Raw genomic sequence first — 71625 nt, forward strand, 5'->3', positions numbered from 1 at the left:
GTGAGTCAAGGAGAGGTGACTGAAAAGGGGGCTTTATGGGATCAAATATTGCCCAGAAAAGTACTCTCATGTACAGGGCAGGGTAGGGCACAAGAACACAGCCACAATGTCATGTTGGACTGTGGAAAACATGTGCCTTTTTGTATCCCTGAGTCTTCTGAAGAAAAAAGTCACCTTTCTTTATTCCGATCTCTCTGATCATGATGGGGAACTTAAAGAAAACAGAGTGATAAGAGGCAGAAATGACTGGCAGGTGGTTGGATTGGGCTGATTATTGTCAACAATGGGACCCAGTGCCCAAAGGGAAGCATTTAGCAGATAATCATAGGGGGAAAAACAAACAAACAAACAAAAACTCAGGAATAACTGTCTGTCTCAGGGTGGAAATGTGGTAGTAAAAGTGCGATTGAAGAAATGTACGACAGAGCATGTGTTGAACAGGGCCTGTTGGTGAAGACCCGCAGGAACCGGACCAGAGATCTCCACCCACAGGGTTTCAGAGAGCTCCGTGGAGCCCGTTCACCTCTAGATGGGAGCACACAGGAAGTCTAGAGCCAGGGTGGGCTCCACACTAGGATTGCCGGACAAAGTACAAGTCACCAGTGACACTGGACTTCAGACAAGCAACATAGTTTTAAGTACCGGTGTGTCCCAGATACTGTTTGAGACACACAAAGAAAACATTTTACTGTGTGGTTTTCCAACATTCTCATTTAACTGGGCATCTACTTAAATTTTCATTTGCCACCTGACCCTAGGCCCAAACTCATGTGGAGTTGTTCCAAGTCACACAAGTCCTTAGTGAAAGTGCCTTACATGCACATAACTTGGAGATTTTAAAATATCTGTCCCCATTGCAGTCCCTCCCTCCTTGCCTGTCTTCCTCCCTCTTTTTCTTTCTTTCCTCGGGTTTTCTGGGTGGGCATTTCTGGTTCATAGCTGAGTCACCCCAGCCCTTCTCCTGGCACAGCCCAGGTCTTCCGAGGAGAGTGCACGTGTGCAACAAGCACCGGCTGCATCTGTGTAAGCTGAGGGTCTGCTTGCCGCTGCTGTGTCCTAGAGATACAGTGAGGTACAGGACGGTTGTGTCTGGACTGAACACGTGCAGAGCTTTCTTCTTTTCATGACTCCCTAAACAACGCGGTCTAACTGCTATTTAGAGATCAATTACATTGCATTGGGTGTTACAAATCCCCTGGAGACAAAGCACACCCGAGAATGTGCATAGAGGATAAGGCAATGCCATCCCATTTTATGGAAGGGTCAGGAGGTGTCCTGGAAGAATTCTTCTCCCAAACAGAAAGGCGCCCCTGTACCCAGTGGTTAAAATGAAATGCTCAAGTAGAATTCCATCCATCCATCCATCCATCCATCCATCCATTCTTCCCTCCTACAACCTCATTCTTGGAAGAACAATGCTTTGGCTCTGCTCAGGGAGAAGCCTTGCCCCATGTTAAGGGGTGTCTTTGAAACAGTTGTCATGCTCTGGGGCGGGGAGGCTTGGGTCTTGGGGAGTGACCAGGATCCTGGGGACCTGCCTGGGTGTGTGAGGAGGCTGGTTCCAAGTGCGTCCCCTCTCTCTCTTTCCTTTTGCCATTTTTTCTTTTTCCTCATCGAACCTCCCCTCCCTCCTGGGCCGACACTCACACGTTCTCCTCTCTGTTGCCATCTGCGGCGTAGGCCCTGTGATGCCTGTCACCTGTGCCGTGTGGTGGCCTCCTCCCCTCCCCTGCCTTCCTCGTGGGCCTCTGACCGCAGGGGCTGAGCGGCTGGCCTCCACACCACTTTCTCAGCGGAGCGCTTCCTCCCTGCATGCGGCTCTGGCAAGTTGTTTATCTCTCACAAGGATAGTGACAGAGGGAGATAGCATCAGTGAGCCTCTATCTGTCTGGGCACAGATGTCTGCCTCCCTGGCAGCCTCTTCATGGCCCCGCTGAGCCTCACCTTCCAGAAGTCTCCTCCGTCCTCCCCCAGGCCCCTCTGTGCCTCTGCAGCTGATCCGTGCAGACCTGGCCCGGCAGGACCTGCGGCGGCCCTGCACCAGGGACACTGCAGAAGCCAGGGAAGGTGGCCCTCCGACCTCTAGTCAGGGCTGATATGCTGCTTTCTGCTGTGTCGCAGATTAGGAGGGGACAGAAGGGGGGGGTCCCGGGGATCCCAGATGGTAATCAGGATAGCGGCTCCTGGGAGAAATGCAAAGGAAGAGAGAGTTGGGGTCTCTCTGTGGCTGATTTCAAATGCCCTGGGCAGGTGGCCTGGGTACAAAGCCCAACAGAACTTTCTGCGGTGATAGAGGGTGCTGCCTCACAGGCTAGCCACCAGCCACCTGCAGAGACTGGGCCCCTGAGGGACTGAGGGACTGAAGAATGAGATTTTAAACTTTATTTATTTTAATTAATTGAAATTTAAATTCAAATGACCACAAGCAGCCAGTGATGAACCCATGGAAAAGCGCAGCTCAGAGACGGTGCTTTCCTGGGGAAGGCTCACCCTCTGTCGGGCCAGCCAGCTTTCCCGGCCCCTGAGAATCCTGAGTGGCCGTGGGCTTGTTTGCTCTTAGCTCCTTAGTTCAGATTCGCTGTCCTCAAAGTGCAATTAATCATCTTGCCCAAACTTCCTCGGGGTGTGTTGAGGGAAGACCGTGAAAGAGCTGGTCTCAGCTGGAACCCTTAGCGGAAGCCTGTCCACCGGGGCACGACTTAGCTGTGGGATCCCTGTGCCATTCTCCCCAGGAAACCCCGTGACTGAGATGCTGTCACACGTGCAAAGCTCAGGACAGACACCAGGTCGTGCTGCTGCTGCCTGGCAAAACTTATGACTGCTTTTTCACCAAACCCAAAGAGATGACATGGTGACACAAGAGGAGAGCATTTGGGTGCCTAAACAACCTGAGCTTTAAACCAAACCACCAAACCATGGGATGGCTGTGGGCGGGTGACACAGCCTCTTGGTATCCCATTTCCTCGTGTGGGAAATTGAATCCCGGGCTCCCGGCATTGAAGCTGTCAGTAGGAATGACTGAAATGCCAAACTCGGTGCCCAGGTTGATGCCAGCCCCGCATGGCCCCCAAGGAAGCATGCGGAAGAAGCTGGCAGCCCTTGAACGCCTCATGAAGGGCGACTGGGAACCTGACAAAGGAGGTTCTGTAGGTCTGATTGCAGTCTTTACTGAGAGCAAAGAAACTTTGTCTGTTTTCAAACCTCTGTCAAATGCCATGACGTTTCTAGACTTAAGTCACTCACCTCCACTGGGTTTATTTACACGCAGCAAAGCAAAGTTTCCGGCTTTTAAGGAAAGAGGCTTTTAAAATCATATTTAAAAGACCTCAAAAGGTTTCCTAGACATCAAACAGCCCTTAAAATAATATTTTGATGATTTAATTGCAAATAAATCAAGAACATGTGGATAAAATTTCAATCAAAATACCCATGACTTTTCAAAGGCGGGGAAGGGACAGGAGGACTTGGGGTAATGCACTTGGGTTTTTATTGAACCCAGAGCATCTGAGAGATGCTCGGTGACATGGGGCAGGGCTCAGTCAGAGTGGGGCACAGGCTGCCCTGCTTCTTTTGTTTACACCAAAGGAAATCTTGGCCAGGAAGGGTGTTTTCAGCTTCCATCAGATCTTATTTGGAATGATGGGCAGCATCAAGGCCCTCGAGGTCCTGTGGGTTCTCTGCAAACTGGAAGGGAGCACTGAGGTCCGGCAGAGTGGGCTCTCCAGGCCATTTGGTTCCTCAAGTCTACAGGGAGGACCGGGCACTTTGGCCACTGCCCCATCAGCAGGTGGAGAGAATGAAATCACCCTCAGGCTGTGACTGAAGGCAGACCTGCAAGGGAAGGGGACCCGGGGGTCATTCTAGGCTTACACAAGCAGGTGCACACAGCGTCGCCCTGGCCCACGCACCCCCCGATGCACCGGCATATCACACATGGCCAGAGAAGGAAGGGGATTGGGGGGAAGGTGTCCCTGTGCTGCCCCTGGTCCCAGGCTGTGTCGTGCACTCCTCCCGTGAAGGCAAGTCAGCGAGCTGGTGTGGGGACCCAGGAGTCCTTCCACCCCCCTCCTCCCTCTCCTGCCCCTTTCTCACCCTCCCATCCCTTTCTCGCTCCCTTCCTCCCCCCCTCCCTCGTCTTTCTTTCCCTTCTGCTCTCCTTTGCTTCTTACAGAGCCGCTCCCAGCACACCACGGCTTCACGATGCATCCTGTTCCAATCAATCTCAAATGTCCTTCTGTGCTCAGGAGAAGCCCAGGCTCCTGCCCCTGCTCACCCCCACTGTTCGCGCTGGCGGCCCATCTAACAGTTGATGACTGCGGCCGGTGGCCTGGCACGCCCGTGCACGTGGGAAACCACAGGTTCGGTGACCGTGGCTGTGTCTGAGGCTCCCAGCAGTGAGGCTGAACAATTGGACTCTCTCCGTGAGGAGCGACCTGTGTTCACAATGGACTGAAGAGGGCTTCAAGGAGGGACAGGGGAGCTGAACAGCTAACAATAGGCTTACAGCCATCACAAGGGCCCCACGGGGGCCTCGGGGGCCCCACCACACATCCATGCTCGGCTGCGTTGGTCACAAGAGTACAGGATTGAAGACCTCACCCCTGGGTCAATATCCAGGTCCTTTTCAGCCCTGGGTCACCAGCAGGGTCGGTTAGTTCTCCAGGTGTCTGACGAACAGTTCTCCAAGGTCCCAAAGGAAAAATTCATTTTACTTTTTAAATTTATTTTTTAAGTTATTTTTACCTGATACATACATAAAAATATGAAAGTGGTACTTATAGAGGGGTTACCATGTGATATTTTGGTGCATGTACACCTTGTGGAATGTTTAAATCAGATTAACCATATCCATCTCCTCAAACATATACATTTTTTTTTTCTAAGATCTTTCCTTTTTTGACATTCATTTTTTAGTTGTAACTGGATACAATATCTTTATTTTATTTATTTATTTTTATGTGGTGCTGAGGATCGAGCCCAGGGCCTCACACGTGCTAGGCGAGTGCTCTACCGCTGAGCCACAACCCCAGCCCTCATTTATAATTTGTGTGTGTGTGTGTGTGGTGAAAACATTTAAAATCATTTTTTTTCTTCTTTTTTAGATTATTCAGCACATTGTAGTTACCTCTGGTGGCAAAGTAGCACTGGGGACCCTCTCAGGGCTGTCTAACTGTAACTTAGTTCTCAAGAATCAACCCCTTCCCAGCCTCTACCCTCAAATTCCTTGAGATCGACCTTTGTAGATTCCCTGGATCATGCGGCGCTTCTTCTCCGGGGACTTGTTTATTTCACTTCATATAATAATCTCCAGTTCCCTGTTGACACATGGAGGGGAATTTTGGAAAACATGCCCCACGAGGTTCATTTGGTGGCCAAGAAGCCCATGTTTGAAACAGGACCCTGCACAATTGCCAGCTGCCATTACTTTCGCATGTGCTGTGGCCAGGTGTCTCACTCTGCCTGCCCTCCCCCAGTGGTCCTCTGTGAGGTCCAACCATCAGATACCTGGACGTGCCAAGAGGAAGACCGGGCATTGTGGGTGGGAGTCAGCCAGCTGAGAGGCTTGAGGACTGCAGAAGGTGGGCCACGAGGTGGCTAGGAGAGCTCCTGATATGTAGCCATGGCGATGACGGGGAGGATAGGAGGCCTTGGCTGGCCCAGTCTATTTCAAGCCAAGTCCTCAGGTCTGCTAAGGTCTGGAGGACACTTGACACACCATGAGCTTATCCTGAGTGCTGTATTCACAGCTGTTGCGACACTGAATCAACATGTTTTTATATCTCACTGGTCAAATGGTATCTCCAAGTTGCTTTGTTGGTCCTGGGCGTCCATCCAAGGATGATCTGTGTGAGGTCCAATCTGTCTACACATTCTAAGAAAATTCACCTGGAAGGTAGTGCAACTTCTTCCTACCTGGATGTCACGGTGTCTTGTCACTGAACCCAAGGATCTGCCTTCTCTCACCACCTCCCCAGCTGGATCATAGGCTCAAGAAGGGCAGGGAATGACATGGAGAGGGGACAGAGATGGGCTTGGGACCATCCCAGCTCTGTGTTTGAGTAAAGACTTCTGTTCCCAGACTTCCCATCCGCCTACCCATGGGCATCGATACCTCACCATGGAAACCCAAGACATTGCAAGAGACTGTGTCCCCAGGTCCTGTCTCTTGGGTTCATTTGCTCTCCTCCCCCAGGCCCGCTGCAGATTCTGCTCTGTGGTGCCTGAGGAAGATGCTCTGTCAAACTTCCCCCAGTGTGACGGGCAGGGCAGGACAGAGGAGGCTGAACATGGGGTACCAGAACACAGGCACATAGAAGGCATGAGTTCTGGGCTTCTGCAACATGGGGGACCATGGTTCATGGTAACATGTTAAATAGTTTATGAAGCACTTCAAGAGAGGATCTCAGAGGCCCCAACATGAAGAGATGACAAGGTGAGGGAGATGCTAGCCACCCTGATTTGATCTTGACCCACTGTGGGCTTGGGATGAAATGTCAGTGTACCCCGTAGATATGTGCTTCTTACCTGGTAGTCAGAAATCGAGATCACCTTCCTGTCCTCGGCCCTTCCTACGCAGCCCTCTCACCCACTCTCTCTTCTCTACAGGACATCCAACCCCTCTGCCTGTCTTCTGTCTTTTCTGTCCTAGAATTCCACTAGGAGGGACTGCAAAGGGCGCAGATATTCTGGCTTCTCGTGTCTCCACCATGGTCTTGAGGTTCCCCGCGGTGCTTGAACATGGGCCATTGTGTTTTTTTGCTGTTTGGTTTTGTTTTCTTGATTGACAGAAAGAAGAAGTCGGCTCTAGAGCTTTGTTTCCTCATGTCCAGAGTTAGTAACACCCCCCTCTAGGGACAGTCATCCCCTGAGACAGTTAAATGAGTGACTCCTGCACCCCAAGGGCTCAACAGGAGGAAGGAAGGAGCTGTTTGAAGCTGTGTTTTCTCTCTTTCTCTCCAGAGCTGTTTTGAAGACAGTGATGGAAGGGAGACCATGAGGAGTGGGAGGCTGGACCTCGCACCCCGGGTCTCCTTAAGTTTTAACATGCAACTCTTGAACAAACGTAGCCACTTGTGAACTCGAAGGCAGGCATTACTGTCACACCCATTTCACAGATCTAGAAACCCAAGCCACAGCTGGCCTCAGTGACTCACCCAGGCTGCCCAGCAGGGCCTGCCAGATCCCAGGAGCCTGGACAGCACCTTGCTCAGACTTCCCACCCTTCTATTGCAGGGGTGGGGAAGTGCAGCCAGGGTCCCTGGGTTCAGAATCAGGGCCACAGACATGGTGAGCAGGCCCTGGCCAGTTCAGGGTCTCCTCAAACAGCAGGGGGTGGAGCCATGACCCTCGCTCTTTGCAGGCTGTCCTCCGAAGAGTAAAAAAAGGAAAAAGGAAAAATACCCTCCTGCCTTTCAGAATTCATTTCTTCCTGGCCCAGGTTCTTCTTTCAATTCTTGGTTGAAGTTTCAAGCTGTGATCTCGACAGGTCAGAGTAGAATTTGTAAGATAACTTTCTGCATCTGAGAGGCTCAGGCCCCACAAGGTAAAAGAAAAAGATTTCAGCGCCTCCCGCCATGCCGACTCCTGACGGTGGCCCCCAGGCCTCGCCGGACACTCTCACTTCTTGTTCTTGTGCGGTCCCTCTGCTCCATGTCACCCTCTGCCCATTCACGTGCCTATTTAAGCCTCTGTGTGCCTCAAGCACCCTCGGGTGCACCTGTCCCTGGCTCACCTCCCTCCACCACCAATCTCACAGATTGCATGCACTGAAGTCTCTGATGTCGCTCAAGGGGCCCCAGGGTCTCTCCTCCACAGTGGCAATGCCACATTTTGACTGACGGTTTTCTCTGCTGCAGCTCAGACCTTCCAAATGGCTCCCTCCAGACTCTGGGGGTATTGGTCTGGTGTTGGCCAAAGACAACGCGACTGTTTACCCCTACATACTCGCCGCTACCTGGCCAGGCCTCTGACCTCTGACCCGTGGCTCTGCCCCTCAGCTTTAGTGCCTGCCCCAAGCTCTAGTTGATGCTTTGACCACTTAGGTTGGCTTCTCCAGCTCAGCAGCCTTGAGCCAGAACTTGATCGCTGATACTGGGACCCAGGAGGATGAGTTGCTCCCTGGTTCCAGGTTGGCTCATTGGGTCCAGCACTGGGTCAGCTCCTCCTGGCTGAGGGTCTGGCCCCAGCTCGACTCTCCCACTCATTAACTACATGCCCATCCCAGGCCTGCTCCTCTGTATGTGATGAACTATGAAATAGTTTTTTTTGTTGTAATATTCTGGAAAATGCCATGGGTGAGCCACATGTTTGGAAGGACTTCGCTCTGCTTTTATATCTTTCTAAACAACTGAATATTTGGAAGTTGTTTTCTTCAAGTGACTTCAGGAAAGTTCAAGACCCAAGATGAGTTTTTAAAAACAGCCTTATGTGATCTCTAAGGAGGAATCCTTAGCCCCACTGAAGGCCTCTAGCAATGACTAAGACAACCCTACCCAAAGTGTGCACAGCCCGGAGGGACAGTGAAATGGCAGATGCTATCACACAGCCCCCCAGAGATGCCAAGAAAGCGAGTAAAGCGAGTGGGTTTTTCTTGTTAGAGGAAATGGGACCTGGGCAGAGGGAAGGATGCTTTCCCCAGGAAGATGAAGACATTTAAGCTTTAGCAGGAAGGGAGACCCTGGGGACTTGGCTTCTGTCTTCAGAGATGAAAAGATCAGGTTCCAGTCTTCTCTATAACATGGAAGCAGGTTTGACCCCAAGGTCGTGGGGCAGTGGACTGATGGGCCTGCTGGGTGGCCGGTGTCCACTCTGGTAGGAGAGGCTTCGTAGCAGACAAAGCCCCCCTTCCTTTATTAGGCGTGGGGAAGCCGCTCTGCTGGGTCCTGACCAGCGGGAGAACCCTCCTGCTCTGGCTGTGCATTTTATAGGAAGAGACTCGACTCTGCCCAGAGAATGTGCGCACACGCAGTGCTGGAGATCACTCCGGCCAACACCTGCTCCAACAGCAGAGTCACGCAGAGTGCTGTGTGCATGAGCATCACTGCACATCGGGGCTGGCGTTGGATGTTCTTGTGACCCCAGAACTCATGCTGCATTTAGTGCTCAATGCGACAGGGAGGGAGCAGGGCCAGAGAGGAGGAGGACCTGCGGGCGGTGTTAGTGCCCTGTGGCACGGGTCCTGGGGTGGGCTCGTTCTCCTTCTCTCTCTGGCTCTTCTGCCACACGAGGGCACAGGTTTCTCCCCTCCCAAGGACACAGCAACAATGTGCCACCTTAGAAGTAGAGACCGGTGCTGCCCAGACACCAGAGCCTGCCTGCTCCTTCAGCTTGGACCCCCAGCCTCCAGGGCTGTGGGACACACATTTCTGCTCTCTACAAATCACCCAGTCCTTGGTATCCTGTTGTAGCAGCAGAAAATGGACCCATTTTGAGAACTCCAGTGCCTAAGAGTCACGGGGAAACACGTACGTGCACGGTGCCGGACCTCGCATGACCTCACACCACACAGCACATGGTAGTTTACAGGTAAATAAGATATAAATAGCTTGCAGGCGACCTGGACACCAGCCAGGCCACTTCCCACTGTGACGAGGGTGCTATGACGAGGTGAGGAAGACGTGCTAAGGGTCAGGCAGTGAAGGAGGCCGGGGTCAGGCAGACCCACTAAGGCTGAGGGGGTCAGAGAAGGCACCCCTGGAAAGAGACCACCACACTGAGACCAAAGGCAGGATGGCAGCCACGGAGAGGTCCCTCACTAGGCAGGAGGCTGCAAGAGCGCCATCCCCAGGCAGGACAGAGCCAGCCTCGCTGCAGCATGAAGGTCAGTGGGGCTGGAGGTCAGTGTTCTTATGGGGCTGTGGGACGGGGTGAGGAGGGGCTAACTCACGAGGCTCTCGGGAAGCGAGACTGTTGGGCTGTGATGGAGTGAGCTCTCCGTCAGGGGAGGAGTGTCAGGAGAGGCTGCCAGAGCCCTGCCCGGGGATGTCCAAGGGGGATGTAGTCATTAGGTGTGGATCCGTGGAAGGCCCTTGAGCCCTGTCTAGCTGTGCCACAGGGTTCTCTCATCCAAGGCTCAGCCACATTCCACGTCCCTCCTCTCAGCAGATCTGACGGGTGAACTTGGCATATATGGAGGTGCAGTTGGCGTGGGGAGGGGTACAGTGCCAAGCCGGCCAAGGAGGGCAAGGAACTCAGAAGACGGGCACAGGGCTCATCAGAGCTGGGCGAGAACAGTGGCTGGGATGCTACGTCGCACGGCCAACCCGACACCAGAAATAAGTGAACAGAAAAAGACGTCCATCTCCAAGGGCATGTGCTAGCCCTGCCATTCCTTCTCACTGACAGAGGACCTTAGAGGGCGCGCGCAGGTTGGAGAGCCAGCAGGTCCCTGATCCATCAGAAAGCCCTGCCTGCTAGACCAGTACTTTGGTAAGAGGCTGGTGTCCATCTCCTGTGTGACTATTCTCCTGAACGCAGATGACCACAGAAGCTCCCGGTAATTTTTTGGCACAAAGTGCTCCGTTTTCTCAGGGAAGAAGAAAATGGCAGAATGGGGTTGAAAGTGGAATTAGACTGGGGAGAGAAGGTTCATCACAGTCACTTGATCTTGAAGATACCCTAAGAATATTTCCACCAAGAATAGGGTCGCGATCTCGAGAACCCTGCTGACTGTGGAATAAAATGTAAAGGGCTTGGGGGGGGCCTCACCCATACGCATTTCCAGATACCTGTTTGCATCTGCCCGCCATCAACTGACACCTGGCCTGGGGACATCCGGCCACATCATCTGACCATCCCGGAGCTCTGAGTTTTAACCTGCTGAGCTGGGACTGGGGTTGCCACCCTCAGTGAGAGGATGCAGGCAGGTAGGGAGGCCACAGGTGGGCTCGGACCCCGACGCCTGCACATCCAATCTGCTGCCCACATCTCCTCGCCCTCGGTGGACTTTCTGGTTCCATCTGGTTGGAGAAAGAGTCCAATCCAGTGATCACAAAACCCTGCTGGGCTAGAGGTCAGTGCTCACAGTGTTGTCAGGGAACTGGAGACTTCGGTGTTAAAAATACAGCCCAGGTCTAGTGAAGAGCTCATCCATTTACAACCAAAGCTTGCCTGAGGACAACACCCACTTCTCCTGGTCACCACACTGCCCCTCAGAGCAGTCTGTGGGGCGCCGTCTGCTGGGCTTGCCCAGTCGGCCTGGCCTCCTGGAATCCGCCCGACCCTCGGCAGCCCGTCTCCACCTCCTCCAGCCATCTGCTGGGACCTCGAGGGCTCTGGTCTCCTCTCTCTTTTGCGGTCTCCTGGGAGGGAAGGCTTGGTAATAACCACACTAATGACAGAGCGCTAACTGAAGACCCCGTCACCTCCTGGTTTCCTCCCTTCCCATGGCCCTGGTAATGAAGCCAGGCGGGCGCTGGGGGAGTAATCAGATCCAGCCAGGGTTAGCTAAGAGGTGGTTTGTGGTCAGGTGCCCGGCAGATGGGTTCAAGTTACCTGCCATTAATTTAGTGTAATTGGGGAGCCAGAGGGCCCCAGCTTGGGCCCTGGAACTCTATGGCTCGGGCTGTCAGCCCTGGAGGGCAGGGGGCCTGGGCCCATGGGAATGGTGCAGGGAGAAGTGGGAGGGCAAGGGACCGGATTTGGAGGTCTAAAGAGACCCTCAGCCTCTGAGGATAGCTTCTAATCATGAGGCTGGGTCCTTGTGAAGAGGCTATCAGGACTTCTCTCCAGGTGAGAAAAATAGTTGAAATCATGAAGGGTGAGATTTGGTCACAATTATCTCTCTTCTGGTGTTATTTTTTTTTTCCTCTTTGGTTCTATGCACAAGCACATTTTTCCAAATGCCTGCTTACATTCTTAAAACTTGCTAGATTTTAGTGGGTGCTTCCAGCACGAGACTTAAGTGTTCTCCATGAATGAGCTTATAAAATGTTCAAATGTCCACCATGGGGTGGAGGATTACCGCCTGCAGTCGGCAGCTGTGTGTGCTGATGGTGAAAGAGGGGGACTGGCCTGCTGATGATCAGGTAGCATCTTATTCCATTTCTGTTGCTGTAACAGAATACCCGAGGCTGACTCATTTATAAAGAAAAGAGAGGTTTATTCTGGTTCATCATTCTGGGGACTGAGAAGCCCACAATCAGGTGTCCACATCTAGTGAGGGCATCACGCAGCTTTAATTTATGGAAGAAAATAAAATGGCAAGTGGATGTGTGTGGAAGAGAAGAGGTGACTTGATTCTGGTCACGGCTGAGCCATTCCCACAGGACAGCATCCATCCATCAGGGAGGGCTTCACTCCAGGACCCAAACACCTCCCACCAGGCCCGACCCCCCAGTACTGCCACATTGAGGAATTAAGTTTCCAACACAAGCAATTTTGGAGGACACTCGAGCTACAGCACATGGCTTCTCCTGTAAAGCTGGACTCTGTTCCTGACCTCGTGATACTAACCCCCCTCAATCTGTCCAGCCCTCTGCCTCTGCCAAGCATGCAGGCATGTTTATTACCTCCTTTCACAATGTTATGGGCTTTCTCCCTCCCCAGCAAGTCCACCGCTAGTCTGTCCCTGATCTCCGCATGGTGACTTATTCATGCAAAATTCACACCCTAGCCTGGACTTTGCCTGTGCTTGGTACATACCTGGTACATACTATATGCTCAGTAAACACCTGCTGGGTGAATCATGGAGGAGCAAGAATGTAATGATTACCAGGACATGGCTCTCCCATCAAGAACTCCTTCACAGACTGGAGAGGAAAATGACACTATAAACACACCCTCCCACTCCCGGATGGTAAATTTTATAGAGCTGTCAGTAAAAGGGGTCATTGGGAGGATTAATGAACCTGTCCTGAAAGACAGTCGGGGGGCTTCCAAGGCAAGGGGAGCCTGTGTAAGCAGCGTTCAGTGAACTGATGGCTTCTATTTCCCACCAGAACATCATTTCCAAGAACAGAAGGTGGGGGTGCCTTCAACCTTGTGCAATCTTAGCCGCTGGCCCGTGCCTGGCTGTGCCCTGGCTGCCCAGACTAGGCGGGTGCCTGAAGAAAGAAAAACAAGGGCTGAGATGAAGAGAAGAGGCGTTGAAATGTCACCCCAGAGCTTCCTGAGGGCTTCTGAAGGGCGGTCTGAGTTATTCTGCATTTATTCTAAGAAGTGCTCTCTGATGAGCACCTGGGAGCAAGACCAAGAGGAAATACAGCAATCTCATTCCTACCTGCTTGAGATCTGCAAGCCGCAGCTCTCAGGGAGACACCTAGGGTGGGACTGCAGGCTGGGAAGTGTCACTGTGTGAGGAGACAAGTGGCTTTGAGGGGTCACTGAGGAAGGACCTACATGAATGGGAAAAGGCGGTCTACCAGTCATCTGGTCAACCCTTGACCTTGGTGGTCCTCAGTTTCCACATTGGCAAAATGAGCCCCCAAAAGCACCCAGTGGGTTGGCGTGACTCTCAAATGACACAATGCACCCGAGGACTTTACAGACCCGAGGGGCCGGCCAAGGTGCTGATTCCTAAGGGCAAGAGGCAGGAGTCTGTGATTTACTATTGTGTGGTCAGGGCGCCTCCTGTGCCCCTAGTGTGTTATGTCACCGCCATGGCCAACCGAATTCTCACATCAGTGTTGTCTACGTTGCTTAGTTGGCCACTGAGAGAGCTCGGGCCCCAGACAGTTAAACCATGCTGGGGCCACCTGGTACTTGAAGCACCTCAAGGGCCTTCATAAAACTGCTGGGTGACCACAAAGCTAACCACCAGTTCCTCTGCAGCCCAGCACAGCAGCGTGCACCTGAACCGCAGAGAGAGGGCGACGGAGCAGGGCTGGCTCCCGGTCCCAGGCAGCAGGCAGGCCGGGGCAGCCGGGCCTGTTATCAGCCCTGTACAGAACCCTGGTCAGCCTGCCTGGAAAGTCCCGCAGGGGAGAGGATACTGGGGCTGTGCCTGCTCTCTGTGTGGGGGGATGTTCCCTCAGAGGCTGCAGGCCTGAAGCCCCAGGGTTTTAAAGAGTCGCAGCGACACAGGGCGAAAGGGACAGCCTTTCCCATGGACACAAGCTTGGAACATACCTGGTACACACTAGACGCTCAGTAAACACTTCTGGGTGAATCACTGGGTGAGCAAGAAGGTAATGATTACCAGGACTGCTCTTGGGCAGCTGCAGGGAAGAGGAGCCAAGATGTGCTGAGAGGGGCAGCCTCTGATCTTGAGGACCAGCACAGGGCTTGGGCATCTGGGGGTGGAGTCTGGGCATGCATGGACACCCTCTGTGTCCCGTCTGAGTCTGAGGTCACCCTAAACCTAGCCCTGCCACCCCAGCTCACATCATTCTTAATCATCTCATGTGTTTCCTTCTTGGCAAAGCGGTGAAGTCTGATTGCGTAGCTGCTATCAGAACTTGATCTTGGGAGTCAGAGCCTGGGCTGGAACCCCAGGGTCAGCACACACCAGCTATGTGGTTTGGGCAGCCCCTCTGGCCCCTTGGCACCCTCCATTCTGTTCTGGTAGGTGAGCGGCTGAGATGTGTCATTTACATTAAAACAAACCCACAAGGCTGCAAACCCAGGAGGCTGTGTTGGCAGTGCCCAAGGGCCACACTGAGACACCCTGCACTTGTGTGCTCAGGACAAGGACATGGTAGGAAACATAGGATCACCTGTGCCTGTGAGTTTCCAGGTGGGAAGGGACACTCAGTTGTCCTAGTCCTTAGGGAGCTTTGATCCCCAAATGACTTAGAACTAATAACATAGAGACGGAGGGAGAGAGGAGGGCTGGCCTGACACCAAGGCCTGGTACCTGTCCTCCTAGAAGAACATGGTGCCCTGTCCTATTGCAGTAGAGAGCTTGGGAAGATGAGGGATTCTGGTTAAATCTGTGAAGATCCAGATCAACAGTAGGGTCCCTAAATGACAGCCACCAGGAGGAAGAGAGTGAGTCCAGCTAAGGCCTGGACTGGGGGCTTCCTGTGCACCGTGCACTGACGTCAAGGGCTCAGAGAGCATCTGCTCACTCAGAGGAAACTGTGAGGATGGAGAGGGCCTGGGCTTTGCAGGTGAGGCGGGACTTCAGATGTGCCCTGAATGACGGTACCACGCTGACCCTCCAACACAGCGTAAAAGAGAGAAAAGGAGAAGATGCTAGGAAGAGCAGAACCCACAGTTTCCAACACTCCAGATCCATGGGCTCTTGCTGGTACTTGGTGAACTGAAAAATGATAGGCCCCAGACTCTCCCCACGCTCTCAGAATCCGATCCTTGTCTGTACCAGCTTGGCTTAAGGTCATTTTTCAGGATGTCACAGACTCTAGTCCCAAGAGTCAGTGTTCATCTTTCAGAGTGGAAAGTTCAGAGACCCTCTGGTGCCCATTCGTTCAGGAGACAGATAGAAGCAGGACAGACAGACAGCAAATGCCCCCACATTCCTGCAGCAGCAAGACAAACCCTGCTGAGGCCCTGAGAGTATCACCTTTGCATGTGACTATCAATGCATGTGAGTATCTCCAATGCAGAGTTCTGCCAATGGTTTTCAGGAGATCCAAGTCTGCTCAGCACTGTCAGGCACTTCTCCCTGCTGGGAAGGCAGGTGAGAGGACGAGGGAAGACTGCACGGAGAAGCTCTTGCTCCAATCCCACGTGCAACTATTGAGCTCTTACTGTGTGCTATGTTTGGCACATGGTCTAGAGAAGAAAGAAGGTCTTTGGACCAGAGCCCAGCTCATGAGGGTCTGTGTGGGACTATTTAGGACTGTCCTGGTGCTGCCATTCCCTACAGCCTGCAGGACCTGGCTCTGAAAGTCACTGGAGCTCGCTGAACCCCAGCTTCCATCTTTAAGATGAGGGACAATCAACTCCTCTCCACTCGGGCTATCTCAACAGGAAGCTGAGAAGGTGGAGCAACACAGAGTCAGCCTTTGAAGCTGAAGCCCTTGGGTGGGAGGTGGGCTCCACGCCCAGGGCTTCCAGGGCCCTCTAGGCATTTTAGGAGCACATGCCTTATTTCCACTTGGAAGCATCTGAGGAATCACATTTTTAAAAAAAGTTTTTCAATACTGAACGTTTCTTATCCTGTGCATCTAAGCATGGAGGCCTGAGGAGGGGGCTGGAGTAAGCTTTACACTGTGAATCCAGGACCCTGTTGGGAACCTGGGGACGCGTCTCCTTTGGCACTCAGAATGTGTCAGCCTCAGGATGGCACCAGGTCATATGCACTCGGTATTATTAACACCCCCAGTGGGGTTTGGGGCCGTGGCTTGCAACTAAGCACATTCATATTTTTGCAGGAAAAATGTATGAATATGCACACAAAGTGGGATAAATAAAGGCTATAAATAGCTCAGTGTCTGCATAGGTCAATTTCTGCTGCCACATGACTTCAGGTCAGACCAGTTGTTGCAGCCGAATAAGTTACACACTGTCAGCTTGTATGGCATCTGGGCTCTTGGGATTCCAGGTACAGGACAATGGACCTGTGATAACAGCAAACTCGGTGTGGGAATTTATCATGCACCAGCCCCCTTGCTCAGCGTGCCCCAGCAGCGTGTCCCAGAGGTCATCCGGGCAGCTGTTTCCGTCACCCTCATGTTGTAACAGCAGCTGAATCTTAGACAGGGAGCTGTGGCTACTTGCCTAACTCCAAGGCCTACATTCCACACCTGCATATCAGACCAAAGTCTCCACCCAGCAACTCAGGAGTCACAGCAGTAGCTTCAGGATCAAAGTGGCTCATGGGGCCCAAGAAAGGGGCTCATTCTGGCATTGTGAAGTTCACTGGCACCTCCGTCCAGGCAGGAGAGAGGGCAATGTTAACCAAGGGAAGTCAGACACAAGTAACCCCAGACACACCCGTCTCTGCCTTCAGATGTGGGTGTGAAGGAGTCAGGAGTCTGGGGCCTGCAGGCTGACATCTCTGCCTCCCAGGACCACAGGGTCCCCTCCTGTCTCTCAATTAGAGCCTCCTCCTGCTTGCTGTCTTTAGTTTAGCTCCTTCACATTCTTGCTCCATAGTCAGGTTTATCTTCCTCAAGGATTTCTCTGAACATCTTATGTATCTGCTGAAAATTCTCCAGGGCTCCCTGCTGTCTGTGGAGTAGGTTTGGATGCTTGGACCTGGTCCGGAGAGGTGTCAGTGTACTGCTCACCTCCTCAGGTAAACCTGCCAGCAACCTGGGGACCCTCATTTTCTTGTACCAAGTTCTACTGTTGCCTCTGTGCCACTGTCTTTACTGCCCTTCCCTGGGCTTTAAGCAAGAGTGTGCCTGAAAGCCTGTCCTGTCCCAATGTCATTCCTCAGTGCCGATGGCCCAGGGGACGGAAGCGAGGCTGCAGATCCTGGGCTCAGAGAGCTGTTGTTTTTGCATTTTCTCTAACAGATTTTCAATCAATTTCCTCAGTCAATCTTTCTTGTTTCATATGGCACGTGGGACTCCATTTTACTAATAAAATTATTATCTGTTACATAATTTGTATAATTTTATAATGTTGTTTTAAATAAATGGAGCTCATTTGAATACAAATATAAAGCCTCATTAGCTTAGATTCAGAAGGTGTAGGTGACACAGTTCTCTGCTTTCATCAGTCCCCAATCTGGGAGGTTCTTGGGTACCAGCCCATGGGTTGGAGTGCTTTTTTAAAAAGCTCACCGTTTGCAAAGTCAAAGCAAGTTATTTGCCACTTTTAGCTCTAAAGTATTCCAAACCCCACTCCCCGTCTCTGTCCAGCTTCTCAGTAGTCTTCTGGGCCCAGGACACCAGTGGCCCTGCTTCTTCGTCTTGAGTTGCTAGTTCAAGGCTTTGGAGACCTAACAAGGATGTTGCCAAACATGGTACCCAGTGGCCTGGGCTTCCAGCAACGGGGTCCCTCACCTCCTGTATTCACCTAGGCTTGGTGAGTGACTGACAGGTCTCTAGGTCGCTCACTAAAGATCTTAATGGTCACATCTTGGAGAGTTGAAGAATTCAACTCTTTTTGGCAGAAGTGGCTTTCCATGCAGAGATGAGACTTTCCATGACTGTAGATGAGCAGGAGACCTCAGTGCTGGGTGTCATGGCAGAGCAGGACCCTGCTTCCTCTGCTTCATCGGTCCTCCAGCCCTTAGGCCAGCCTCACTGTCCAGAGGCAGCCAGGAAACAGGAAGCCTTGTAGTTCAGAAGGGTTTCCTAATTATTCCTGATGAGTCCCGCAAACTTCCTGTTTACCAGTGCCCCGTGCTGCTGCTGGTCTGGGCCCAGATATGATGAGGAAGGCACTCCAACAGCACGTGTGTCGAGAGGCCATGCCATCTTCAGCCAGTTTGGGGACTTAGAAGCCTTCTCCAGTCTTGAGTGGCCATGGTGGCCTCAGGGTACTTACAGACAAGCCTGCTGCTTGCTCATTGGAGTCATGCCTACTGTCTTATTGTCTGCAATCTCTCCCCAGGTCCCCAGCCTCTGCTCGTGTGCCAGGATTGAAACCCCACGTGCTGGGTCTTGCACGTGTTTGGATTGGGGTTTCTCTATTTGTTTGTTCGCCTTCCTCAGTGAAGTCTCAACATTGGTTACAACTTTGGTAATGTACACGAACCAGTTTTATTGAAATAACAAAATTATTATTTTAAATAAGATGCCCCTTCTGGATCTGCTTCTGATCCATGTCTATTCATCATGTGTCAAGTTTCCTTGAACAACAATGACCATGTTGGCTCCTGCATCTGCGTTGAAGTTCTGCTTTGTGCCCAGCCCTGAGTCTCACCCTGGTGTCACAGAGATGACTAAGTCCTAGTCAGCCCTGACCTTGAGGCTCTCCCAGTCCAGACGAGATGGACATTGGCTCGTCATCCTGGCTGGGCCCTGCCTCAGCCTGTTGAGATGTTGGGAGGTGCTGCTGACCTGCCTCCCATGTCACCCTGGTGTGTGGGCAGCTCCAGTCTGTCTTTCCTTCTGGAGTTTGGGCCACCGGGAGTGGGCGTTCTTCAACCTGTCACTAGGCAGAGATGACATGAGTGGGCACAACTGATAAGCTCCTTCCTTTTGGAAGTGTGGGTGCCTGCAACATTTTCTCATCTTCCTCCCTCCAGAGTGTGGTGGGGAGGACGCCAGTGAGGAGTGGGCGGTTCTAACCACAGCCACCCAGCTGGCCCCTTGGATCCCGAGTCTTAACCACCCATGCTGCCTTGGGGTGGGGAGGTCAGATAGCATGCTGCTGCCTCCCTTGCCCATATTGGAAGCTTCTCGCAGCACCGCCAGAACAGGAAACGGAGATGACAGTTCATTATAGTCACAGAACGAGTGCTGTCTGAGGCTCCCCCTGCACAGGCTGCGGAGGCAGCTGCGGGGTCCTGCACTTGGATACCTCAGCTCAGCTTCGCGTCCCTGTTTCCTCATGGAAATCCTCCAGCCACCTTGTCCCAAGGCCATTGGCTTCTTTGCACTTCCTGGGATGTCCCCATCCCACCTCATCCTCATGTCATTGACTGACAGGTGGGTCTGTGCTCCACGGCATCTGCCTCTAGACCTTCATGACCAGGGAGAGTGAATGACTGACACACGTCCATCATTTTTCTCTCAGTGTCAACTGCCGTTGCTGGCACAGAATAGGTATGCAATCAATATTAGCGTACGTGAAATAAGATTCCCTGTTTCATTTGATGACCACAAAGACCATTATGCAAAAGGCTTATCCTTATTCCCAATGTCCAGATGAAGAAAGAGGTTCAGGGCTGGTGACTGAGATTAAACCAAAGCTTTAGAACCTGTTTTCTAACTGTACCCGTACTTTAGCAACTATAACAACAACAAAAAAACATGTACAGTCTAGATAGTTGTTAAGGACCAATTTAGGAAGCCATAAGCCACAAGTCAGAGTGTGTAACAAGGTGCATGAGGTTTGTCTTTGGGATTGATCCAGCCATCTGCTTGCCAAGAAAAAAGGTGCTCCTGAGACAGAGAAGAAAGTCGGAGCATGCACAGTGTGCTCACCTCGGCGCTCGTCGGCATCAACTCTGTACACCTACTGTCACATGCCCTTCAGGTCCCAGCACCTCGGAGGTGAAGGGCTGTGTGTCTGCAACCCAGGGAGGCTTGTTTGTTTGCTGTTGTCATCGGGAGTCTCTTCAACAAAAATCAGTTTTTCCCTAATTGCTAATCAAATTTTGTACTCTGCACCTCTAAAATGTACAAGATACTCGATTGAAGTTCCATTTATAGAAATTCTTCCATATCCTATAATTCCAAGATTGACCATCAAAATAAATGAATGTTTTTTTTTTACAAATATCTCTGAAGTATGCAAAAGAGACCCTCCTATGTATGTGAAAAGAAGAAGCTCAATGGGTTGGCTGGATACTGGGTCAGACTGGGGTCCCCCCCACACTCCCCATGACTCTCACTCTGCCACTTCTCTGACTCCTGGCTTGTTTGCAACTTGGCCCGCAGCCCTTTCTACAGTGGCCTCTTCCCAGCCCCCGTTCACTATGCACAAGAGCACTTTGGAACAAGTTTTAGAGCCCCATCCTCTCCATTCTTGATTATTGGAGTCTCAGCATTGGTTTTCTGGCTTCCGCTTGAGGGGAGAGATCCTCCTATCCTTTGCACCAGGAGCGTGTGAAGGGTGGAAGACCAGCTCACCATGCCACTCTAAGAACCTGGAGAGCTGTCCAACAGCTGCATTCAGATGAGGCGGGGAGGACACCTCTGTAGAGGGAAGGAAACTAGTACAAGTCAACCAATGGACCTTGTTATTCATGGGCCAAAAGTCTTCTGGCAGACTCCACCACCATCCTCTGATTGTATCAGGCCATCTCCAGGACTTGGCAAAGGCCATCTGAGAACCCCGTGGAATCCGTGGTGGGTGTCTGGGGACCAGGCAGCTTGCTCCTTGCATCTAGCTCTTGACTCATACTTTCAACCTCCGATGCCCACCTGAGACAGGTGAACATCTACTTTGTGTTAGCAACGTTGTCCCAGCATAGAAAATGTGGGAGGAAGATAAATTCCATTTTTGTTTCCAAGGAAATTCAATGGGGATGTGTGTCTGGTGACCTAGAACAAGAAGCACCATTTCTTCTTCGTTCCCTCTCCATCTCATACGTGTCTGAGACCCAAATCCCCCTGCTGCTCAATGCCACCTGGGAAATGTTTTGCCCAACCCCTCCCAAGAGTAGTGAGCGGAAGGAACACTGGCCTGGGGATCCTCAGGAGAGCTGAGAGCTCATCTCTGCCAGTCCACTCTGCCTCTCCAGGACACATGAATGCCTGTAGGCAGGCCATTCATGGATCTAAGTGGGGCTGCTGGTCACAGCCCCTGTCACTGGGTCCAAGGAGATATTTATATGTGAAAGTGCTTTGAACATCCTCCATCATAATGCAACATGGGGCAATGATATCCAACACCCCCAGAGCATCACAGGGAACTAACTAGATGTGAACAAACTGGGTTTGTTCCAGACCCTTCCAGGAACAAAGCACCGATTCAGAAACAGAACGGAGTTCAGACCTCCTGGTGGCCCATTTGTGGAGACCTTGAGAACTACTGAGCCCCCTGGACAGCTGCGGGTCTCGGGCAGTAACCGTGGTCCTCAGCAAGTGGGGCCACCTGACCTCAAAAAGAAAGCTCCCCAGCAGCCCAGAGACGCCAGCACCAGGTGCCCTTCCCGCCCTGCCCCGCCCTGCCCTGCCCAGCCCTGCCCTGCTGAAGATGGCCGTATATTTACATCTTATCATTTCTTCTAGTGAAATGAAAGAGCACCATCTGCCCGACCACATTCCGCTTCCAGGAAACCGAAATGAGAGCGGATGTTGTCTTTCTCTGCTTGCTTTCGTTTTTTCTTCTTCCTCTCCGGGGCTCTGTTTTTGTTGTTGCCCTCTTTCAAGGTAGACTCGGACTTATTTTCTCCCCTACAGTTCCTCCCCCTTTGGAATTTCCAAAGCCTGGGCCTTCTTAGGTACCAGGGAGAGAGAGGGGTGCCACATGGGAGAAAGGGCTAGGTCTCCCGTGGGCACTTAGCAGCACAGGTTTCCAGCCACCTGATAGATGGCCACTTGCGGCACTGCCCAGCAAGGGCCAGGACTCGGTGTCCTCAATGAGTCCTTGCTGAGATTTTGGATCAGGAGCTGGCCAGGAGATTCTGTGGATGAGAAACCTCAGGAAATGGTCACACAGACCAAGGGGCCTGCAGAGGGGCCTTCCAATGGAAAGGCACAGTGACACAGATGTGATGGAGGGTCTTTCGGGAGGCAAAGAGCTCCCCCGAGGCCAGGAGGACCTGTGTGGTGTCCTGATCGAGAACTCAGTGCTGCCTGAGAACAAGACCTGGACTCGGGGCTGCCCACTCAGGAAGCAAAGCAGGCAGGCGACCTGCTAGAGGTCATCAGAGAATAAGAAAGGCCAGAACCTCAGGCCCATACAGAATTGTGTGGCTGCCTGCTGGTCTTTGGCCCACCCAGCGTGCCCTGCTCCCTGCAGTCCTTGGGAGCTGGAATCTGCAAAGTTGTCTTCAAGCCACTCCCAGCTACAGTTGGCAGCAGGCCCGCTGCGCCTGTGGAGAGCAGTGGGCAGCTCAGGTGGGTGGTGGTTCTGTGTCCAGGGAAGCCTGGGGAGGAGCAGAGGCCAGCAGCAGGCTGCATCCATTCGAAGAGCAGCCTGGGGCTGAATGAGAGGAGGGTCCCGGAAGCATGGCTGGAACTATTAACTATGACTCCACCAGGCCTTTGGACACGTCCAGAGCACAGTCAGAACCCTGCGAGGTCCAAGCCAGGACCTGGGCTGGGTGGAGACACAGAGAGTGCACATGCCCGGGCAGCCAGGTTCTGCCTGCAGCAGGGAAGCCTTCCCAGTCCCACTTCACAGAGGATTTTTCCCAATGCAAGTGGACGCTGAAGTTCCAGGTACCTTTTGCAGGCTGCATAGGCAAAATCCTCCATCCCCCCGAGACTCACTTCCTTCTCTCGCAAAAGGGGGACAAGGACAACCACTGAGCCCGCTGCCCACTGCCCAAGCTGCTCTAAGGCTGCAGCTGGACAGAGTCCCATGTATGTGAATCGTGAAGTGCTGCTCTGTGGAGGGCTCCAGTGCCAGGAGCGTCCCACATTCGCTGTCCCTGCTGCAGGACACGGAGACTCAAGAGAGGCCCAGGAGACCAGGCAGCCAGCTCTGCCAAGGGTCAGCTCCACTGGACACCTTGACACACATGACACCTTACTTGATTTCAGTCCTCATAATTTTCTGAGGATGTCACTCCTCTCCTCCTTTTGGAGGTGAGGTGACACTGACAAGTGGGCACAGATGCTAATGGGTGGAAGAAGGATGGGGACAAAGACCTTCCTGACTGCAAAGACCAGACTCCCCTAGCAAGTCAGATACACACCTAGGACGTGAGCCACGCAGGATTTCCTCTACCACCTCCCAGGACCTTGCACTCCTGAAGTGGACATCAACTTTAAGCCACCTCCAGGCTCCCAGACACAGCCATGCCCTCGAGCACCCAGGAGACCAAAGCCAGAAGGGCGTCACCCACTGCTTCCCTTCAGCCCAGGCACACAAACAGGTTGCTAACCCTCCTCTCTCCCAGCCTGCCTCCCCAGCCAAGATCTTCAGTGGGAAAGGGGACTTGCTCCAGCAGGGACACCAGAAGCAGGAGTCCTCAGGGTGTGGCCCCTGTGCTCACAGACACAGGAGAATGATGGGGAGGACGTCTTCAACCCAGTCCTAAAGGGGCTTGCCTCATGAGCTGTCCATCACGCACAGACTGCCCAAGGGAGCCAGCTGCCTGCAGACATGCTGGAGGAGGCAGGGGCCTTGAGCCCGGGGTGTTCTGGGGGTGAAGTGAAACGTGCAGGAAGGTGATGTGGATTAACGCATGTCCTTGTAAATGCTCTCGGTCCTGTGAGCCTCGGTCCTGTGAGCCTCGGTTCTGCACCAAGGCTGTCACATGTGGTGCCTGGCCTCAGAGTTGAGACGCTGCAGGTCAAGCCGATGGGACTTACTTCCTGTTCACAGGTCTCAGTGCTCCTGACTTGCCCTGCAAATTCCTTGATGGTTTGGGCCACGGGAGAGTGCTGTGTCCCAGATACTTGGTCTTCCAGTCAAGACAGGTACCTACTGTTTCTCAGGCACCCAGCATAGGTGTTGAGGTTGTAGCCACCAAAAGAAGAGTTCCCTAAGAATTGTCTATGTTTGAATATAGAATGATATTCAAAACTCACACCCTCCAACACTCCGATCCGAGCTAACTTTGCTAGCTCACAGGCATAGCTGCTGTGCTCAGACGTGCTCTCCTGATGTGTATTAAGATCCCTTATTTCTTTCTCTTTTCTTTCCCTCCTTCTTTCCCTCCCCCCTTCCTCTCTTCCTTCTTTCTTTCTACCTATCAATAATCACCCAGTGAAGGACTGGCCTCTGGGAAACACTGCCCCAAATTAAAGCACATCTGGGGCCTTTAAATGACCTCTCCTTTGAGATGACCCTGGTGCTTCCCAGAAGGTGAGGCTGAGTTCCTCAGTTATAGATGCACAACCCACCCCCCAGGTACTGGGGCCATGTTCATGGAAAACAAGCCCCTGTTCTAGTGATACTCAGAGCCCATGGAAAGGCCCCTGGGCAACGTCACAGAGGAAGAAGGCTGACCTGGGGGGTTGGTGCTGTTTTTGTCCTGAGAGGAAGCTTTAAAATTGTCAAGCTGTTATTCAATTTATACACACACACACACACACACACACACGTGTATATATATTCATATTTTAGTGGTTGATGGACTTTTATTTTTATTTTATTTGTATGTCTGAGAATGGAACCCAGGACCTCACATAAGTTCGGCAAGTGCTCTACCACTGAGCCCCAGCCCCAGGCCCCAACCTATTCTTTAATGAGTGGGAAACCACGCAAACACTGAAGACCCAAGGATAGAAAAGACCAGATGCAGCCCCCCTTTTATTCTCCCCTGTGCAGGCAGAAAGCAAAAAAGCAAACAACCCACACACCAGGGGCTGAGTGCGGTGGCAACGCCCTTCTGGAATCTGGGGTGCTGATGTGGGGCATGTGCCCCGGGGGCTGTCCTAACAGAGTATTGCTCTCCTGCCCTTGGACTTGAAGGCAGGATGGAAAACAAAGGGTCTTTTTGAAGGAAGAAAACACTTTTGCGGTAAGGAAGAGGATAAAAGAAGGACTTGGTCTAACGCAGGGAGACAAAGACGTGGTCCTCAGCTTCTTACAGGTAACAGGAACAGCGAGGTTTCTCTCGGGCTCCCTCCTCCTCTGTGCACTGCCTACCTGAGTCCACCTGGCCCACGGCTCAGCCAGGGCTCCGGCCACACCTACATTGTGGTGGTCAGTGGGCAGGTGTGTCCATCAAGAATTCTGGAAGCCTCTGCTGGGTAGGGAGAGGATGCTGGAATGGGAAGTGAGCTCCTGATGGCAAAGCGCTCTCTTCCCCGGCTGTGATGAGCAAGGCCTCCTCCCGGATCTGCCAGGTGGAGGCACATTGCATTTTGGAGCCTCGAGACAGGATTTCACCAAAATTCTGGCTTTTTGTTTTATGATCTGGTTTTTCTGTAGCACTGTAGGTATCTCAGAGAGTCTGAATGTGTGTTTTCCCCCTGACATTAAAAAAAATAAAGTCTATTTAAACATCTGAGAACAAGGTTCTGATTAAAAGAATCCTTCAGTTTTATTGTGAGTGGCACCAACTTCGAGTCATTGTTCTCATCCAGGGGACCTTGTCTTTCTAGCCAGGGCTGGGGGAACACTCCCGAGCTCTCCAGAACTCTCCTCTCCCTTCTAGAAAGCCTTGGACAATCATTCTACCAACCACTTTTATATCCACTAGAAGGCCAGGCACCCTGTGCAACCACAGAGGATAGAGCTCAGTGATGCCCAGAGGCCACCAGCAAGCTCAGGACCACAATGACCAGGGCATCTCAGAACAGATGTCAGAACCTTCTGGTCTTTCACAGTCTGTCTGAAACCTCAGTCTGGTTTTTTCCTCACATATGTATGTGAAACACACACACACACACACACCGTACACTCACACCTGCCAGCACTTACATATGCCCATGACTGATTTCCCTGCAACACGAGGCTCAGTGAACTTCAATACCGTGACATTTTTCTCATTGAAAGGGAAGTCCCCTAGCTTATATGACAAAGGAGAAAATTACCCTTAAAATGCATTAAGATTTTTGTTCTTGGTAACCTGATATGAGTTGAATGACCAAATTGGGGTTCTGTTCTCTGTACCCATGGCCAGCCAATGCTGGGGACAGACTGCTGTGAGTGATGAGGTGGAGTTCCCAGCAGAGGCCACCATGTGATGCCATCCATGGGGCTCCTTCAACAGACCCTTCCCCACCTGTGCTACCTGGGAGGCAGGAAGAACTCTGTGGTCTGGTAGCGCAGAGCCTGGGAACAGGCACTACCCAGGTCCAAAGCCAGGCTGCCTCCCACTGACGGAGTCTTTAGTATGTTCCTGAGCCTCCCTGTGCCTGGTGTCCTCCTGGGTCAGTCAGAAGCCACTGAGCTAATGGGATTGAGAGAGGTGACAGATGAGCAGGACTGCTACATAGGTGTTGCATGTGAACTATGATAATGCCCCGGGTTCCATTTACGGGAAGGATCGTGACATCAAAATATAAGACACCTGTTTAAATTATACATGGCACAAGCCAGATAGAAATTCCAAAGTTAAAGTGTGACTTTTCTGGTTAAAACAGACATTATGGGTGTGGTCAAAGCCATTTCAATCCCCACCTCCTCCAGGAAGGGATCCCAGACACTGGGCAGGAAAGAGTCTGCTCTCCCTCCTTGGCTCACAGAGCTCCCCTCTGCTGCGCTGCCTAGCTTCCTGCCTTCTCTGATCCCACGGAGCCCGCCAGGCAGTGTCCCTGAGGGAGTGGCCAGTGTCTGACCACTGAGGGAGATGACCCCCGTTGGCTGGCTTATACCTTGAGGAGTCCTTGGTGGCTGGGCATGCTCCCTCAGCCTGTCACACTGTGTGCCTGTTTTCCTAACTGATTTCCTGTGGGGGTGAAGTCCCACCAGCAGAGACCATGGTTAGAGCCGGGCAGGACGTTCGTCTCATTGGACCAACATTTTTTTTTTTCTGCAGCCTTTTTCTAAGAAATGGTCACTTACTAAGCCATGGGCACTAAACAATACAAATAACCAACGCAAGCCTTGCCCTTTCTTTCAGTGAGCATTATTAAAAAGAAATAGAAAAAAAAAAAGTCACCTGCCATCCATGAATATTATAAACAGAAAGAGGGTCGGAAGCGGGGGTGGGAATCCTCAAATAACAACCCCCCAAAGAAATTCTAGCTTCTAGTATGGACACGATTTACATTTTCATGAACAAATCATCTGGTTCACACAAAGGCGGTGGTGATGGAAAAAAATGTCCTAAACCACGGGGGGGATCTGTGACCCGACAGGGTCCCCTGGAGGATCCCCCTGACCAGGCTCCCGTGCGTGCTCCGAGTCACAGGGAGCAACTTCTGCACTGGGCTAATTATCTTTTAAAATTCATATCTGGAGCCACGGGCTGCCTCGTGGGATTAAGCACAGTATGCTTTGCAAATTGAAAATAAGATAGCTGTTAGGAGTATACACTTGCCTCTATGATTACCGTGGCAAACAGAGGCAAAACATTAATTTACATCTATTATAACAGAGAAACAAAGCCCGAGATATTCCTAACATCTCAGGCGAGCGATACGTTGGCAAAGGTGATGTTTCCGGAAGACAAGGTGGGTGATGGTCTGCGGAGGTGAGGGGGCTTGGGGTGTTGCTGAGAGACGGCAGAGTCCCCTGGAGGTCACCTCGTCACCTTATGTCATGGAGACAGGTGCAGAGAGTGGGGACAGGAGGGACCACCCCCTCCCAGCAGGTAGGAGCAGAAGGGACTTTCTTGCTTTTCGATGTACACCGAGTGTCCAATGGGAGGGAGGGGACCCCTGCCTTTGCTCCTTCATCAGAAGGCAGCTAGGACCTCAGGGAAGCTTCTCGAGCAGTCATCCCCTGCCGTTCCTGGGGCTCCCTGTGCGGGCGCTCCCTCCTCCACGCTGGGTACCCTTACGACCTTCCTGGTTGACAGTGACGAGGAGCACGCTCTTGCCCAAAGCCAAACAGTCAGGACATGGCGGTGCCAACCGCCCCTCAGGGGCACGCACTCCCTGGACGGCTGTCCCCGGATGCTCATGGTCAGTCGGGTCACCTGGACTGGGTCTCTCCAACACAGGCCGGAGGACTGAGCCTCTGTCCTCGGGGTTGGCCATCCTGCTCTTCACGAAACCCATGTGGCCAGGGACACGTGGCATGTGTGGAGGGGCCCCAATCACTAACTGAACGGTGAGGCCCAGGAGGGCCAAGGCCAAGTCTTTCCATCTGCCCAGTGACAGGGGACTCAGGGCAGATGTCCTGGGATGGAACTCTCTACCCCCTGTTTTATCAGCGGTTACTCCCCTGCCTCATCAACCTGACCTTCCAGCCGCACTCAGAGGCCCGGCCTCGCCGCCCCCCCCCCCCCCCGTGGCTCCCCAAACCCACCTGCTGACAGCCCCCAGGCAGTGCACCCTCACGGTCGGACTGCGCTGCCTCAGCAGGGTCTTAGTGAGGCAGGATCCCCGAAATTCTGCAGTCCAACTTCAGTGTGGTCCCTCGGCAGGGGGTGGGAGAGGCCCAGCTGTCACAGTTTAAGACTGGTGGGTGTCGCTGGTGAGGGTGCTGGGGGGGAGGGTGTCCACAGTGTCTTGGGTAGTAAACTGAGTGCTTCCTGCTATCTACTGAAGATTAGAATAGCTTGGGGGTACTTTACATGGGTTTCCCAGGAAGTTCCTGGAAGAAATAGATATTTACAACTTTTTTTTTTCTTCTTGGGCAAGGATTTCCTGTAAAAATGAAGATATATTAATTTTGCCATTAAACTATGAGACAGATGGCTTTGGTTTTCAAAGATTAGATATATATCCCCTCATATTAAAGGAAGGCAATCCTTCTGCCGTTTCTCCATGCCACCCAAAGGATGCGGGGCTTATGAGGACAAAGCCCAGATTCTGGTCCCAACAATGTTATTTTTCTCCCCATTGCAAAACCTTGATGAGTCACTGGACCTCTGTGACCCTCGGTTTTCTCCTCTGTTCAGTACGGCTTAGTAGCAAGTCTCACTTCATCCCACCACTTTATGACTAAATCCGTTTGCCTAAGGTTGAGACTTTGGGTCGTGACACTACTTCCTAGCAGAGACAGGAAAGAGGAGGGTGAACAGAACAAGTAGCAGAAGGGGCAGGGTGAGAGAGTCCAGAACGGCAAGGTAGCTTTACTCAGGTCTGGGATTCTTAAGAGTTTTATCTGCTAGAAATGCATACAGCAGTTACAAATTGGAACTTGCTCTGTAAGCTCAGATAAGATTGTCTCGGTAATATTGTAGCTAGACACAGCTCACCATAGCTTCCTTTCAATTAACCATTTAAATCATGGCCCATACAATCCCCAACCCCTGCTGCTTATAATAAGAGAGAAAGTTAGACCAGAGCCAGGGAGTTTTGATCCACCTGCTAAATACGGAAGATCTCCAACCTGTCTCCAGAGCCTCTAGTCTAAGGACGCTCTTTGAAAGGGCATTCCTTTGGCTGTTGGCAAAGATATGTCTGCCCCCACCCCTTCCTCCTGAGTTGAATGGGGAGTCATCATAGATAGCCCCTCCTGATTAATTTTGTTTTGACTTTAACTTTGACATTAAGAAAAGAAAGAGAAAACACTGCAGAGGTAAGACTCTCCCTCTCACATTCACGGCTCGCTGTTTTTAGCTGGCTTTGGTGTTTGATGCCGAGAAGCGAAAAATCTAAATTTAGAAAGAAATTAAATTGTTGATAGTCATCAGAAGTCCTGGTTGTCAGATTAGAAAGTCATCACGTTGGAGACCCTTTGTGATGAATTATAAATCAGCGACTTCCGTGAAACCCTTTTGTGAGCTCTTTCCCTCTGTCAATGGGAAGCGTCAGAAGACCTCTCTGCTAGGCAGGCCCGAGCTGATGGTTGGCACCACCACCTTTTCCAATGTGCAGCTGCTGATTTGCAGGGGGCTCCAGACAGCCTGGTCCCAGGCAAGGGGACGGCCAATTACCTGCACACCTGGATTGACAGAGGGGGTGAGGCCCAACCACACAAGAAGGGTGATAAAGCCAAGTTTGAACTGTGATCCAACTCGGGTGGGGACCCTAGTCGTTATTTTTCTCCCCATTGCAAAACCTTGATGAGTCAAATGGCTGTCTATGAGCCCCGATTTTCAAGTCCATGGGAAGGTTGAAAAATGCCTCTGAGGCAGGGGAGTCAGAGCATCTGGATAGATGGTGGAGATTCTCAGTTCCGCGGGCTACATGCACAGAGGCAACTACACGTGGAAGCATCGTTAGTGCAATGATCCTCAGTCGTCGTGCGAACAGCAACGTGACTCCACAGTGCGGAATGCGTAGGGAAGCCACAGGAGGTCTGGAAGTGAACTTCAAGTGTGTTCTGTTCACTTTGGCTCAAAGTTGGTGACTTAACTGGTCTCCCTTACGTGCACTAAGGTGGAAGCTTCAGTCCATTCCATGGCACAAGGCAGAGTGCAGTGTAAATGATCCCCAGACCTCGCGATCCTGGTGAAACAGCGGGAGACAGAATCAACCCCTCTGAGGAACGCGTTGATGACTGTCGCCGAAGTAAATTCCAACCTTGGCCGCTTAAAGTTTGGCAGGAGGTTTTGAGGAATCTCAGCATGCCATGCCTCTCCCTGCCCCTGTCCTCAAATCCTCGGACACAAGGACACAGGCACAGAGTGACAATTTCTCTCTTCTCCAAGGTGCTAGGGCGAAGGGGGTGCTAGGGTGAACTTCAGCGTAGGTCACTTATGGAACTGTGTTACAGGAAGAAATACAGAATGAGCAGAGGGAAGGGAGGAGAGAAGAGGGGGAGACATAACCAATCTTTGTAGATATGAGTCAAGCAAACTCTATTCTGCATAATACATACACAGTGTTATCCAACTTCTTTTGCAAAGGCATATTTCAAAGTGTCCTGAACTAAAATCTAATAAATAACAAAGAGAAACAATACACATTGTGCTCTCTTCACTTCACTGTGTATATTCAAGGTGCAGGTTGATGATTGGATCTACGTCTGCATTGTACAGTGATCACCACGGTCAGCTAACTAACGTATCGCCAGTTCACACAGCCACCATGGTGTGTGGCGTGCTCAGAGGACCCAGAGGACCTGGAGGACAGGAAGTTGAAGGGGAAGACATGGGCACAGAAGGTCAGATGCTTCCACGTGGAGCGAGCCGTGGGGATGCCAGCTCCTCTTCCACGTACGTGCAGCCCTGCCCATAAGCCCTGCGCCCCCTTCCCGTGGCTGGTTCCAGGTTTCACTGGAGTCCATCACACCTGGCCCACGAGGGACAGCCCAGCCTCGCGAGGAATCAGCCTGAAGCTCCTGTGAAACTGTAGTGGGCTTCGGCCATGGAAGCTCTCTCACACCAGAGAAGCTCCAGGGCAAGGCCGGCCACTCGGCCACTCGGCCTTGGGCTCCAAGGCTCGGATCCTGTGGCAGGGGCTTGTCAGGCCCGAGCCCTTCCACAGCTGGTGACACGCTGACCCGAGGACAGTGACATCCCCAGTGTCTCTGGGCAGGTTTGGGCAAAGACCAGGTTTGGAAAACTGACCTTCTGGCACCCTGATGTGGCCCAGCTTGGATCAGGTTGCTTCCTGGTGGTGAGGAAGCAGGGAGCCAGGACTAGATCTCTAGAGTGCAACCCGTCTGTCGTGAGGTCATCATGTGCGCATCGTTTCCAGGATGATTGACAGCAGCGAGGCCCATTAGAATCGGGGTGAACAGAGGTCTTGAGGGAAAAGCTTCCACGCTCTCCAGACTCATTTCCTCTTCTCAAGAAGGGGAGGTCATGCAAAGTGGAGTCCTCCAGGATGATGACCCAGGCACCAAATTTCCAAAGGGGCTGCAAAGAGCATGTTGCCCTTGTGTGGGACCCACATCCTCATTGATCGTAACACTGGTCCCTGCTCTGTCTTGGGCACATGCACATTGGAAGCTCTCCTGGTGTGTTTTATGTTGCTATGACAAAATACCAGAGGCTGGGAACTTTTTAAAGCAAAAGGCTTATTTATCTCACAGCTCTGGAGATTCAGGAGCGTGGTGTCAGCATTTTCTGGGCTCTGGTGAGAGCCCTATGGCTGGTGGTGTCACAAGGATGGGAGGACATACAGAAGATCACACGGCAAGACAGGAAGCAGGAGAGACAGCCAAGAAGCCAAACTCTCCTTATCACAACCCTTTCTTGCAGGAACTAGCCCACTCCACGCCAACATCCCTTCCAAGGGTGGCACATTGTGACCTATACACATTTCAGGAGCCTCCTCCTCTTCAAGATCCACCACCTCCCAAGGTGCCAGCCTGGGTCCAAGTCTGCAGCACAGGAACCCTTCGGAGACACACTTGAACCCCATCTAACCACAGCAGAGGCCGTCGCCCAATGTCCCCAGAGGAGAGGGGGTGTTGGCATCTATGAGATAGTGTCCTGTCCATTCCATCCTGGGTGCATCCTCGTTTAGAATGAAAGCTTTCTCTTCTTTTACCGCTGGAACAAGCCATCTTGCTGCACTTAGGGGATGAACACGGAACAGTCACCTGCGTCCCTGGCTCGCTTGAGTCCCCTTCATTGCCTCAACGTTTCACCTGCTGATGTCCCAAACTGAGGTCCCCTCCATACATTTAGACAGATCTGTATCAACATTGCATTGTTACACTTGACTTCCCCCTTTTTTTTAATTATGTAAAAAAAAAATCACATTAAGCCGAATCTAATTACTGCAATGTATATTAGAAGCAGGGCACCATCAAAATTTTATTTAAATTAATCAGGTTTTGATTTAAGATATTAAATTCAAATTAATCATGTAAAAATGGAAATGATCCTTGACGCGCTTCCAGCTGTGACTTCAGTCTGTTTTCTCGTGAGTCACTTTCGGGATGTCTTGGGGGGAACATTACAAAAATTCACGCCGGTGCTATTTCAATTAGAGTTATTTAGCAGGACAGATGTAAAGAATATGGTATAATTAAGAAGGAGCTGATGACATGGCTACAGATTTTCAGGATTAAAAGGGGGAAAAAAAATACGTGAAGTAGAATGAAATTGACTACTGGCCATGATGCCCGAGTTCAAGTGCAGGGAGGTTAAGCATTCATTAAAGACAGAGAGAAGATTCGTAGAACCCTGGGACTTTTCCTCTGGAGCGATCTGTGCACTCCTACTTTGGTTTCAACTTTGAAGTTTCATTAACAAGCCGGGACTAACTGATATTGCAATTCTTATCATTCCTGAAATTATCTTTCCCCGTGGCAATCAGAGCCGCTGACTAATTTGATTCTAGGGCCGTCAGAAACCTACGAGAGTTAAAATAATACTTCAAGACCCATTTTAAATCCAATTGCTTATATTGGCATGTATAATGTCGCGTATGGAGATCCATTTATTATTTATGCTCACACATATAGAGATGTATAAAATCATGTGGGGTCATACCAACACCTTCTTAAAACTAAGGCTAAATTCTCATGTTTGAACTATATACAAAGGACATAGCTTTTGTGCGTATGTGGACCTGTTTTTTGGTATCATCTGGAGGGAGTGGGCACTAGTTCTTTATTCCCGGTGCTAAGATGGGGTTTACAATGGGTGACTAGCTGGACACTAAGGCCTGGTGCCCCCTTCTCCCGGTCTTCCCGCGGCGGTGTCACATGGACATCCGTGCCTCTGTGTGCTCATCAGGAGGTGAATGTGGTTTAGTCTCTAAAAAGCCCCAAGAGTCAGAATACAACTTGGAGGGCCCATTAGGGGCACACCTGGTCAGAACAGAAAGCCTCCCAGTGTGACTCTCGCGCTGGGCCTCCTGTCTGTTTCCAGTGATCGGGCTGAACCCCGGAGAGGGACTGGGGTGGGGGCTTTCCTGCCAGAGGATGTGACTCACTCTGGGTTTCAGAGACTCAGATAATCAATATTTCCATGTCCCCTCTCGGGCATTCCCTCTGGCCAGTGCTCTGCTGCTTTGTTACCTGGCTCTTCTTTTTGGTACTGGGGATTGAACCCAGGGGTTCTTCACCACTGAGCCCCATCCCAGGCCTTTTGCTGGATTTCATTTGGAGACAGGGTCTTGCCAAGTTGCTGAGGGCCTTGCTAAGTTGCCAGGGCTGGCTTCGAACTTTCCATCCTCCTGCCTCAGCCTCCAGAGCTGCTGAGATTACAGGCATCACCTGGCTCTTCTGCCCTGATCTGTCCCCACCTGAGCCCAGGACTAAGGCTGCACTCCCACCCCCACGACAGCCATCAGGGCTGGGGTTGGGGGCCGGCAGAACCCCTTCTCCACTTGCTTTGTCAAGTGCAAGGTACGAAGCGCCTGGTTCATTCACCCTTCCTTCCACTCCACCCTCTTTGCCCCTAAATTCTGGCGTCCTTAGCTGCAGGAGGGCTGCGAGGACAGAGGACCTCATGGGAAGGAGCCCAGCCTTGGTTTGTCACAGATAAACCCGACTCGGGCAGCGCAGGGGCTGCATCCTCAGCAGCAAGGGTCTGGAACCCAGCAGGCCCCCAGGAAAGCTTGGCTTGGTAAAGAAGAGTGGAGGCGGTAAAGGGAGAAAGTGTGCCTTAGTGAACGGACGTGTCCTCGCCTGAGAACGTTGGGATGCTCAAGAAGGTGCTAGAAGCTCTCTTCCTTCTCCCAGGGGTGAGAGGCTCCCACTCAGGGGCGGTCCCAACCTTATATGCTTCCGGATCAATGTGAGAGTCCCAGAGAGTAGGTGATTCATTGATGGGTCCTGCTTCCCACTCATGTGATACAAAGATATGTAATTACTCTTTCAAAATCACGTTTCACACTCAAAAAAAAAAAAAAAAGAATCGGTGGGAGGTTAAAATAATAACTTGTGAGGTTAAAATAATAACTTGTTTTTCTTGGTGGAAAGTAGGTTTTGTCAGTAAAGGTGATTGTTGATTGCTTATAAATCTAGTCACTCTGACACAAGGACTGTTTCACACACCAGGTCCGTGACCGCATGATTTCTGGTCTTCATTTGCTTTTATTTTCAGTCTCGCTTTACACCTGCCCCAGGCCCCCAGGCCCGGGAAGCGGGGCAGATGGACGGGATCTGATTGCAGATCTCGTTGCTTACATGCTGTGGCTCTTGGGTGAGGTGCCTCGGCTCTCTGGCCTGATTCCTTGGTTGTGAGCGATCAGTCACTTGGGGACTTAGATGTCATCCAGTCCTCTTGATGCACCCTGCCCACTCCCAGCAGCAGGGGCTTGGGTTTTCACGACTGTCACTTGTAGCTCTTCCTGACCTCAGAGGTTAGGACAATGGTTGCCCCTGAGCATTTTTAGTGCACAGGATCCGGTGCTTATGGGTCCATTCCAATTTCTGCAGCCCTTTCTACCTAAGCCTGGGGCAGACGTGGTCTGTGCTTTGTAGGCTAGAGCGGGAATCTTAGCTCAGTGACTAACTTTAAAATGCTGTGATATTGGGTGGCAATTTTAAATGTCTTATCCACAGTTTCTTGATTTGCCAAGATTAGATAAGAATGTACTTAAATTCTTTGACACTTCATTCTATCACCCCAGGTGCTCTTTGCTAATCCTTAAACTCACCCAGCAGCCTTCTGCCACAGGGCCTTTGCACTGTTTCCCTGTGCTGGGGTGCTCGTCTTCCCTGCAGCAACATACATTTCTGGGTTACCTCACTCAGAACACCTCCAAGTCCCTCCAGTGAATCCTCCCTGATCATTCTTTCCTGCCCCTCAGCATCTTGTATTCCACACCTGCTCTTGTCACTCTGAAGGACGAGGTTTTAGCGATGCATCCCCCCACCATCCACCATGGAGCAGGTTTTCTCATTCACTCCTGCAGCCCCAGGGCCCAGCGCTTAGCGGGCGATCCTCAAATATCCACTGATAGAATGAACCAGAAAACACCCCTGCCCCCCTCCACCGTGCACCCTGAATCATCTCTTTGGGGAGGACCCTGGGCTCAGTGGAAGGGCAGGGCCAGCGGAGGCCAGAGCCACTTCAGTTGTGTGCACGGAGCATAGCTGAATGCCCGTGTGCACGGGTGACAAGAGGCAGCCTAGGGACAAGGGCAGATGAGCCTGCAGAGATGTCCAGGGGACAGAACCACAGGTCACAGACAGAAACAGGCAGTGAGGGAGAGGCCGGAGGAGAGGGAGACAGGTGGGAGCGAAGCTGAGCGAGAGGAGCAGGAGGCGGGAAGAGAACCTCCAACAGAGTGGGCCTGGGCCCCCGCCACGTGCCCAGCCCGTCCTTCCCAGCTGGCCTTGCACACGCGCCAGACACCCTCTTGCATCACCCTTCAGAAGGCGACTGTCACCCTATTTACTCAGCTCTGCTGGTCAGGGATGCGCTCCTCTGCGGGTGGCACCATCCCCAAGCGCTCCCTGAGAGCCTGGGAGTCCCCTGAAGCACCAGGTTGGGGACAGCCAATTACGATGGCAAAGGTCTTGGTGGCTTCTGCTAATTGCTGTGGCCTCAGAAGCTCTTAATGCACTTGCCCCGCCCTACCCCAGCTCCCAGGGGCCTCCAAGCACAGGGCTGCAGACTCCAAAGAAGTAGAAATTTCAGCCCCGTTTGCCTGGGTCTGCCTCCTCACAACAGGCTTCTGAGAAGGCGATGCCCCGAGGGGCCCTCCATGAGACTCGCCCTTGCAAACTTAAACCACATCAACCTTGCAAGGAAGAGGCCCTTGGCACCCTTCCCTACCACAGGGCCACCTGAGGCCCCCAGGAGTTCAAGGTGACGGGGGAGGCCACAGGCCTGGGCTGCAGAGACCAGAATTGGGGTCAAGATCCATGCATCTCTCCAACCGCCACCACCCAAAGCTGTCTATGGGCCGCAAATCCCAAGTGAGACTAAGCATTTGATTCATAGGCCAACTGTCCCTTTTCTGAAACTGTAGGGAGGGATGTATTTCAGAAATCAGGACTAGGCACATTTTAGAAGGTGGACACGTCTCATGATTGTACACTATGCACCAACCTGGGGGGACACTGAGGCAGCACCCCCAGGAGAGTGCCTTCATATTTCTGCAGCAAAATGAGTGTCCATTCACATGAAGAGGGGAGGTACAGACCATCCACAGTCTCACAGGAGCTCCATCAGGTCACGACAGGTTTTGCCACCCAAGAATGGAGGAAGATGAGTTTTGATTCCCAAATCTTTTTTTTTTTTTTTTTTTTTTGGAACTATGACATAAGATTATGGGCTGGTGGTGGGCTAGACGGCAAGAGAAGCTCTTTCTTTCTGTCCACAGGACAGACTGTGTGCATGGCACCCAAGGGACGCCCTCAGTTTCGGTTTACAGGCTAGATGTTGTTTGCAAGCAGAATGTTCTTGAACCACCAGAGAATGTTCTTGAACCCAGCGTGGAGGACAGGATGCCACTAGCCTCGCTTGGTTTAATCTGGGGTGATACCCTCGCGGGGGTGTCACCCAACGTCGGGGTGTGTGCCGTCACCCTCACCTCCTCCCAGCTTGGACCAAATCAAAACATCCGCACGGGGACTTATGTGCCCTCTAAATCTTGCCCAGCCTGGCTGTGACCGGGAAGAGCCTTTACAACAGCCATGTCACAGCGACATTAAACAAGACCCTGACGCCCGGGCCATTCCCTAATGGGTGATGTGCATTTCTCTGTGGTGGTCTCTGGGGGCGCAGGGACCATGCACTGCATTGGGGCCGTTTTCAGCTCTTTCTTCTCCACTCCTGTAGCAGGGCACAGCCCACGTACCACGCTCGTCAGGAGTCCAAGGGACACAGTGCCCTGGAGACTTCGGGATGGGGGCTTTTCATTCAGAACATCCTCGGCAGAGGTCTGGAAGGATCTTTTGCCCCTCTCAAGGTGGCTCCCAAGAAGGAAGGAAGCATCTCTTCACGCTCAGGCCTGAGCTCCCCCACAGGTGCCCCTCTCCTGGGGCAGAATGGCTATTTTTTTCAAGCCCCCAAGGAAACGCCTCCCTCCTCCCATCTGATAGGGTTACGGCTTCCTTTACAGTAGGAGATCAGAGGCGCGGCTCCCACCCCCACCCGTGTGGCAAAGGCACGGGGCAAAAACAGGCGTGTTGGCACAAAGAAGGCCCCAGGCAGCGATTACGTAAGGGGTATGGTGCATGGCGGTCATGCGGGGACAGGAAGGAAGATGGTTGCGGGGCTTCTGGGGCTTCTACTGTCTAATTCTAGCAGTCGGAAGCCAAAAAAGAACTCAGGGCTTCCTGCAGAACCAGCACCCAGGAACCCTGGGGTGGGGTGGGTGTCTCCGTGGACAACTGGGGCTCACGCAGGATTTGCTCTCTGTTCCCCTCTCTGCACAGAGTGACAGCTAAAGACCACTTCAAGGAACTTCTAGGGAGTAAGGATGCACATACAGGAGAGAATCTGGCACAGCCATGGAGCTAGTGAACTAAGAGCTATCAAAGTTCCTGATTTTGCAAACTTGGTTTCCTTCAGTCCTTTCCAACCCATAGCACTAATTATTCTTTATTTCCGTTTAACAAGAGGGACACTAAGACACAGAGTGCTGGTTTGATTTACCCATGATCATAGAGATATCAAGTGGCAGAACCAAGGCCCCAGTGCGGTTTGATCTGGTCCTCCAGTCCTACCAATTCCACCCGCTATGCTTATTTCTAAACTAAAGCTAAAATGACAATAGATAAGCAAACAACTCATCAGTAGCAACAACAGCAATAGAAGGATTATTTTTGTAATCAGAGTGCAAAGACTGTTCTTACAAGAAAATGTTAGGTGTTCAGATTTTTCGAGTGTGCCCAGTTCCCAGCCAAAGACGAAGGGCGGGAAACAAGTGTGGGCCTCATCTGCTTCCAGTTGCTCGAGGTGCTAAGATGGCTGGGCCCGCAGCTAGGTGGGTGGCTTGGCCCTGAGCACCTGAGGCTCTCTGCCCGGCTGCCTCTGGGCTGGGAGGGGAAGAGGTTAACCTCCATACACGGAGAACGGGGACCTGCGTCTTTAACAGATACGCCCGCTCCTGCCTTCCCGGGGCTGAGCAGGCAGCTGGGCTGCCCCCCAGGCTCGGGCCTCCTGTTTTGCACAGCTCTGAAGCCAGCCTGCCTGCTGCCCTGGGAGTCTCCCGGCCACAGGTGAGGTTCCACGGCCCCCAGCAATGCCCAGGGGGCCAATCAGGCTGGGCCTGCATGAGGTAAGATGGAGAGGCGCCCCGTGGGCTCTGGGCTCTCTCAGAAATCTCAGCAGATCAATGTCACTGTGGCTTTTAATTACCCCTCCCAGACCTCATCATTATTTCATGGCCTCTAATACGCCCAGCAGGCAGCTCTGGGCACACAGATAAACAGCCACCCAGCATGGCCTGGCCCCTGAGGTGGTGCCCACTGGGGCTGTCCTGCCCAAGGTCGGTGGCCTGACAGGGCCCCGGCCTTGCTGAGCATGGAGCATGTTGACACCTACAGCTCTCGACCTTGGGACAGCCCTTCTTCCTTAGGGTGGAGGCTAGAACCCATTTTCCAGGACCTACAGGTGCCCACATCGCCGTGCAGCTGGCCGCGCTGTGGCAGTCCTTGTGACTTCCTGGGCTTGCTCCCTGCGGAGAGGCCTGTCACTGCCACCCCTCCATGCACACAGCCTCTGCCTACAGCAGAGTCTCAACCCAGGGCGATTTTGCCCCCTGGGGACATCCGACAGTGCCTGGAGACAGCTTCCGTTGTCACAGCTGGGGGAGGGCCGCTGCTGGCATCTCCTGGGTAGAGGCCACGGATGCTGCTCCACATCCCAGGGTGCAGGGCCTGCTCTGCACAGAGGACGACCCGGGCAGAATGTCAGGAGGACCGAGGGTGAGCGGCTCTGGCCTGGGGACAGCAGACAGCTCCCTGTGTCCCCAGCAAGGACCTGGCCCTGCCTTCCTCCTTCCTCTTCAGCAGGAGAAATCACTCAGGTGTCCCCGTGCTCCACACTGGCCGCCCGCAGACCTGAGCTGCCCTCTTGCTCACCCCGTCCCTCCCCCGGGGGCTCCTTCCAGGCTCCTTGGCCACTGGCAGCCACTCTTCCCCGGACTCACGCCCACCCGGGAAGCCCTCCGCCTTGGGAGTGGGTAGGTTGGTTTATACCATCCTCCTCCTCCCCAGCAGACCAACAGGCCAGCTTCTGATGTCAATGACACACTGTTCCAGGTGTGGTTAATCCTCATAGTTAAAGGACTAGAACTTGGGAATGGCTTGCAATTTAAATAAACAGCAATATCTGGAGCCAGCCCTCCAAGACGGGCTTTGATGGCACAGAGGCTGTGTTGCACATAGACAAGGACACTGTGGCTGCTGAGAAAGGACACACCCTCTGCATAGCCTGGCCTCTCCATCCCCTCCACACACAGAATCATGTGCGGATCAGGAGATGTAATAGGTGCTCAAGAAACACCTGTGGCGTGGGTGAATGCATCCTGAGCTGTGTCGTGAGGGGAGCTCAAGCACACCCACACCGTGCAGGCTGGGAGCCCCTGGACATCAGAGGCACTGGCACTTCTCTTCTCCTGACACCCCCCCTCCCACCCCAGGCCGGCTTTGTGCATGTTTGCTAAACTGGACCACAGGAAGCAGGCTCTTGCCCTCAGAGGTCCTGTGGTCACCACAGGAGGCCGATGCAGAAGATTGACACAAAAAATTGCAAAAGTTCTCATTCGAAGGCGTAACCAACATGATCTCAGAACCCTTACCTAAGGAAAAGGTGGTTCTTACTTTCTCTGCAGGAGAAGGAAGAGGCTGAGCCCCACCAGGTTACCAGCCAAGAGGTAAAGGAAGCGGGACTGTGGCTGACAACTTTAACCCTCACCCAAACCCGCAAATGCCAATGACGCACTGTCCTGCTGAGGGTAGGTGCCCGTGAACCAGATGGGTCCCTCTTCCTGCCTGATGTCCCATATCAGCTTCCCTGGCCCCTGGGAGGCAGATCTGAGGCCCAGTCAGGTCATGGCCCAGGAAGAAGCTGAACATGGCCCATGTCCTGGAAGTCTCTGTCTAGCCGTGGCCTCCTGTCATGGAATCCAATGACGAGAGGGCAACACCAGGCCCCAGAGCTGCCCGTTTTCGTTGACCTCACCACTGTGTGACCACTGTTCGCGTGTCTCCCTTCAGTGCCTAACCAACAGCACGGGCGGTTCAAAGTGCCAGCCCACTCTCTGTATTCCAAGCCCTCCTAAGACCTGCCATCTTCTCCAGGAGGATGCTATCATCGAGCTTCATCCCCCGAGGCTCCTCTGTAGATCTCCCATCATACAGTGGCCTCCACAGAATCACCTGGTGGTCCCCCAGAACTGTCGTTGGAGGAGCGTTCTCCCCCAGGGCTTCAAAATCTTAAGTCAGTACAATAAGGAAAATTAAAATACAAAAAAATACCCTCAGGCTGAATGCATGTGGGTTGTGAAGGCCAGTGTGTCTTGGGTGACAGTCCCTGGGACGCACAAGGACCAGAGTCTCTAGAATCCAGCAGACCGTCCCGCCCCCCTGCTTGTGTATGCCCTGCTCCCTCTGGCAAGAGGCGTCAAGTAGAGAAGGCCCAGGAGGGCCAGAGGGACTCTCTGGGGCTCTTTCTCGTGGCCAACTGGGAGTTCTGAGCCACCTCTGAGAAACCTGAGGCCTCGGAGACCCTGGGGCGTTTCTTTCTCTCTGAAAGTTGTTTGATTCCTTAACGACAGCTCTATTATTTTTATCTGGTGAGTGGACGGATCAGTTAGGTAGCTGATCTTTGATTAGATAGATTTGCAGAAATTAAAAAAAAAAAAATCACTTGTGTTTGATTTCATGCACAAAGAGCTTGTCACATATTTGCCTTTCAAATACCTGAGTTTACTCAAAAAATAATCCTTTCAGAAAAACATTTTGAAAATTTTTTTTTAAAAGTAGCGATTTCTAAACGACGTACAGTTGCATTTCTTGGGGGTTGCTGCCCCTCTCCCTTCCGGCCCTCCTTTGTCGCCTGTCTTGGGGGTGCATCCTGGAATCTCCTGCATTCCCGAGCACATGGCCGACGGCCTGTGTGATACTTAGGGAAGGAGGGAGTCTTGACTGATGTGGACCCAATTTGCACCAATGCTTCCTGAAAGCACCTTTTTGTTACCAGAAGTGGCCCACCTTGCGGTCCTTCCAGGGGACCATTTCCCTCTCACTTTCTCACACATTTTCTGATTGTCCCAGGTTCACAGAAATTGTGAGTTTCAGAGCTGAGTTTAGACCCAGGACAGTCGGATCAAAACTAGAGCTCTGTCCTCACACGTGGGTGGGTGGTGGCCAAATTAAACCAGGGGCTCTCGGGTGATTCATTTACCCCGTTGGTTGACTTCATTCATCAATGTCATATTTTAAACTTTATCCTTGATTTGAAAAAATAAAATAAAATAAAATTGGTATGTTTTTTTTCCCTGGATTATGGAAGGGGACTTCCAGAATTTTCCCAGGATGGAAGGGGGATACGTGACGTGTTTCATTGGAAGCTGGATGACTAAATGGGTATGTTTTGTGCTTCCTCAAAACTAGTCTTCCTCGTGATACAAAAAGGTAGACTGACTTGGGCATCCCTGGCTGGACCTCGGTGTCTCTGGACCACCTGGGGCACCTCTGCCTTTCTCTCTTTCCCATGGTCTGCATAGTGTGTGGCCTTGGGCTGCTCTGGACACCCGTCCACGACTGATCAGTCCTCTTCTTCCTCTCAAGGTCTCTCTTTGTGTTTGTTAACACTTTGATACCAATGCCTCACACCTTCCTAGCGCCCTACAAGTTGGTAACGTTCACACCTTGTCCCCACACTTCAGCTGCACAGAAGTGGCTCTGTGGTTGCTCTCGCTCCCACTGATAAGCCAGCATACAGCCTCTGAGACCCTGCGTCATTTCTTTCTCTCCTTTTATTTTATTTTATTTTTGGTGCCAGGGATTGAACTCAGGGCACTCAACCATTGAGCCTCATTCCCTTTTTTTTTAATTTTGAGGGTCTCACTGAGTTGCTGAGGCTGGCCTGGAACTTGGGATCCTCTTGCCTCAGCCTCGTAAGCCCATGGGATCATGGGAGTGAGGACACCACTGGGCCCAGCTCTTTCTCTCCTTTTCTAAGGCTCGGCCTCCCACAGAAATGCCTCTTCTCTACTCACTCACAGGCACTTATTTATTTGTTTGGGTTTTATCTATCTATTTGTTGTTGTTGTTGTCAATGGACCTTTATTTTATTTATTCACATGCGGTTTTGAGGATCGAACCCAGGGCCTCACACAGGCTAGGCAGGCGCTCTGCCACGGAGCCACCGCCCCAGCCCTGCACTTATTTCTTTTTCTTTTGAGTTTTGTCGTTGTTTTTAAATATGACAGAGGATATAGAAGCTAAAAAAAAAAAATCACAAAGAGAAAAATGTGTCAGGTTTGTCTTCCTGGAAGCCTCTGCTGTCTTAAGTCCCTTCAACGAAGAACCTGGTTAATGGCCGCCTCTGCTGACAGAGCTCTGAGCCGAAGCCTGGACACGTAGGTGGCTCACCCAGGAACGCTCCATATTGGCAGAAGCTTTGGCAGAGCAAACTGCAAGCCACGGTGTCAACGGGATGGACACCACCCCGGGGCCTGGGGAGGTGGCTCAGGGCAGCCACTTGCAGAGCTGCTCACACTCAGGGCAGCGGGGAGCGAGGCTGAGTTTGGGCAGGAAGGCCACTGGGGCCCAGGGGCAGCAGGAAGAAAAGGAGCCCTCAGTGGCCTAAGGCCAGCTGCTGGGCCTGCTGTGGCTGGGGTTCCTCCCGCCCAGGGTCCCCCTCCTGACCGTGGAGTGGGAGGGACAGAACCCCCACCTTCCAGTGTGCTCAGCCTGCGTTTTAATCAGGATTCGCCCCCCCCAGCAGCTCCTGGGAGAGGGCTGGATAAGAAGTCAGTGGTGTGTACGTGCACGGTTCACCAAGGAACTTAGGCAGAAAACACACGCACAGGCCCCCACCAGGGAGGAACGGAGGGGGGGGAGACAGAGAAGCGCCCCGACCTTGGCCCGTCTTGGCCACCAGCCTGATCCTCAGTCTCCCCTCTATAACAGGAAGACGCCCCTCTTGAGCACAGCCCTGGTGGGGACAGAGGCAGCAGAGGCAGGTGGGTGCCCCTGGTGACCTCAGACATGGAGTAGGTGATCCTGAGAGGAAGACAGGAGACAGGGGGAAACCTGTCAGCGTGCTGGCTTTTGGGGGAGTGTGACTGCAGCCATAGGAAGTAAGCGCTCCTCCTCCTCTCGTTGCCTGAACCTTCTGGAAACTGTTTTCTCCACTTAAAACCCACACACTCCGGCTCCTGGGCATCTTCCTCTGCAGGTCTGCTGATGGTGGAGTGTCAGGACTAGAAGACGACCACAGGGTCTGTGGTTGGTGGGTCTGAGCCAGCCTCACCCGACCCCTGACACCTCTCTCTGGTGGGACGTTCTGTCTCGTTTCTTCAGCAGGTAACCCTCAGAGTGGCCAGGTTTGCTTGACAGCGTTTGTTGTGGGAAATCAGAGAGAAGCAAACCGCTCCTCTGCAGAAGAGAGACAGGGACCTGCAGAGAAACCGACTCCCAGAAGCCAGATTCAGACCCAGAGCTCGGTGGGTGAGGCTGGGAGGAGGCCGGAGCTCAGAAACACCCAGAAGTGTCCAAAGTGCTTCAGGCAACAGGCTTCCACTCCTTCCCAACAATGAGGCTGACATCTGGGCACGATTTAGAACCACCGTTTATTTGATGCAACAATAAAACTCTGGCGTTTGGCAAGGCGATGAAGGCCACTGAGGCCACAAGGGGAACATGATATTGTCAAGCTAAAGAAAAATGCACCTATTAATCACATTATCCATCCTCTGGGGACTGCAGATCAATGTTCTCATGGGATCCCCAAACTGGTTGTGTGAAATGGTCACCAAGAAAAACAAAAATCACACAAACAGACAAATTTTGAAAACTTGGGTGGGGAAGGACGGAAAGGGCACTTAATTGTGGGTCCGAGTCTCTGTGTGTGTGAATCCCCATTAGGGAGTAAAGTCAACCGAGGGCACGTGGGGAAGTGGGGGGGTTGCAGCATCAGCGAGGGTTTATTGAGCATTTACTATATGCCAGGCGGGGTGCTGGTTGGCTTTAAGGGTCATTTCATTTATCCTCACAGTAGCATAGTGACAGGGGAGGCCACAGAAGCAAAGGGACATGATATCATTGCTCCAGGTTGCTCTGCTCTGTCTTGGTAGAAACGAGACGCTCAGGCTGGCCCAAGTCCCCATATGCTCACCTCACTGTCCTGATTGAGCAAGCAGATGGAACGCAAGGAGTCTAAGCCATCTGATCCGAGAGCCCAGGTCCTGTTGTCTCCTACCACCTCCCCCCAGGCCTCAGTGTCTGCGTCTGGAGAATGGGGATGACCATGCGTCCAGGGTAGAGTTGCTTTGGGATGACTTCAACTCCCTCTGTAATCTGTAGTGTTCAGTGATTACAGGCTCCTGGGCTGGGCAGCTTCTACTTTCCTTTTGTCCCTCTTATAGAGGGTGAACTGAAGGGATTTACACTTGACTTTGCAGCCACTCGAACACACGTGACTTGTACCCTTGGCACGTGACTGTGATGCAGTGTAGAGGGTCTGGCTACAAGGGCTTCCCAGAGAGGTCCATGGCACCGGAAAGGTGTCCTGGCCGATGGCTGGCTGGGTACAGCTTATGGTCATGAGCAGACCTTTACACGTGGCAAACAGGACAAGGCCCAGAACTACACATGGACGGTCACCCACTCAGGGATCCCAGGTAAATCCTAATGGTCCAGCGATTTACACCCAGAAAGTACTCTGAGTGGGGCAGCAGTGGGAGGCAGGGCCCCTTGGCCTGAGTGTTCAGGAAGACAGGCTGTCGTCACAGTGTCCTTAGTCCAGGGTGGACTCGGCCTGGGTGAGTCCTGACTTTTCTCCTGGTCTGGGTTGGAGGTACCCTTCCTCACACACACCTGGTGAGGCATATGCACTCTCTGATGTTAAGGACACTTCCAGATGACCTTGGGCTCTGTAGAGGACTTACAATGAACTCATACTGCAAATCACACACACACTTAATTTTTTTTTAAAACCAAATGAAATGGGTATTCATTTTGCTTCTGAGATGACCATTGATAATGATCTTCATTCAGCTTTTCAGGGGTAGTCTTCTGTATAACAGTTGGGTTGTCCCTTCATGTGGTGCACTCTTCTATCTCTTGCTTTTTATTCAACTAACCAAGTTTTGTTGACTGTTTCAGGACAGGACATAGAAAGAGACCTCCTTTTGTATGACTGTGTAGTGCTCTTTTGCGTGGCTTGGAGTATCATAGTGATTCCTGTCCAGGTGAACTTTCTGGGTGTTTTCAGACCTTTCCCATTTCAACCAGTGCTTCCATGAACACACCTTTAGATATTTTTATCTAAGTATGAAATATCTTTCATAGAATAAAGCCCAAAGCTCTTTACCCTTTTGATTCTGATAGTGCATTACTCAATTGCCCTTCAGAAAGCCTGGGTAAACCAAAGCCTTCAAACGGCAAGATCTGTCCCCCGTGCCCTTGGTGACCCTTGAAACTCGATGGCATTCTCCACGCTGATGGGCATAAGTTTCCCTCGTCGCCCTTCTAATCTGTGTTGCTGTACCTGTTTGTGAGGATTCGAACCTTCCTGTGTCCACGGCAGTTTGCATGTCCTTTGGCTCTTCTCCCCCCTCCTTCTGCTTTGTCAATGTCTCTGTTGCACCTAAGAACTTTGCACCCTGGACATACGTGTGCCCACGCTTGACACACCAGGGAGACTGGCTTTGCACATACATCGCAGATACTCTCACCTGCTGCAAAAACGTAGAACGTTGGCATTTTCAGACGTGTTGAACATTTCCTTTACCGATGCCGTCTAGGTCTCATGTAGAAATAAGGCCTTCACCAGGAGAAGATTATAACAAAACACGTTTTGTACATTTTGTCTCTTCCCCTTTGTTTTATTTTTAGAAGTTGTAGATAATTGGGTCATATTGGTTTTAATAGCAATGTCCCTCCCCCACCCCCACCCCCCAAAAAAAAGAGTCATCTAAGTCCAACTGGGCTTAAGGAGGACCAGAAAGGGCCCTTGCCTCCCTTTTCTTAGTCAGAATTTTGAGGAGAAGCCACAGCCCCCACTGATGGTTGCAGCAGAACAACCGAAAGAATCTTCTAAGGGAGAGAACGACGGGGCAGCTCTGTTGACAGCTGATCCTTTGCCTCCATGGCCGAGAGCGCCTCTCTGAGAGCACTGAACTGCTGATGCTTGTGTACAATGGATCAAAAAGCACTCGGCTGTCACATGTACCTACTGAAAATAAATTAATTAATTAAACAGAAAAAATTTAATTTTACTAGAAAAAAAAAATCTGTGTTTGTTGATTTGTTTTTGGTTGCTTTGCAAGAGGTTCACTCCCCACCGACTACTCCCCAATTTAGTCCAGGGTCCGTCTGGCCCAGCCCTGTGCAGATCAGCCGTCCTCAGGACCCGGGGATGGCTGAGATGGCAAAACTAGCACGAGGGTGGGAACGAGTCTACAGAACTCTGGGGTTCACCAGGAGCATCCTGGGGCGACTTAGGGGACTGTGGACATCTGTGGAAACTGGAACTTAATAAACACAGAAAGATATCTGGAGGAGCACAGAGTGGGGCTCTGTACTGGGCCACGGGAAGGGCACCCCAGAAAACCAGGCCTGACCTTCAGCAGGTTTCAGGTAACAGAGCAGAACTTCTGTCTCTGAGGCTGCCATTGGCCCAGTCTTGAGCACCCAGGGTCCTGCTTTGAGCTTACAGGGAAGAGGAGGGGGCGGGAGGCTGTTGGGTAGGCGGATCAAGGGTGCTGCCGGAACCCTGGAGAGCAACACCAGCTTCCAGCCAGATCCCAGCCCTGATCCCTGAGCCTGTGCCTTCCATTGAAGGATGGAGAATAAGCTATTTTCTGGGGTTGCTAGAGGTGCTCTGCGGGGCGCTCCGTGCCATGGAGTGCTCAGTGAAAGGAAGGGATTGCTATGACGACTGATGGGCACGCAGGTGACACATGATGAAGGCCGAGGACAGGCTACAGGAGCCTTTGGGGGTTTCTTGTGTGGGGGTTCACTAATGCTTCTTTGAGGGATAAAGGAAGATTTCATAGAGAAACAAAGATTTTGAAGGCTGAGTAGCAGTTTATCCTTAAAAACAATCAGAGGGAGTTTGCAGGATTCCGGGTAGAGAGAACACAGACAGAGAGAAAGGTTTGCCAGGAGAACAGAGAGTGTGTGTGTGTGTGTGTGTGTGTGTGTTGCAAGTCTGCGTGTCTTTGTGCATTAGGGCATGGTAAGCAGCTAGCAAAGGAGGGTCACAGGATGCCCAAGCCCCAGGTACTGATCCTGTGTTGAAGCAATTTGTAGGTGGGACCATAGCAGCAGAGAGGGACAGAGGTCATCAAGATGGTCTAGTGCTCCCAGGCACTGTGGCTCCTTCGCAAGACCCCACTGTGCCTGAGTGTTGCTCCCAATCATTCCCCACCCATGTGTTCCCTGGACTCTGACCTGTGCAGAATTGCACCGTGCTTCTGGACACACACTGCTGGCCCCACACCCCGGGCACGCTCTACCTCAGTGGGTTGCAGGACTCTGAAATGCACTAACCCCTGTGCAAAGTTAGAAGGCCAAGAGGGAGCCCGAGATGCTGCAGTCCACAGTGCTGTCCGCAGACCCTGTATCTCCTGAGCTCAAGATTTCAGCAGAGAGGAGAAAGTGAAGAAATGGGACGTGGACAGACAGTGTCTCACAGGTGTCGCTGATGGGCAAGGAGGCATCAGAATTCCCAGGGGCCACAAGGCAAAACCACGGGAGCTCCCAGCCCATCTCCACCTCTGCCCCAGGTGCCGCCCTCTCCTCAACTGGCTTTGAATCCTGCAGCTTTGGCAGGAGGAGGGGTGGGTCCAGGACACTGCTGGCTCCCTGTCCCCCTGAACACGGGTGCCACTGCATAATGATCAGGGTTGGCTCAGGAGAAGGAAACTTGGTTCAAAATGTATGAGTTCATTTTTATGTTCTACTGAGAAAATTTATTCAGTGTGACTGCTCAGTAGCGAGCGCCGTAAAACACCTTAATCCCTGGTTGAAGAAAGGTAATGCCTTGACAGATGTGTGCCTCCTACTTCCCTCCCGGCCATGTCTCAACAACAAACCTTTATTTCTGCTTCCCGGCTGTAGCAGGCAAGAGAAAAAATAAGGAGAGCAATAAAGCAGTCAGAAATCTCAGGAGCCAGGCGGCGATGCCGTCGTAATGACAGATTTTTAATGTGGAGGGAGAGATTGACAGGGAAACGTCTTCGGAGCAAACGCTCACCAGATGGAACGCAAACGGTTTATTGGAGGAGAGAGGTGCAGCTGAACCGCGGAGAGGGCGGGTGCAAGGTGGGCTTTCTGGCTGCGGCAAGTAAACACACCAGAGAGGGCGAGGGACAAGAAGAGAGGAACATCCAGGGAGGAGGGAGTGCACCCGGGTGTCCCTGGTGGGCCTTCCCTGGGAGGATCTGGCACCTCCTCAAACCCCACGCTGGAGCCCAGCGTAAAGCCCCTCCAGGCTGAGGACCTGGAGGCTGCTCTGGAAGTGGGAGGGCCTGGATTCCAGTCCAGGGCTGGTTAAGTCGACTGCATTCTGTGGCATCTCTGAGGCTTGGGGTGTTGCTCTGTATTTTCAAGCTCCACTTGGGTACAGATGCTTTTGTTCCACAAATGTCTTCAGCATGTCCTTGGCATCAGATGCCACCAGGATCAGGCTCTGTGGACAGCAAAAGGAGGGCAGCTCCAAGCTTGGATCCAGTGAGATGCACACAGTTAGCATTTATTGTTGGGCTCTGCAAAAAATAAATAAATAATTAAATAAATAAAATTCATTATTAAATAATAAGCATGAGTAAAAACATAAATATGTCCATTTGTCTATCAACCTACTCACTCATCCATATCATTCATTCATACTGTTCATCCAACTGCCCATCCATCCATCCATCCATCCATCTTATTTTTTCCTTTTAAAATCACTTTCCTCTATACAACGGCTAATATGTTTGAAGCAGCCAAGAACGATGACATCTCCCCTGTGCAAAAAATTCTACAAAAGCATATGATAGCATTTACAATACTGCAAAGCCACTTATTATAAAATTCTGCAAAATAATCCGAGTCCAGAGGCATGATGTGACATTTAGGGGCCACGTGTTTTATGAAGCTGTGCTATTTAGGTGAGACTGAAGCAAAGAAGGAATTTCAGACTGAAGGGACCCCCAGATTCCATATCAGGGACTTAATGATACAAGTCCTCCAGGTCTCCTGATTCAAATTTGGAGACTGTTTCCATGGTGTTGGGAACCAGAGACCTTGAAGAAACCCCTTTTCTTTTCTGGCCTCAGTTTCCCTGACTTGTGAAGGCAGCTGACATGATTCCCCACATCTTTTCATTGCTGAAACTTTCAGATGCAGAGTGCAGCCTTCTGCCCATGGATGCTCTTAAGGAGAACAGCAACTGCAAAACAAGGAAGCCCCGAAATGGCACGTGCCAGCGGGACCGCTGCGACAATGCAAATCAAGGTACTGTCTTAAATAATGCATGTCAGATGAATTCATCAGCACTTTAAGAAAAATCCAGTTCAACACAAAGATGGCCCTTTTCAGCACCGGAAGCTACCACTCCGCTTGTCCTTGGAAGCAAACAAATGAAACCCCATGTTTGGAAAGGATGGCAAGTCAAGTTGAAACCTGTTGTCACAGCCCTGCAGAAAATGCAGATCCGTGAGATTGCGTGCCAGACGTTGGGTGCCAGACGTCTTGCAATGGGGAGGGAAGGAGAGGAAGGGCAACAGAAATAGTGGCTAAATGGAAGGGCAGAGCAGGGGAAAACAGACTGCTCCCTCCATCCAGCCTGCACACTCCTCTGGCACACGCGGGCACCCATGCTGCCGATCTCTGCCAAGACAGAAGTCTGCCTTGACCGGGTCCTTGACCGTGACTGTGACCGAGACCCGCCTGGCACCTCGAGCCCGTGGGCCGATGGGTGTGTGGGTAGAACCGACTTGGTTGATGAGGCCTTTTTAATCCCTCTGTATGTGACTCTGTTTTCCAGCCCCACAGAATGTTGGGGGCTTCAGCATCAGAGAGAGAAAAAAAGGAAAAAAAAATCACTGAATCAGCGTGCGATGAGAAGCCGCGTTTGCGGGGCGAGCATCTGGAGCGCTTTCTGTTCACGTTTCATCCTGCCCCGTCTCACGGGCTCCAAGGAAACCACCCCAAGTGCCTCCCCTGTCTCCACTCAGCCCCGTGTGTTTCTACGTTTGTCTTAAAACAAATAGCCAAAATAACAAACGGTTTTATTTTTCTTGGACTCCTGTTCTTCAGGGCTCCCATATTGTCCTGTTGAAATTCACTTCTTTAAACATTAAAATCCTGCTTGGCTTGAGACTCTGGCTGAGTAAGGATATTCTGGTTCAGGAACTAAGTGAATGAAAGGTTTACAAGACAAATAGGTGACTGGAGTTTTGGACTATACACAATAGGGGTCTTTGTTTTTAGAGACATTGCAATAACGTTTGAAATATGATTTTATACCATCTTCCCAATTTTTTGACTAGTTTTTAAAAATTCAAAGTCTATTGTAAAAAGCCTTTCCCCCCTTTTTGTCCTGCAAGAAAGAAAATAGGGATGGGGACTTAGCCTAACTGTTCCTGCCTGGCAGCCCCAAGCCCTGGTTTCCATCTCCAGCCCAGGAAAGAAAGGAAGGGAGGAAAGGAGGGAGGGAGGGAAGAGAGCAAGAGAGCCAGGCCCGAGGACTTGTTCCAGCTGCTCTGTTTCCTGGTCTGACTTAGGGCAGCCACGTGGGTTATCAGAGCCTCAACATTCCCACCTATAAGTTGTTACCATCACAGCCCTGTGATCCCCAGGAGAATCCGCGACAGGTGCATGGATACAGGATCAATAAACCACAAATATTCTTCTTAATTTTCCTAATCCTGTTTGTGTTGACGATGGCTCTTCTCTAACTTGCTGCCTTCCAGGTAACTCAAGTGCACTGACAGACTTCCAAAATCACATCTAGATGGAAATAGGCTTGAACAATTTTGGTAGAAAGATAAAGATTAATTTACTTCTCATTCATAAATGCAGTCTCTGCCTTAGGCCAATTCCTGTTTCTCCTTTGCCTGTGCCGGAGAAGAGGGGCTGCATTGATTCTGAAAGAATTGCGCCAGGAATCTAGTCTGTGTGGCTGTTCTGTTGGGTTTCGAAGCAGAAGGTATCACTGAATCGCTGTCATTTGGGTGGTATTTTTACTGCACTCCCTGCCCTTCATCATTTTAGATACTGAGCAGTTGAGATTGAGGATTCAACTGGACTCAGTTGGAGGCTCTGCCCTGAGACTAACACGATGCAAAAATCTGTTCAGGTTGATGCGCTCAGGTCCTCTTCTGGGCCCCGGTGAGTCATAGGCTGCAGATAATTTCTAGGGTTCTTTGCCTCTTTCCGAGCCTAGGACTCATCTTCCCTGTATCATGGACAACAATATAGCACTCATTTTATCATTTGATCCAAGTTAACAGATTACAATCTTGAGGCCGCCACACAGTGTAAATGAACTGATTTTTTACAAAAGTGGAATTGACCTCTCATGTATACCAGTGATCTTTTTGTGCATATATATATATATATATATATATATATATATATTTAATTATATATATATATATATATATAATATATATATGTAATATATTATATATATATATATATTGCATATGTATATTATTGTAAAAGTAACAAAGGTAGAAAATTAAGAAAGTGAAAACTCTGGAGATGTCGCTGCCCTGAAGTCAGTGCATATCCTCTGATCCTAGAAATGCAAACAGTTGCATACTTACTTATTTACATAAGTGGCTTCTTAAGCACGGACTGCATGTAGCCACTTTAACTACCTAGAACACCTGCTCCCGCCAAGCAGGAAGTGCAGTTCTACAACTAAGCTTGCTCACAGGCTTCCTTTCCTCCCAATCAGAGGCTAAGTCCTGTGAGGGCAGGCAATGATGACCATGCACTGTATGTGCTTTGACTTAGAACAGAGGCTCCTACAGAGCAAGTAGGACCCGAGTAAGTATTTTGAGTAAATAAATGTCATACCCCATAACAGGAAAGCATCGTAACCTGTTCCATCTATGTCTCCTGCACCGTGGGGGTGCAACTGTCCAACTTGGTCATTCCTCTGTCTCTGCCCTCAGAACGGCTCCTGGCACTAAGTGCTCCTTCAGTACTGCTCAGTGAATGGGCACAACCCCCAGCACTAGCCTCTACTTCTTCCAGTGTTTAGCCATGATAAATAGCAAAGCGATAAACATCTCTGGAGTTGAATATTTGTCACCTCTCTAATGTTTTTTCAGAATAAATTCTGGGGAAATCCAATTATTGGGTCAATGGGGAAGCATATGTTAAAATTTTGATTACGTATTGGAAATTTATACTTTGGACAGTTTTTTAATTCTTTTTTTCTTAATAATTATTATTGTTATTACCAACTTACAAATTCAGAACAATGTAAATATGGTATTTCTCTTCTTGAAGCCTTTGCAGTTTTTACAGCATCATTAATTTAAAAGAAGAAAAGTCATATCTTCTTGATGTCACGTAAGATTCCTTTGCCTATAAGGAAATGTATCATTTTTGTAAATTATTTCATTGTTTATTTCCTTTGTCATTCATTTATTTTTTTTATAAATAAATGTAAATAAATTAAAAATGCATAAACCTTTGGGATTATACTTGACAAATACTAAAGTATCATTCACTGTTACTATAACTAATATTTTATTTTTCCTTCCTTTTTATACCAAGTTGTAAGAATTTACATATTATATACCTTGCAAGCATATTTACATATGATTATCTGGCATGTGGGAAATATTGTGTTTATTTATTTGATATTTCCTTGTGATATTGTCACTGTGCCCAGCATTTCTTTTTTTCTTTTTCTTTTTGTCTTCTGCCTTTGAAGCTAATTTTCCCTTTGAACCATGTGGATAACATTTAATATACTTTTCCCACTCATGCAATATTTATGGTATGGATTGAGTTTAGGAAAAATACTGGTAGGCTAAATTAAATTATTAAATAAAATCCTATTTGGTCTGTGATTTACAATTTTCAAAGCAGCTTAATATATATTTCCTTCCAGCGTCCTGATAACCCTTGCCGTGGCAGATGGGTGACGTGATGTCAACACTTTTGCGGAGGAGGTGAGCTGTAAGCCAGTGAGCCAGCTCTGGCACATATTCTAATTTATTTTCAGGATTCCATTCATTTTGGCTTTTGCTTCAAAAACCTGAGGGAAAGAAAGGTGGGGATGACAGGATAGCAGTGACCGTTGTCTGCCAGCTTTCTGGTGATCTCTGGTCACCCTTCATTTCCTAAGTTGGAAATCCAGGAGTAAGATGGTTAGGGATTCCTGAGCATGCCGGATGCCCCCAAGGGCATGCTCCACTGCAAATGTTGCAGGCCGCCTAGGTATCACTGCCGGTGTCTTACCTCACTAAAGGACAGGGACTCAGACCCCAGGTCCCCCTGTGGACGCCAGACACACTGCAAGTAACAGAAGAGGTGCAGTTCCAGCCAGGCACTGCCTACCCAGGGCCTCGGCCCGCCCTGCTCTCTGCAGCATTCAGCCCGACAACAAACGCCAGCCCCTGACTTTGAGTGGCAAATTATAGCCTGGTTGTATAATAGCTCTCCATCTTATTTATTCATTTTTTTTGAATTCCTAAAAAAAATCATTGCAAGTAGATCAGCAAGCCCCCTGCCCCCCGCACCGTGGAAGTTTGATAATGTATGTCCTCCCCGCTTAATTGATTGATTACCTCACTGCAGCTTCCTGAGGTACCGAATTTATCTCTAATAGCCAGAGTCAGGCTCTGCAGGCAACCGTGGGGGGGACGGGGGTCCCTTGGTGTCGATTTGCTCTTAACTGGAAAGTCATTACCACTTAATACATGTAGATTGTGTTGAAAGAAAATTATGTGTAATGAAATGAGGGAAAAATTAGTGGAGTGTTATGGGCGAAAGCAGATGTTAGGGAGGAATTACGCTGGCAGAGATAATCACCTTCGCTGGTATTGTGTGTGCTGGGGTGTTAACCGAGGAGAGGCTGGAGAGAGCTAAATGAATGCATTGATCCACACACTCGCCCTCGCACCCGCAGCCAGGAGCCACCCCCAGGATGCAGTGGCCAGGGCCTGCACAGGGCGGCTCACCCGGATCTGTGGCTATGGCTCCCCAAGATGCCGGACACGGGAAGTGCCCCTGCTGGAGCCCAGGGAGGCAGCAGAGCGGAGCAGCCCAAGGGGGCCAGGTGACGAGCCTCGAGCTGTCATTCTGGTGGCAGCATTAGCTGAATCTGGGAGAAAAGACAAGACAAACATCTCCCCACCAAAGTGAAAACCAAAAGGCAACAGAACACAACTCAAAGAGCGCCCAGGCTGAGTGAGAAAGAGGCCACGGGGTCTTCTGCAAACAGGCTGATCTGGAAGGGAGGCAGGGAGAGGCTGTGCTCCCGTGAGCCAGGGGCAGTGGGAACCCAGGACTCAGGGGGTCCTTGGGTGAAAGACCAAGGTCCACAGTGCAAACCTCCCAGACCCACCGCCTGAGGGGCACTCTAGAGGCCAAAGAGACAAAGGTCCCTGTGCACAGTCATAGGTACAGGAAGCCAGGGGACAGCTGTGCTGTGGCTAGGATGCTGATGTGCAGTGGTTTCTGGGCTTTGAGGACTCGCAGCAAACCTCTAGGGGTGACATTGCAAAGCGACAAATGTAAGTGCGCCCCAGAGCCATGCATGGCCTGCCTTGAAGCCTTGGGTGTCAGTGGCTTTGGACTAGGAGCTGGGGGGGGGTGGGGGGTATCAGCTCAGTGATATAGCACTTTTGGCTCTGTGAGACAGCGTGCCCGAGGTCCTGGGTTTCACCCCCAGGATGCCCCAAATAATAATAATAATAAAAAGAAATAATTGGATTAACCGTCCTTATAGAAATTCCTAATATAAAACACAAGATATCCTGAAGATAGTTCAAGTCCTCTAGGTTCTCTGCACGACCAAGCACGCTCTGTAAAACCACACTGAATCATCTCTAACCATTCAGGCTACAGGCTCAAAGGTGAGGGTTGAGTCCATCACATGACCACGCCGGATAATCTCTCAAGCCATTGTCCAGTCTGTAAAAGAGATAAATGCAGCCCAACTATAATATTTCCAAAGCACTGAACACAATGCTTAATATCTCCAGCAAGTACTCAATAGTTTCTTCTCGTTGTTTATATGAATGCTGTTAAGAGACAGTATATTTGTGTATGAGTTTGCAGATACAGAGAGACAGAAAGAGAATATTGGGATTATAATATAAAAATAAGTTTTAAATGTTACCAAATGACTGCTCCAAAACCTTCCATCCATACTCATGCCTTAATCGACTCACACAAGTTTGCTGCAGATTCCCGGCTCTCTTCTTAGTGTTGTGAGGATGCCCTGGTGCTCGAAGTCACTGAGGGGGCCTGCTCTACAGAGCACACCAACTCTGTCCTGGAAAGCACTGGCAGAAGGATCCGAGTTGAAATAAACAAAGTCACTCTACCTATGTTGGCAGTGTCCTTCCATGAAGCTTACTTTATTGCAAAAACCGTTGCTGGCTCATCTGAACAGCCCAAGTTGAAATGGTAGGCTTTTCCTCATCCACTTGCAAATGTTGAAGACAAGTGCCCTGTGGACTGAGACTGCCATCGCAGCTTCCTTGGCGCCAGTAGCACTTACCAGCTGTCCTCTGCTACCCATGAGCCACACAGCTCACTCGGCCTGGGACGACGGTGCACGCGTTGCAGAGAGTTTTATTTGAATGGTGGCCATGCTGATGGTTAAGAGCAGGCCTGGAACACACCTCAGGGCATTCAGCAAAGATGCCTGATTGGCTAAAGAAGCCATGCTCAGGGACAAAGCCTGGCAAACCGAGAGGAGCTGGATGAAGCACAACACACTCACACACACACACACACACACACACACACACAAACTTCAGAGAAACTCATCGGTAGCCCCTCTCCTCCCCTGATGAAAAGCCACCCTCCAGTTGTTCTTGGGTCTCACATTCTTTGTCTACGGATGTGGCCTGCACATACCTGTGGGGGGTGCATGGTCTGTACATGTAAGTGTCATACTTAAGGCCCTCACGGTATCCAGCGGAACAAGTACACCATAATTCACATCGCCAGCCACAACCTCAGGAGGTTTGCAATTTTTTCTTCTAGAACAGCAGCAGTGAACCTTTATATCATGGGTAGCATAACTCTCATCATTTGCTTTTAGGGTAAAATTCTAAAATGTAATTTAACTTCCATGGAAGCCTGACTGATTTAAAGATTTGATGAACGTGACACTTAGTAGCATCAGAATGAAGCCCCAGTGAAAAGAAGCCCGGACATGCCCTCATTTCCTTTGAAAAACTGGACCTGGTTCTTTGTTATGCTGACTTCATAAGGCCTCGTAGTTTTGATATATAATTTAGCCATTAAAAAAATATCTCCATATTCCTCATTCTGTGTGCTAGGCACGGGTCACGAACTGTCTCATTTTAAACATCACAAAAGCCCAATAATTAGGGATTGTGTCCTTTTACAAAATGGGGGACCACCTCTGCCTATTGACTGATACGATGATGGTGAGATTTCCTCCATGAGTCTATGAAGACAAATGTGCATTGTAGCAAATGCAGAAGTTACTTTGGATTTAGACCCCTAATGAGACCTGATTCTACCCATTATCTGTGCAATCTTTACTTCATCATTTTACGGTGATCTCTTTCCTGGTTAGATAATGAGGAGAGTCTACATGGCTAGGTTGTTTTGAGAATCTCACGGTTGCTGGGCCCGGTGACACATACCTGTAATCCCAGCCACTCAGGAGGCTAAAACAGGAGGATCATGAGTTCAAAGCCAGCCTCAGAAACTGTAAGACTCTGTCTCTAAATAAAATACAAAATAAAAAAAGGGGGGGCTGGGGATGTGGCTTGTGGTTGAGTGCCCCTGGGTTAAATCCCTGGTATCCCCTCACCCCGCAAGAAAAAGAGAATCCCACATATATAGAATGCTGCCACACAGATCTATCTCAGTGGCAACTGCACTTGGTCTTGATGCAATTGTAACTCACTTTCTGATCCTGGTAAGGGCTTTGACAGACCCGTGTTGAAATCCCAGCTGGCTGTGCGGCTTTGGAGAAGCAGAGCCTTTGCTTCTCAGTTTCCTCACCTGTAAAGTGGGAGTGAAGACACCTGCCTCGCTGAGTTTGTGATGAATTAGTGACAACATTTCAGTGAAACAGACCCATGCAGAACCTGGCACAGGATAGGGTCTCCTGGTAGGCATTTTACCTTCCCATCTGTACCCTTTCAATCCAACACCAACACACATCACGCATTTACAGGTACAGACCCTCCTGCCCGGAGTCACGGCTGAGTGAGCTTTCCACAGGGCACGGCTCACTCTTCACTTGTCTCTGTCACAATGGCCTCAGGAGATGGCCGACTTTCTGGGTTCCACTGGAAAACGATGATGAATGTTTCATTGACTAAAAGAATAATTAAACTGCTCAGTGCTGGATGTCATTAAATGAAATGGTGCTGCATTCGGGGCACGTTGCTCTTATTATTTACAAATACAAAAAAGCAACATTTAGTTAATGATTTGGGTCTGCCCACGGCAGATCACTCACAGGGGCCGTCTGCATGTGCAGGCGGCTCGGCCTCCCCCTCCCCTCCCCCTCCCCTCCCCCTCCCCTCCCCCTCCCCTCCCCCTCCTCACTTTGGGGAAGGAGCTTGCAACCAGCCAGGCAGTGAAGGGAAGGGCCTTGCATCCATGGCTGGCTTTGCAGCGATATTGTGCTAATTGTCTTCCATGTCATTGTCTTTAATACTGGGATCTCAGGTCACCTTACTTCAGCTGGGAACGAAGACTCCAGGATTCTGGAGACTTCTCACATTCTTTTGGGAAAAAAAAGTCTGTGGGTTTGGACGTTTCAAGAAACAGTTACCTTTACATTTCAGTCTCCTCTTGGTAAAAGTGAAAGAAAGCAGCCCTGGAAGGTTTTCTAGAGAAACTAGAGAAAATCACCCAACGTGGACAATCTCAGGCATGTGGCAGGACCTCAGTAAGGGTGAATCCCTCCCCTCTCTCCCTCTGAAGGCAAATGTGTTCCTATTATCTCAGTTTTGTTTGTTTTATTTCGATGTGGTTCCAAAACTTTACAATATATATTCAGAACTTCTTTTCTTCAAACTTCAGTTTGTAGGACTTCTTACTTAGGTCAACGTCATGTCCAAATGCCCCAAGAATGTGTCTTGATTCTTTGTTCTTCATTTTTCCTAATTTTTACAAATAATATGCTTTTTTCTTTTTTCTCTTGGTTGGCCTGCTAATAGCCAACTCTCTGAGTGATGATGTTCAATCAGCTACCTTAGTCCTCTATTTTTTTTAAACAAACTTAAAACCAAGTGATTGTCATCATACATATTGATTCTCAATTGAGTCCACAGTAAAGGACAAGCCCACCATAGTCCACTCTCTGTTGCTAATAACAACCCCAGAGACTTAGTAAATTATAAAGAAAAGAGATTTACTTTATCTCAGGGTCCTGGTTTGAGGCTGAGGCACTGTGTGCTTTGAGACCTTCTTGCAGATAGATGTTCCCAACAGCTCTTGGCATCACATGGCAAGAGATGGGAGCTTCCCAGAGACCTCCCTGAACCGGCTTTGAAAACACACACACTTTCTAAATGACCCATGACCCACTAGAGATAATCCATCACCACATCAAACCCTTAATTGATTAACCATGTGATTGGATTGGTCCATTCATTAGGGCAAAGTCCTAACCACCTTGCAAAGGTCTCACCTGGTTCCCCTTTTATTAACTCATAATGGGGATTAAATTTCAACATGGGTTCCAGAGGGGGCACACCATACTCACACCTTAGCAGACTTTCAAATGACTAAAGGTCTTGAGTCTTGAGATGGCCTTTTGGTTCCTTGGCTGTGCTGTGGAGAACTGAAAACTCAGCTGTGTAACCCACAGATAATGAGTGCATGAGCCCTGAGGTGGGGGATCAGAGGTGCTATTTTATTTGTTCATGTATTTTCACTTTCTCTCCACTCCTGACATCCTGAATGCAGAGATTATAGCCTATCTCTCTGATATTGTCTATATGATTTGCTTTGGTCAATGGCATATAAAAGAGCTTTTAAAAGCAGTAAGAATTTCAGCCAACTCTTTTATTTCTTAACTCTTCAATGAGCAAACACGGAAATCTTCTCTGCACCTAGATCTCAGATTGGAATGGAGACTGAGGACCAGGCTTCAAAACTTCCCAAGGCTTACATGTTGCCAAAAAAAAAGGAGCTATTTGTTACACAGCATTATAATAATACAGCTGATAGACACAGAACAGAACACAACATCAGACACATTTTACAAAAAAGAAACCATGAGAGTATTGAAAAGTACTTACATTTCTCCTGAAGCGACAAGGGAGACTTCACAGAGAAGTGACATAGGAAGTGGGTCAGGATTATGGTAGGAAGGATGAGTTTGTTTAAAGGTTGGCAATGTATTTGATGAAATGTCATGTATATTATAAACAAACAGTAGCCTAGGTCAGCTTGGACAAAAGGCCAACTAGAGGAAAATGTTCAAAGAATGGGTCAATCCCAGGTATTATTGTGGAGTTTGGACTCTGCAATGACATAGAGACTGAGAACTTGTCTTGACCTTGATTTGTTTTGAGTTTTTTCAAGAATTTAGACATTACCCTATAAATTCAGAGTACAGACACAATTCAATTGGAAGAAAACACAGAGGCTTATTCTGGCATGATCTTTTGTAGATCTTTTGTAGATTTCTTAATACAGATTAATATCTACCTAAAAAAATCACAAAGATTTTTGCATTCAGGCTTTTTACTTTTGGGTGGGTCATTTGAACATGAATCACAATTACAATAATTTCTTCACATGTAAATGTTTTAATGGTTCATGTTTATAGAGTTTATTCAAAAGTTTTTAAAAGATGTATGAGAATTTTAATCCTGTTTCTTCACTACTTGGTGTTATATAACCTATTCATATTGGATGTTGCTCTTTTGAGAAGCAATTGAGATAACACCTAAAAGGACCTAATGTAAAAGCAAGTAATTTCTGCCCTCCCTCCCTTCTCTCTTCTCTTCCTTCTTTCCTTGAAATACATATGATGTGTATGTGGTTTGCATGCCTTAAATGTGACATGCGTTCAAAATCCAACCGTGATTTAGAACTCAGGACGAAAATGACCCTATCTACCTAGAGAAACAGGTCAATCTTCAATAATTGCTCATTTGCAATTTTCTTCTTCTTTTTTCAGTGCCTCTAATTTTACTCACATCCCCATACCTATCAGGTAGCCCTTGTCCCCAATCAATGATGGCCACTTTACACACAGAGGTGGGCACAGGGTGGACAGGTCCTGGGGTCAGAGCTGTGGGCACTACTTGCGGATTTCTGAAAGGCTCTTCTCTAAATGCAAGACTAGGAGGGTGGGGTAGCTTGGGGTCTTTGATGAAGATGGAATCAGCTTAAGTATCTGGATTTGGCTCTGTGGTCCAGAGGTCAGTTACTCTCTGGTTTTGATCTACAGTAGTGTTTCTTAGCAGGAAGAGACAAGTGTTACCTTAAAATGTTTTTCTTTGATCTCTTGTTGGTAAAATTTTGAAATAAACAAATAATTCTTTGCAGCAGAAATCTCAGAGCATTTAATATGTTAATGTTTTGTTTCATTAAGTCTTGATTTATATTTGTTCTCTCCTTCCTTTCATTTTTTTTTTTTTTGGTAACATAATTTTAAATGAACTTACTTAATCCTAAAAAGACCCCTGTGGATAGTTTGCTTTGGTTAGTTCCCCTTAATGTATTTTTAATAAATCAGGAAACTAGTTTTCACGAAAGTTAAGTCAGTGGCCTGAGGTCCCAGACTTAATAAATAGAGAACGTAGATTTGAACCCATCAGACAGTTTATGCACTACAATTTTAACCACTTTTACATTTTCCTGTTCTGCACTTGAAAATTTGAAATCATTTTATTTTGGTTGCCATAGAATGAAATGATTGTTCTTTAGGTAGGCACTGGATTTATCTTGGGATTCTGTTTGCCCAAGAATCTGAAGACACCAGTTTGACAAGTCAACATGTTAAGTGTGACCCAAAAGGTGACATGCTACACCGTGCAAATATTTGGACCCAAAAGAGTGTGATCCCTTGCTGAGGAGCAGAGCTCTGGGGTCCATCTGATTCAAGCCATCGGCTGTGTTAAAAATCCTGAGATGTAGTTAAAAATTTGAAACTGGAGGGTAACAGCGGCCAGGATACCTCCTGACAAAAAACCTTCAGATTGAAGAGTCGGTTTTCAGAGCTTTGACCCGCTCTGCCTCGTCCACGCTGCGCTCTTTGCAGAGAGAGCAAGTGGACCTTGTTTCAGGGCTTTAATGGCGGTGTTGTTACCCGAGCACCAGTTGGCGTTAATGATTCTCTTAAGAGGGATTCATCCAGGATCCTTGCCTGTGTCCTTTTGTGCCTGGCTACAGATGTGCATCTAGAACACATTTAGTTCTACAATTTCAAAGAGTGGACGCCCACTCTGTGCATACGATTAATTCTACATGCGCCTAATTATACCCACAATTGGCTAATTGTCGGTGCAATTAGCCAATTGCAGGCCCAATTGGCCACTTGTCCCATAATTTGAAGGTGCAAGTGGACAACGGAAGGAACGATTAGATGCACACGGAGTTTTACATATTTAAAGAGGAGGCGGGGGAGGAAGAGACGTGGAAAATGGGGTCTTGTGTGCAAAGCCAAAGCTCCTCTCCTGAACGTCTTTGAGAAAGAAAGTGACAGTTCATTGGGATTTTTCTTCTTCAATTTCCAAAGTCAATAATTTTCTTTCTTAAAAACACTACAAAACAAACACTTACTTTGAATCCGTAAGAACTACCTCTCCATCCCACAGCCTGAGACATGGAAGGGTTACAGAAAAAAATGAGGGTCCCTCTGAGGAACACAGCAAATGTTACCCTGCTTTGGGCTAAATTTTCTTGACTATTTTTATACCTTCTCTAGTTATTTCTCCATTAACAAAGTTCTCATCCCGCCAAAGGTCCTCATTTTTTCCCCAGTAGCTACATTTTTCCAGGAGATCTAGAAAATAACCACCCTCCCAGCTCAATATGGTCCTACTCAGGAATTCTGGTTCTGTTAGAAATCATTAGCACAAGTACAACTATTTAATTCCATAGCTCCCCATCCTATAAATACACACCTTCTGTGCCACCCTCTTCCCAGGTGTATCACCACAGGAAGCTGAGAGCCCAAGTGGGAGCCTAAAATAGCCAGGAACCCTGTAGAAAGGGGCACCACGCAGGTCCCTGGTGACAGCAGCTGAGGACCGAGAAGGAGCTCATTGCAGCTCAGGGCTGAGAGAGGCTTGGTGTCTTCTCCCAGGGTGTGGATTCAGTAGCTTCTAGCATCACTGCAAGTTAAAATGGAGCAAGACTGCTACGGCTTCCCTCCTGTCTGCAGCTGATATTTCCAGAAACCTCAGCCTTCTGTAAATTGGTCACAGACTCAGAGGTAAACCAAGCCAACTCGCAGCATTGGGAATGCCTGAGTGCCTCAAAGCCGGGAACCCTGGAGAAGATGCCGCCGCACCCAGCATCCCCAAACCATGTGACCCTCACAGCATGAGTCCCAGGGGGTTTTCCAAGAGCAAAGAATTCAAAGATGAATGGGGACACAGGCAAAAGCCAAGAAGTCAGCAGAAAAAAATTACAAATCAGACCTGTTTAACTTGTGTTTTAAACCACTGCTTTTCCAATGTAATTGATCAAGCAATCCTGTTTTTAGTATAACAGCTGATGCTGTGTCACAGGAGCAGCGTTAAATGGGACACACTTCAGGAAGTGCAGCACCAAACTATGGTTTTAGAGCAAAATTGGTAAGTCGCAGCTTGAATCAGCTTCATTAGCTGGTTCTCAGCTCACAGGACATTTTTAAGAACTTTCAGGGTTCAGAGTGGGACCACAGAAAGAGGCTCCGAAATAAAGAATCCAGTTGGAGTTTGCATCACAATTCTGATCACTGGAGGTGGATCATTCGCTTCCTTAGCCTCAATTTCCTCATATGTAATGAAAGAGGTGGATTTGACAGACCCCAAGATCTCCTGCCCTGGCATCCTGCAATGCTCAGGGCTGAGCCTCACAATGCTCCTGATGATCTTGTCTCTCCTCTTGGTACCCAGTCTCCAGTGTTTGCTGTCTCACTAATCAGAAGACAGAATTCCTAATTCTAAAATGCCTACGTATTATTTCGTGATCTGGGATAAGTCTCTTAACTTTCCCTGAAGAGAAACTAAGCATATCATATGTGCATGGAGGCTCTCATTCTCCCAGCAGATGAATGTCAAAGCTGTTAGAACAGTTTGATGCATCGCCATTACTGTTGCTGATTTTATGAAACGGTGCACAGCGGTGTGTGATGACATTGCATTGTATTAATGGCTGTAGCACAGAGTCAGCCATTATTAATGTTAATTTCCTTATAACTACTACTTACATGCTCATCTCAATAATGAACAGATACCGTGTTTGATGCATTTCGGCAGCAGATTTTGTTCTGCTAAACTTGGGGTTTTGCTTCGAGGGGAGAATAGCAGTGCTGGCCTTCGGGCCGTGCCAGGAAAATGTGTGGGCCAGATGGCAATCCAAGTTGGTCTGATAGAACATTTCTATTTCTGTGGATTCTCAAAAATGAACTGACAGGCACGAAGCAAGTGGTGAGTCATAGCCTGCAGGTCCCCGACTTCAACTTCAGAGCTGCCGTCTCTTGGTGTCCTGGGAAGCCCATTCCCGGGACAACACGACCTAGCGCCTTGTATCACCATCGTCATCGTTGCCGTCATCCCTGTTACCCTTGTTATCACTGCCACTCTTCAGCAGGCACCTGCTGTGCACAGGGACCCATGTCATGGTCTGTTAAAACAAACGACCTTCACCTCTGCACACACATCCTCTGGGGCATTTGTCCTTCAGGAGAGGACACCGTGTGCTGAGGTGTTAAGCAACTTCCCTGAACCAGAGAGGTGACAAAGGGTGATGTTGAGACCTGAATCCTGGATGTCTGCCTGTCATCTTCTACATGACACTGTCTTTCCAATTGACAGAGTCCCTGAGATTGCAGGTCTCCTGTGGGTAGCCGCTGGTGTGTGTGTGTGTGTGTGTGTGTGTACATGCACATATGCACATGTGTATATTTTAATAACACACCACACCCTAGAGGGACCATGGTATGAGCCCAGCACAGAACATCGATTGGATAAATGCTTTTGGTGTGAATATCCAACACATCTAAAAGCTGGTCCACAGCCATGATTTTTACCTTTGCAAAGTGATAAGATATTAATCTAGTCCCAAATTCTCATCATATAAATGCAGCCTTGGGAGCTTGAGGAGAAGTCTTTGGCAGAATGAGGCTTAGACTCTAGACCTTCAGACACCCCGGCCAACAGAGCACACACTCTGGGCCTCACAGGAGTGGGGAAGTCCACCTGTCACTAACCACTGTTTCTCCTGCACCTTCTCTTCTTGTGGACAAGCAAGGATGCCTGAGAGCAAGGAAGGCACCTACAGTCCTCTGAGCACCTGGACACCATCGCTACCCAGAATGCATGGGACATGGTAGCATTCTGGGTTCCTCAAGTTGTGCCTGGGTAGGAGATGGAATTGAATGAGAATCCCACCTCTAGCAAGAGTTTATATAGACTTGGGGGTTTTGTCGGGCTTCAGCCTGGGCCAGTGGTCAAGTCTGAAAAACACTGCCTATGGCCATCAGACCAGCTGGGATTGGACATGCAGCCCAGTTATCTTGATTGTGAGAAAGTACAAAATTTTTTTTGGAGCACATTCTTGAAGGGAATTTTTTCCCCCCAGATACGCACTGAGTTGGTTTTAACAAATGAACATTCCATTAAAAAAATGTATTATCAAATTAGTAGTATAACAAGTTTTCAGGGAAGGTTTATTAGAGTCAACTATTTTAAAAGCTGTCACTTAAACAGAAATACTTGTTAAATTGAGGAGATAATTAGGTACCTGAAATTAATCAAAGTGTGTTTTTAAAAATAAAATCTATATTTGACTTCATTGAATATAAATTTTGTTTTTGTCTGTTTCCCTGTAATGTATTGCAAATGGGCAATTTTGCAAACTAATCCGCAGATTGCCTTTGGCCACTAAAATCCAGTTCTGTCCTTAACACGGTAGACTCTACAAACGTGGACCCCAAATTAAAATCGAAGCTGTAAGACACACGGAGTCTGCAGACGTCAACATACACTGTACAAAGGTTACAACGCTGAACTGAATACCTTTTTGAGCCTTGTGCTAATGAGTCCCTTGTCCTGCCTTTATTTTTTTCTCCCTCTTTTGCATTGGCTGATTCTACCAGCAAGGTGTGGCCATCTTCAGACCAGCCTGTGGGCGAGGGAATTGAAGGGAGAGAGGAATGGGATGGTGACTTTCCACCTGTGTGAAGTGAGGAGGGACTCATTTATTCAAGCCAATGTACACCTGGGATGTGGTAGGTAAGGGATAGAGCACCGAGTGTCACCCTGGATGGCCAAGAGAGGGAAGAGCCTATAGAACAATCCAACCATGAAGCAGACGGTGGCTCGGGTGAGACAGACCCATGCATGTGGAGAGCCTGGGAGATGGGATAGGCCTGCATGGGAGAGGGAGGTAGAAGGGACACCGCCACCTCTGGGTGGAGGAACACACAGGCTGTTGGTCTCTGGCACTTCAATTTCCACCTTATTTTTTTAAATAAAATTTCAGTTTTCTAACAGACGAGGTGAGGAAACAAAATTTTGCATGAAACAAAGGTTTTTGCCCAGACCATAGACACCCAGATGGCCCAGACACCATGTTAGGGTTTTGTGCAAACAGAGAGGGCCAGCCTGGAGTTGCCAGACCCTGTGGTCATGTCTTCTATCTCCCCAGCCTGGAGGGAGACCTGGCCCACCCTCAGAGGCTGTGTTCACTGTGGAAAATGCTGAAGTCCACCCTCTCTCCACTGTCACAGCCCATTGGTAAAATTGTTCCTGTGTGATTCTTGGCTCTGTCCTGGCAGGGTGACCAGGGTACCCACTCTTCATTCTTTCCTTCCCTTAGGCATTGAAGGCCCAGTTGTTCTTCTCTTAACCTGTTTGTCCCGTGTCCTCAGAAGAGTTCAATTTGATATTTGAGCTGCAAGAGGGAGTAGAAGGTAATCCTGGGCTCCCCAGATATGGGAAGACCTGGATTAGGTGTTTGAGCAACTCTTGGATCTGTTACCCTCATGAACAACCCTAGGAGCAAGAACATCCCTCTGCTCTGAAATCTTCCCAAGGTCACAGAGATGGGCTCAGGGGATTCTCTATGGGCCATTAGGGAACACTCGGCCATCTATCCTGGGGCCTCTGAAATCTGGTTCCATATCTGTATTACCTTGGGCTCTTCTTTAACAATGCAGATACCCAGGCCCCACGTCCAGAATAGTTGGATAGTCTGAATCCCTACGTGGGCCTGTGATTTTATACAGAAAACACACACATACCAGAAGGAAAAAAAAAAAAAAGACTTCTCTTTAGTGATGACTAAGATCAGCAAAGTTAGGGAACTGTTGGTTTAGTTCAATTTCCTCTTTATAATCGTGAAACAGGAGGCTCAGCAGGAAAGACTTACTGCAGACAGAGCTGGGACTTGTCCCCACCCCTGACCAGGATATTCAGTACTGAGACTGAATTGCCCCATTCCATCCAACCCTGCTCCACTCTTGCTTTCCCATGGTCCTTTCCTCCTCCTAACCAACCGCCTGGACTCTTCTGTCTGACTCTCTGGCTGGACTATTCCTCCCAGTGTCTCACGTGCCACTCTGTGTCCTCTCGTGTTTCAGTGATGTCCTCCCAGGGCTGAAACCACGTCTAGTTCTTCAGGGGTGCTCAATACAACTTTGTTGAATTAATCATCATCTCTCTTGACTTTCGATGGAGGCCATTTCCACTGGATATAGATAGGCACCACATTCCTGTCCCAGTGGGGGTCTGGGATTGGATCTCAGTGGCTGGGATTGGATCTCTGGGATTGGATCTCAGTGGCTGCACCCACTTTGATAGTATCAAAATGATGGATGCTGTGTCCACTAGACCACGGTCCTTCCCCATGAAGGAAGCAATGCCCCCTTCCCTATCTAAAAGCAGAAAACACTGGGGGCATGGTGACCTTGGCAAGTGGTATTTTCCCTCCCTCCCTCAGCTCTTAAAGCCCTGGTGGCTGCCACTATCACAGGACCACGCTAGTCATGCTGAAATCTCCATCTACCTACCTAAAACCAGAACACTCAGAGACGAAGACCCTGGGGATGAACCATGCAGACAGCAGGCTCAGCCCTGAACAGGACTCTCTTAAGTGCCACAGACCTGTGATCACAGAGAGGTCAGACACCAGACCCATGACCTTGAACAAGCCCCCTTCCCTCTGAGCTTCAGCTTCCTCTTCTGCTAAATAAGAACATGAGGGGCTGGGGTTGTGGCTCAGTGGGAGAGTGCTTGCTTGTCTGGCATGTGTGAGGCCCTGGGATTGATTCCCAGCACCACACTTAAATGAATAAAAAATAAAAGGTACACCAACAACTAAAAATATTTTTTAAAAAATAAGAACACGAGTCTGTGTCTGATACAAAGGGCTAAAGCACAATCAGGTATATAAAGTTGGCTAGTAAGTTTTAAAAAAAAAATCAGAATACAACAGACACTAGTATGGCAATATGTAAATCAATGGATGTGTAACTGACGTGATTCTGCAATCTGTATATGGGGTAAAAATGGGAGCTCATAACCCACTTGAATCAAATTGTGAAATATGATATATCAAGAACTATGTAATGTTTTGAACAGCCAACAATAAAAAATTAAAAAAAAAAAAAAAAAAAAACAAAATCCAACAGACAACTCTACTAATAAATTTGACATATTTTGTAAAAGCAAAAAAAAAAAAAATCATTGTGACATTTTTTGGAAAATAGTAAGTTGATGAAAAATGTGAAGTGCCTAGATGTGCATAAAAATATTCGTCACTTATAATGTTATATGTGTTTAAGTTAAAAATCTGATAATTTAATAAGGAGGAGATGAAATTCGGTAGCAGGTGAAGGTGACATCACTGGCTGCAGCTTGTCCTCGGCATAACACATTACTCAGCGGGAGATGGTCACACTGGTGGAACCCTTCCCAGGTCCACCACCCATAAGCACAGTGGACAAGCCTTCAGGTCAAGAGTGAGCAAAAGCAAGCAGTTCTGCACATTTCCACATGTCACATTAGCTAGAGTGAGAGGAACCCAAGAAGCCTGGAAATAGCCCCCCTTGCTCATATCCAGTAAAACCAGTTGGCAGTAACTAGAAGATAAAGCCTGTGTCACCCCGGGTAGTATCCTTGTAGACAGCAATCGGAGGACCCCGATATTATTACCAGCAGCAATAAAAAACCACTTCTTTGAATGTTTTTTTCTACCTAATTGTCAAAACTGAATAATATTATCAGCTTTTTTTATCCTTTGAGTATTTTTCTAATAAGAAAGCACAGAGATGCATGGCAAATAAAAGCAGAAGATTTGAGGATGCAAAGCAATCATGCAAAATGACTTTCATATCAGTTTGATAAGCAGCTGAAATTTAATAACTACATCTCTCCTATGGTGCTGGATGAAAGTTTAATACTTTCTGCTTTGGCTTCTTTCTTCTGCAAGATGCTTATTCAGAACTGTAGCTGCTGCTTTTATAGTCGGGGAAATGAGAGGTGCAGTGGATTAATCAAAGCCTTGAGAGGCTGGGCCCAGCCCCAGCTCAGACCAAACCACAGTGACTTAGAAGCTAAACTAAGCCAAGCCCAAGGCTGTCTGTGACCATCGGGAACAGGGCAAGATTTCCATTGTCTCAAAAATGCAGGTAAAATGTCAGTCACCATGGAAAGCACGCACCTCATTAAAAGCTATGAAATAAGTTTAAGTCTCCGAAATGCCTATGCCTTGGTCGAGGGCAAATTATGCCATAAAAGAAGAAAAGAATAAAGAAAACCACTTGGGGTTGAAGCAAGAGCTTGTATTTGAAAAAGTATAAATCAAACCCAAGAATACGGTGTTCCACGCCGTATGTTTTGCAGATCAGCCTGCACGTGGTGAAGAATGGAGGGTGAATTCGTGCATGATCGGTAAGCAATCTGTAACTGGAGGAGCTCTGAGATGGCATCTATGTGCCCTTCTCATTTTAGAGTTGGGAAAATCAAGATGCAGGAAGAGGAAATGATGGCCAGAATCACACGGTAAGTAAAGAAACCAGCACAAGTCTGACGGCCCTGGACATTTGTCAAATTAGGAGGCCCCGGGAGCTCCTCCAGGGTCCAGGGCGTCTCCCAGGCTGCCTACACAGAGTTGGCAGGGAATCTTCCCAGCGCTCCCAGCACCCAGCTGACAACAGCCACAGCTTTCAATGAACCACTTTGGGAAGCTATAAAAACTAAAAGGGAAGGGGAGCATTCGATTAGACATTATCCACTCAAAACCGGGAGGCCAATCCAAAAGCAGAGTTCTGCACTCATGGACCTTCCTAGCTCTGGGTTCAAAAGTGAGCCAGGAGAGGACGGGTCTCCCTGGCCTCGTGGTCTTGCCCCAGCATAAGGGCAAGCCAAAAGAGGGGCTGCCTGGCTTGCGCTACTACTGCCCCCTACTGGGGAGTTCCTTGCTGAGGAATGAAGTGGGCTGCCTTAGGGTGCTTTTCCTAATGGGGGCAACTGAAGTCAACTGGGGCTTCGTACTCAGGTGTAGAAACCAGAAATCCTTCTGCAGCTGTGACACAGAAGCATGCATGAGCCTTCTAAAGGTTAAAGAGGAGTCTCCATAACCATTTGCATTGCCTCCTGGGTGAATTTGAAAGAGTATGGGCACGTGGCAACCCAGCTATTTCTCCATGTGTGCATGCGTACAGATATATGCCGAATATTGGGCTGTTTTAATATAGGTATAAACGGAAAGGAATACAATGAAGGAACATCTGAGCCAGTCATCAGATCTAACTACAGCCTTTTAAAAGAAAATGTAACTCCAGATGTCGTCTTAAGAAAATGAATCAATTAGGCAAATGAAGAACCCCCTCATAAATCAGAGGATGAGAAGCTAAAGTCCAGCATTTCCCAGGTGAGGAGCCCGCAGGGACTGGCCAGGAGGCCAGGGATGGGAACCTCGACCATTTCCACGGCCAGGTGACCCGGATGCTTCCCGCTCACTGAAGTTGTGTTTGCCATACTGAATGCTGGTTTGATTTGGAAAGGGTGCTCTGAACGTTGCAAACCTTTTACCCCGAAGATAATAATGCCTCAGCCTTCAGAAGTGGGACCCAGTATAAGC

General features: G+C 49.7%; 2 long non-coding RNA genes across 2 annotated transcripts; both read right to left on the reverse strand.

Annotated features, from left to right (window-relative positions):
* Window positions 1–3362: 3362 nt before the first annotated feature.
* Window positions 3363–40805, reverse strand: LOC114101629 (uncharacterized). Its single transcript, XR_011706521.1, has 2 exons — window positions 40758–40805; window positions 3363–3831 (listed from the first exon to the last, which is right to left on the reverse strand). It is a non-coding gene; the product is annotated as an uncharacterized lncRNA (long non-coding RNA).
* LOC139704658 (uncharacterized) lies at window positions 24696–28699 on the reverse strand. The gene is made up of 2 exons (XR_011706520.1): window positions 28510–28699; window positions 24696–25562 (listed from the first exon to the last, which is right to left on the reverse strand). It is a non-coding gene; the product is annotated as an uncharacterized lncRNA (long non-coding RNA).
* Window positions 40806–71625: the final 30820 nt, after the last annotated feature.

Source organism: Marmota flaviventris, chromosome 2 (genome assembly GCF_047511675.1).
Source record: "Marmota flaviventris isolate mMarFla1 chromosome 2, mMarFla1.hap1, whole genome shotgun sequence".
Taxonomy (NCBI): Eukaryota; Metazoa; Chordata; class Mammalia; order Rodentia; family Sciuridae; genus Marmota; species Marmota flaviventris.